Source organism: Mytilus trossulus, unplaced genomic scaffold, assembly GCF_036588685.1.
Source record: "Mytilus trossulus isolate FHL-02 unplaced genomic scaffold, PNRI_Mtr1.1.1.hap1 h1tg000210l__unscaffolded, whole genome shotgun sequence".
Classification (NCBI taxonomy): Eukaryota; Metazoa; Mollusca; class Bivalvia; order Mytilida; family Mytilidae; genus Mytilus; species Mytilus trossulus.
The window spans coordinates 3587901-3659989 of NW_026963310.1; the positions used below are offsets into that span (position 1 = coordinate 3587901).

Sequence of the window (72089 nt, forward strand, 5' to 3'; positions counted from 1 at the left end):
GAGTCGGCTTCATATCTTGACTTACATCTAGAAATTGACAATGAGGGTCGGTTGAAGACAAAAATTTACGACAAAAGAGATGCTTTCAGCTTTCCAATTGTGAACTTTCCATTTCTAAGTAGCAACATTTCAGCAGCACCTGCAGATAGGGTATATATCTCTAAATTGATACGATATTCCCGTGCTTGCATTTCCTATCATGATTTTCTTGATAGAGGGTTACTGCTCACAAGGAAGCTATTAAATCAGGAGTTCCAAATGGTGAAGTTGAAATCATCCCTTCGTAAATTTTACGGACGCCATCACAAATTGGTTGACCGTTATGGAATAACCGTTTCACAAATGATATCGGATATGTTCCTTACGTCGTAACTATAATCCCCTTCCCTTTCATGAATTTGACCTACCGAATTAGACTATTTACCGGATTTGTAATCACATAAGCAACACGACGGGTGCCGCATGTGGAGCAGGATCTGTTTACCCTTCCGGAGCACCTGAGATCACCCCTAGTTTATGATGGGGTTCGTGTTGTTTATTCTTTAGTTTTCTATATTGTGTCATGTGTTTTATTGTTTTTCTGTTTCATTTTAGCCATGGCGTTGTCAGTTTGTTTTAGATTTATGAGTTTGACTGTCCCTTTGGTATCTTTCGTCCCTCTTTTATTGCTGGTGGACGTTTCGTCCCCGAGGGTATCACCAGCCCAGTAATCAGCACTTCGGTGTTGGCATGAATATCAATTATATGGTCATTTTTATAAATTTTCTTTTTACAAAACTTTGAATTTTTCGAAAAAGTAAGGATTTTCTTACCCCAGGAGTAGATAACCTTAGCCGTATTTGGCACAACTTTTCGGAATTTTGGATCCTCAACGCTCTTCAACTTTGTATTTATTTGGCTTTTTAACTATTTTGATCTGAGCGTCACTGATGAGTTTTATGTAGACGAAACGCGCGTCTGGCGTATAAAATTATAATCCTGGTACTTTTGATAACTAATTATATCCAGGTAAATACTTAAAAACCTTATTATGTTCAAATTCGTAGCCTCAACCGAACATAAAACATTTATCAATATAATACAAAACTCTCACATGGGAGTAGCCACTTGCAAAAGTCAAGTGCATTTTATTCAGGTAATAAATACACGTAATTCATTTTATATCAATGAAAATTATGAAAATTGTCTGTCTCTAACTAGCACTGCAACATCAATATTTGCGACTTCTTGGACTATCAACCTGTAAATAAATAACTTTCATAATTATTTATTTGGAAAAAAGCATCTAGAGCACTTGACTGCAATGACTCGAATGACTTTAACTACTATCAAACCACCCGTGCATAAAAGTTTTCCCGCATACTTTATATATCCAATCAAACAGACCTTTCTATAAATAGCATAGACACATGTTCCTTACCAAACAAAACAAACTGTATCGATATATGTACAACTTTGATAAATATAATACATAATTTTCAGTCAATACGTTTGAGATAACTGTATTGTACTCTGTGCTCCGACGGCATAAAAGGAAGTTGTCGAAACTAATCATACAGAATTGATATCCCGATTCTAATGAAACCGACAGACATCAACGTAAAGCTATACCTTAAATCTTGCATAAGTCGTCTGTGCTTGCTTGTATATTTTAATAGCATCAACTGTGAAAATGAACAGTTTATATCATGTAGTTCTGTCAATACACTGTTTCGTTTGTCAAAATGACGTCACAGCTAGTTATCTAAAATGACGTCACAGCTAGTTATCGAAAATGACATCACAGCTAGTTATCTAAAATGACATCACAGCTAGTTATCTAAAATGACATCACAGCTAGTTATCTAAAATGACGTCACAGCTAGTTATCTAAAATGACGTCACAGCTAGTTATCGAAAATGACATCACAGCTAGTTATCTAAAATGACATCACAGCTAGTTATCTAAAATGACATCACAGCTAGTTATCTAAAATGACGTCACAGCTAGTTATCTAAAATGACATCACAGCTAGATATCTGAAATGACATCACAGCTAGTTATCTAAAATGACATCACAGCTAGTTATCTAAAATGACATCACAGCTAGTTATCTAAAATGACATCACAGCTAGTTATCCAAAATTACTGACATCACAGCTAGTCATCTAAAATGAACATGCTAACTGAACATCGTCTACAATATTTAAGACATAAGTGAAACTTTAACAAGAACAAATGTTGAACGAAACAAATATTCAATACTAAACAAATCATTTTATCAGCCCTCAACAGCTGAGATTGTGTTAAAAACTAAATGATTTTCTTCTAAACACTGAAGAAAAATCAATACAACGTCAAAATTGTAAGCTACATAAACATGCATGAGCACTTACATAGTAAAGAGCCTACTGAGAGCGCATAGAGCAACACAATACATATTCGTATATAAGTAAGGAGATGTGTTATGATTTTCAATGTAGCAACTATTTACTAGAATGGATTCGATTTTTGTCGACTTAATGTAAAGCATGTAAAGTCTTAACTTAAACAAAACATTAAATTGTAAAACTGTAATTTTACAAAAATGTGACTAGTAGCGTTGATTTTCTTTACTCGTGTCAACACATTTCGTAGTACATTACATTTGAATTGACTTTAATATAACATGTTTAAGAACTCATCTAGTATTACTAGTAAATGAAATAAAATAAAATCAGTTAGTATTAATGAAATATTTTCAAGAACAGGTTTTGACTACACTAAAGTGTTTTACAGGTTCAAGATCAATTACAAAATCTGAACTAGAAGGTGATTATTCACTTGGTGTAGTTGTCGGAGTAGGTGTATGCTGTATTATTGTGACAGTTATTTTAGTTTTACTGAGCCAGTATGCAATTTTGCATTGGAGAAAGTATAAAGGAGGTATGTTACATCCCTATCTAGTTAAGGATTATGTACCCTTCTTAACAAGCAAAATACAAATCATTGTTATTTCAATATTTCAATTCAAATATATACATATGATACACCAAAATGTTCCTCATAAAATGTTTTACTCATTTGCATGGGTAATTTCTTTAGTTTCATCACCAAATGATCACATTATCATAAAAAGTCACCAATTCTTGCAGAAAATCCACCATTGTCATTTCTTCACCAATTTATACAAAAAATTGTGAAAATCAAAGAATGAAACATAAACAATATCATGCTAGTGTTTATTTGTGATACATAAGTTTCATGAACTGACACATTCAAATCATATCAAGGGTCTCTTGAAAAAAAACTGGAGTACAAATTGTATTGGAACTACTTTTTTAATACTAAAGTATGGAGTATCATATTGATATGAATAAAAAGAAAATAATTTAAAATTCCTTAAACAAGTTTATTTATGTCTATTATACATATGTGTTATGTTAAATTGTTTTTGAAATATAGTTTTCCATAATTTGGGCTATTGAAATTACTGAAAACCACAAAACAAAATTTCAAATACAAAAAGGGAGATAATGCACCTTAATGATAAAACAAAGATTGATGGAATTCATATATAAAGTGTTGTGTGATAATTACAATCTTATATTTTTTATTGGCTAACTTGAATATTGTAAAATTGTTTAAAAATCCTTCCATTTAAACTTTTTTTTCTTTTAAATAAATAATTAAATCTACTGTTTCGTTTGTCAAAATGACATCACAGCTAGTTATCTAAAATGACGTCACAGCTAGTTATCTAAAATGACATCACAGCTAGTTATCTAAAATGACATCACTGCTAGTTATCTAAAATGACATCACAGCTAGTTATCTAAAATGACATCACAGCTAGTTATCTAAAATGACATCACAGCTAGTTATCTAAAATGACGTCACAGCTAGTTATCTAAAATGACATCACAGCTAGTTATCTAAAATGACATCACAGCTAGTTATCTAAAATGACGTAACAGCTAGTTATCTAAAATGACATCACAGCTAGTTATCTAAAATGACATCACAGCTAGTTATCTAAAATGACATCACAGCTAGTTATCTAAAATGACATCACAGCTAGTTATCCAAAATTACTGACATCACAGCTAGTTATCTAAAATGACATCACAGCTAGTTATCTAAAATGACATCACAGCTAGTTATCCAAAATTACTGACATCACAGCTAGTCATCTAAAATGAACATGTTAACTTAACATCGTCTACAGCACTTAAGGCATAAGTAAAACTTTAACAAGAACAAATGTTGAACGAGACAAATATTCAAGACTAAACAAATCATTTTATCAGCCCTCAACAGCTGAGATTGTGGAAAAAACTAAATGATTTTCTTCTAAACACTCAAGGGAAATCAAACAACGTCAAAATGGTAAGCTACATAAACATGCATGAACACTTACATAGTAAAGAGCCTACTTAGAGCGCATAGAGCAACATAATACATATTCGTATATAAGTAAGGAAATGTGTTATGATTTTCAATGTAGCAGTAAATCTTCTAGAATGGATTCGATTTTTGTCGACCTAATGTAAAGCATGTTAAGTCTTTACTTTAACAAAACATTGTATTGTAAAACTGTAATTTTACAAAAATGTGAATAGTAGCGTTGATTTGCTTTACTCGTGTCAACACATTTCGTAATATATTACATTTGAATTGACTTTAACATGTTTAAGAACTCATCTAGTATTACTAGCAAATGAAATAAAATAAAATCAGTTAGTATTAATGAAATATTTTCAAGAATAGGTTTTGACTACACTAAAGTGTTTTACAGGTTCAAGATCAATTACAAAATCTGAACTAGAAGGTGATTATTCACTTGGTGTAGTTGTCGGAGTAGGTGTAGGCTGTATCATTGTGACAATTATTTTAGTTTCACTGAGCCAGTATGCAATTTTGCATTGGAGAAAGTATAAAGGATGTATGTTACATCCCTATCTAGTTAACACTTGATATTTAAAAGCAATCAGTATATAAAGAAACGAAGATGAGATATAATTACAAATTAGACAACTTTCGACAAGATACCAAATAACTAAGAACCAACAACGTGTGATGCCTATACCACTAAATCAGCTATAGGTCCATTTACTGCCTTTAACAACACGTAAAGCCCATATCGCATAGTCAGCTATACAATGCTCCAAAATTACAAATATAAAACAATTGAAAAGAGAAAACTTATGGCACAAATAACCGAAAACAAATATGTAACACAGCAACAAACGACAACCACTTAATTACAGGCTCCTTATATTAGACAGACACATACATACATTCTGATGCGGGTTTGAACATGTAAACTAGATCCCGGCCCTACCCATAACCTGTGACAGTACAACATAAGAACGAACTCTTAACATCAGTTGAAAAGGGGTTAAACCATCTGATGAAAACAACAAGAAATACATAACAAGTGACTAGGTACAGCTCAACAACACTTTTTTGGACACTACGTATTCAGTTTACTTGATTACATATCTGACGTAATTAATAAAAGATAAATATTGTTCACACATTGTTGACAATATTATGGAATATTTACAACTGTATTACAAGTGATAGGCTAGTACTAGCAATACAACGATATTTATTTACATATTTGTTACCTGAACATCTTCTTTTTATCTAATTTGGATCCTTCTGAAACGAGCAATTAGTTTGGATGGCGCGTTGAGCGTAAAACGTTAAATTTCTTTTTAAGTCTTTTTACATTTCATCGTGTATGTTAGTAATTGAAAACATGTCTGTTTATATTTGACCATGTTGTACACTATTAGTATCACACTAAATGTTTACAGGTGACCCCGACCCAGTAATACGTAAGTGTACATATTAATCGTCATGTATTGTCTCACTTTAAATGTTTAAGAGCATGTTATGGGTATAGTGCATCATACGGTAAAAGTGCTGCTTATTGTTAAAGAATGGAACTTGATCTGTTCACTACAAAAGTCAAAAAGTCTGAAAAGACCAGTTTTTGTCTTGATTTGCATGAACTTTTACTTGACATTCTCCAAAAGTATGACTTGTGTCTTAATTTTTCTTGACAAATTCTCATTTATATCAAATTTGTATGAAATTTACTCGACATATTCTTGACATTCTGAATATGGTCTTAAAATTTCTTGACAAATTCTTGACATTTGAATACTGTCTTGAAATTTCTCGACATATTCTCGACATTCTTATTCTTTCTCAGTTTGGCTTGACATATTCTGAACATTTTGAATTGTGTCTTAAATTTACTTGACAGTTCAGAGTTTTACAAATCATGACCAATATTCATAATATAACTTTTATCTTTATTTCTTTTTACATAATATACTGTTATTTTTAAGCTACATTCCTTACAACAAATATGAAAGTTGGGCATGTAAAACAATTGAAAATTTTGGTATTTAAATAGTTTCACAAATGCAAATATGGCTACGAAATCTAATGTATAAAATAATTTAAATGAGGGTGTGTTGATATAAAACAATTTAAATGTGTTTTTTTGTAAAAAAAAACAAATTTTGAATCCTAAATATTCTTAATTATTAATTAAATTATTAAAACCAATCATATGGTAGACATATTTCACTCTACATTCATAATATCCAATGTTAATATGGTAAATAATTATTGTACAAAAATGTGGTTTAAATAAATAGCAAATTATGATGATATAAAATCATTCATTTAACAGAAGAAAAATTTGTGTAATGTCATCTGTTGGAATATATATTAAGTATTATACATGGACAGGATGTTCCCCATGAAATTAAGTTATAACACACCCCAGAATACACGCAACTGTCAAATAGAAATTACTGATTTACCTGTAATCAGCCATACAACTTATCAGTTGACCTGCCATAAACATTCCAAAGATTAAAAGAAAATTATTATCTACTCCAGGAATAATAATTAAAAAAAGTATTCATAATGGGTCCCATCAATGATTTCTAGAATGTAGGAAAAAAAGTCACGGAAAAAAAGTCATGGAAAAAAAGTCACAGGAAAAAAGGTCACAGGAAAAAAAGTCACAGGAAAAAAAGTCACAGGAAAAAAAGTCACAATAGATATTTTTTGTATGAAATAGTCATATGGTCTGCACATACATGTATTAATAGGAGAAACTTTCCAAATATATTTTTTTTTATGGAAATGGTCATATGGTCGCACATATATATGAATATATTGGAAACATTCCCAATAATTATTTTGTATGGAAATGGACATTTTTTAATTCATTTTATTACTAGCTTTTGACATTTAGATATAAATCGCAAAACATTCAAATTGAGTGTTGAATTTTATAATTTTTAATCAATAATTTCATTGGTCTCAAACAAACATACATAATATAGTTCTAAACACTTTTTTTTCAGAAAGGAGCCCGTTATCACAAACTTTTGTTGATAAAAAAAATATGAAACTCAACACCCAAATATAAAACAAAAATGTTTTGGGGTTGTTCTAAAAATATAGAGTTTGAATCAAGACGAGAAAAAATGCTTTGACCAACACGTAAGCCCCCCTCCTCTTTTTTAGCCACACAAACCCAAAAGATTTCATAAACTGTTCAGGCGAAATTTATACTGTTGAGATAGTGTCAAGACATATTTAATACTGTCAAGAATGTGTCAAGACATATTCAGACATGATTAAGAATGTCAAGAATATGTCAAGACAAATTCAGACATTATTAAGAATGTCAAGAATATGTCAAGACAGATCGAGACAAATCTAAGACAGTCAAGAATTGGTCGAGACTAATCCAGACTCTTATCAGATGATACAGGAAGTGTCGAGAAATTTTAAGACAATGTTAATACTGTCAAGACACTTGTCAAGAAAAATCAAGAACCTTTTTAGACCAACTAATACTATGTCAAGAATTTTCAAAAATTATGCAGACAAATTAAGAATGTCAAGTAAAAATTCATGCAAATTCAGACAAAAACTGGTCTTTTCAGACTTTTTGACTTTTGTAGTGGTTGTTATGATATTTTAACATTTTGGTCTTAGGTTGGGAGTTGTGTGACTATTGCAAACGAATGACATTTTTGTTACTATTTTGATTGGATCGCGACAGGTGAATAGTATTTTTAAACGAAAACTTATGTCTGGCGTGCCAGGTATTTTGTATTAGAGTTAACGTAATCTGAGTAAGTATTAAAGTACACTCGAGTGACAAAAAACCTTACTTAACAAGCTATGTTGTTTATAAATGTTTCTCGTTTCTCGTGTTTTATATAAAATATGTCGTTGGTTTCCCCGTTTGAATGATTTGACACAATTCCTTGTGTGGCCCTTTATAGCTTGCTGTTCGTACTTTGACTTATTATGGTTTACTTTTACAAATTGTCACTTGGATGGAGAGTTGTCTCATGGACACTCATATCACATCTTCTTACAACTATATACATGTACAACATTTTTTACTTATTTTCTTTTTAAATTTAGCGGGACTATTTCAGATTTATAACTGTTGCTTCTAAATGTATTTGATTGCATAACTATCACATGTAGTATGCATATTTTTATTCTTATACTTAAAACGGACCGTTCGTTATTTTGAATTGTAAAGCAAATTAAAAGAAAAGGAATCCGAGAATTTCAAGGAAAATAGTCCTTTCGTGTCTTTTTACATTAGGTAAATTGTTTTAGTATATTTGTATCTGTCCCTGTTCAGTATTTGTCAGGAAAGCTACATTGTTTATGAGCGTCTGCCTTATGACTATTTCTCAAAATACTATTGTAAAAGTCTGACAACAAATCTCTCTCTTAAATATATGCGGAGTGATATTATACACGCATACCTTATAGTGTGTTTTCGCCGACATTTTGAAACAAATATTTATAGACTTCCCCATAAAAGTTAAGAAACCGAAGTTAAAATATCACGATCGTTAATATTTTCATTCCTTACCTCAAACGAATATAAAGTATTTATAAAATAAAGACAAACACTTATTGCATAGAAATTGTTCATCAGTATGTGCAGTTTATATTGGTAATTCTATTGAATTAAAAATTTGACTCCCGATGTTATCATGATAACGACAACAACGTTGCGTAGTACACGACAGCCTACAAAATAAAAATTGAATATGAGAAATTATATTTATACAGATGTGTATATGTATAGGTCTTTATGTTCAACCAAACCATGTTCTAAATTGGAGGGTTGTCTTTACCTCAACTATACTGCTTAACTGAACGGTATACGAGCTTGAAATGACAATATATCTTTTTTTTAATATTCCTTGCTCTTAACAGGTCAATTATCATACTTAATATATTTTAGCAATGCGACACATATTGATAAATCCGAATATAATATACTTAAAACACAAACCTGTTTTTTTAATATAAACACCAACAGATGACCACTATGCTGACACACCCTTACGTGTGATTTTTTACATAATGGAAACACGTGTATGCTTAACCTCAATACATACATTTATGAATAGACCAAATCGTAGTTTAACAAACAAACTTACATGAACTTGATGAAGTCAAAGAAGATTGGTGTTATGAGTTTCGACATTAATGCAGTGACAATGGTCTCGTTAATATATTGTCAAACAATTTGGTAGTTACTTCCGGTAATCAGAGTTTATACGACAACATGTCCAAATTGACATACTCAGACATTTGGCAATTGGGAATGGGTTTAAATGACATTGGACGTCATTCAATAAGACATCCAATATTAAACATTTGTGCATCGATTTTTATATAAAAAAAGAAGAATACTTTAGCAAGAATAGTATGAACTTCAAACATAGAGAACCGAAACAAAATAACGATAAAAGAACACAGAATTGAAAGGATAACTGAGCTAGGTCTTAATTACTAATAGTTTAGTAAAGTAAACAGTATTTTCTCGATGTTTAAAAGTAAAAAGTATATTTAGCGAATACAAAATCGGGTGACAAACCAAAACCTAGGGAAAACATCATCTTGAAGATAATACAACAGAACAACAGAAATACTGAATTGCAACAAAAACATACACCTACATACAATGAATTAAACAGATTGATAGATATGTTATGGAAACTGCTATAATAACAAGCTATAGGGTATTGTTTTCAATCAGTGTCGGTGTGAAATGGCATAAGCAGGATATTACCAATAATCACTAGCTTTTCAACATCGATATTGTCACGTCTATCCCCGCTAGTGTTGAAATGTATTCAACTTATATCTCAAATGGCAAGGACTACCTCACTATGGTCAGTAGTATAGGCTGGCAATTCGTAAAGAAAAACACTGGCTGTCAACACACAATTTCAATATCTGAAAATGGTATTGTACATCAACAAACAAACAAACAAACAAACACACACACAATCAGTGAAATCCATGCCTATTCAAAAAATTATAAAAAAATACTTTCTATCAGAATTGAGACATTATAAAATCAACTTTATCATTTTATTCGTTACAATTGTCTAAGTGTATACCATAATATTTTGTTAGTTGATCAGCTATTCTTAAAACTGATTTGATTTTTATTCAGGGCTGAATCCTACGATGACTTAAGGATCAATCAATCAACTTCTGATTATTCTGTTCGTACTAATCACCACAATACGATCAATATAACCAACAGGGAAAGTAATGTGCCATTTGAAACGTACGACAACTTAGGACAAGATTTCTACGAGAATGCAATATGATATTTATGACTTTTGAATCGCAGTTAGTACTGTTGTCTTTATTGATATTTGTAAATAACGGATTGAATATAAATACATGTATGTAAAATAAAATCTCATCTGGACAATTTGAAATCTAGGTCTATGTATAAAATTGATTCAAACATACATTTGATTTTTAAACCCGGTATGCCAACATTGCCCATGTGAAATTATAAAATTGTTTTGTATAAACATTCAACGCATAATTTCTTCCTATTGACGTATACATTTTCTGACGTCAGACACGCAAAGCAATGCATGTTATTTGTTTGATAAATGCTTTTGTGTTTTTTTTTGTAAATTGTAACACGATGATGATTGACGTACACATATTTTGACTATCGTATGCCTAATGTCTGTTAATTTCACGCATCGTTGTAAATATAACAGAATTTGACGAGACTGTGGTGCACAGTAAAAGGTTTAGCGCTATAAAACCAGGTTCAACTTACCTTTTTTCTACAATTGAAAGTGCCTGTCAAAGTCAGGAATACGACAATTGTTGTTCATACGTTTTTGATGTGTTTTCTCATTAGATTATGCCATTAGGGACTTTTTTTTATTTTCCTCGGAGTTCAGTATTTTTGTGATTTTACTTTTTAAAATGTTTTAAAAAGTACCACCTAAAACCAATAGTGTAACATCAAAACACAGAAAGACACACTTTAATATACCGATTGAAATGGCTTAACTCAATCAACAGACATAAAAAGACACAAACAATTAAAATATTTAACGAATGCAATTGAATTTATGACACAATGTAAATACAAAATCAATAAAATAAGGGGTGAGATGTTGTATAATATCAGAAAGAAGAACACAACCTTGCAGAAAATGCCGCCAAATAAAACAATGTACACAGTTTAATGTAAATATTTTTGTCGTGAGCTTTTACATGTATTAAGAAATGGAATACATTAATATTTGTTAATAAAATGTATTGTCATACCTAACACTCATTTAAGCTGGTATATAATAAAAAAGACGAGATATACTATTAAATACGAAAACCATTATACAGTTTATCAACAGGTTACATAATCACGAAAGTACGATTTGAGTGTACTCGCAGTTATTTAAAGCTACTGAAGCCCCCCCCCCCCCCAAAAAAAAAAAAGAGTATCAAATACTAAAATGAATTAAAACGCATCCCAATGTGGAGTTAGATCTGTCTACCTTTTTGGAGCACCTGAGATCAATCCAAGTTTTTGGTAGATTGGGGTTGCTTAGTCTTTAGTTGTCTATGTTGTGTCTTCTGTACTATAATTTGTCTGTGTGTATTTTTGTTTTGCTATGTCGTTGTCAGATTCGTCCTTATTTGGTAAGATTACCTTTACTTATAAGTTTGTTCGAAGACTCAATGGGTTTAAACAATCACAATATTACCATTAAAATCATTATGTGAAAAACATTTTGTACAGATACATCCAAATTTATAAATCAAATCTTTGTATCTATATGGAAGAATTTAGTAGAAGTTTATATGGCATTTCCGCTTCAAACACTATTAACGTTTGCTTTTAGACTTTGACTACATCTGTACAAAATTGACAAAACATTTTTCACTTTTAATCAAAACAATTTACCTGACAATGTGATCTAAGACATTTACTGAAAGCGCGTTGAATGATGTAGGCCTAAATACTTTCTTTAAATGTTCTTAAACAAAAATGAAAACATAAGTAAAAGATGTTTTCAGGTAAATCAGACACATTATAAAAAAGATAGTACGTATATGCGTTAACGATCATGACAACAAAATATTATGGATTGAACTTTACAAAATTATCCGCATTCTTTGAACAGCCCTTTAGTTAGTTGATGTGTTGAATTCATATCCAAGGTCACACTTCGTATATTACAAATGTTTGTATTTTAACAAAACACACAAGTCAGAATAGTTGATTTTAACCTGGTCATTCAGTCACAGGACTTCAACTATTTCAACCCTTAATGGGTTCATTTAAAATACAAATTTCAGGAAGCAATGAACGTGGTTGTTAAATTTGAGATATGCTTCTTTCTGCTATTTTGTTAAATATTTTTGATTGTGGAACTGTGATGACTGATCTGCTCCTATTTTGACAATTTTACCTATTATGTCTTTTTTGTTCACGCATCGTTGTAAATATAATGAAATTTGATGCGACTGTCATACAAGTGAGAGGATTAGCACTATAAAACCAGGTTCAATCCACCATTTTCTACCTTTGAAAATGCCTGTACCAAGTCAGGACATTCGTTAGATGTGTTTGATCATTTGAATTTGCCATTTGTAAAGAGACTTTGAATTTTCCTCGGATTTCAGTTTTATTGTGATTTGAATTTTTAGTTGGGAATTTACAGTAATTGAATATCTATTAATACACATCTGATGGTACTTGGTATTTTCACTTAACACGACGGAAATGATCACTATCTCCCTTCATATACAATACAGTTCCTACAACAGTTAGTTGACAAGGAAGTAAATAATGAGATATATATACTATTACTATACAGGATTATATATAGACCCTGCGTATCTTGTTTAATGATAAATTGATGAATGATAAAGATTTTTTTTCACATTTAAACGTTACAAATGCTTCGTTTTTCTTGTTAAAAAGAAAACAACAAAAACTTATATTTATGTATTCTTTTAAACTTGTATCATGTTTTTGGCCAAAAACGACTGTACTTGAGTATTATATAGCAATTTTACCTGAACATATCGGGAAATAGGTATTTAGTCGGATCTTAACACATAATTGTGATTTGGTTAAAACCGGTTTTGTTATAAATATACGAAGAAATGTCGAAATGTTGAGGACTTAATTAAATCCGTATTTCTGTAGGAAAGTGCAATCATACGATTTTATTGCGTCTTACACTTTGAGAAGCGAATAATCTTTAACTACTTTATTCAAATATTGTGTAAAAACGTTAATTTTGAGCTTTGAAAGTCAAGTGGCTAATGCATTTTTCTGAGGAAGTTTTAAAAAATTGCAAAAAAATATTTTTACAGAGGGTTAGCTTTCACTAGTCTTCACTATCTATAGATTAACAACTTTTGGTTATATTTATAATTTAGAATCATCATTGAAGGTGGCGGACGATTGCGCAACTAAAATATTCTGTTGATGTGTCATTCGTATGCAAGAGTGACATTTCGTTGTATTATGTGTCAATTCGAAAAAGTTATGCGAGTATTCTCTCCCCTTAATAGGTTCATTATTTTATAATTAAGTTTACGTTTCTGATATAATTTTGAATAATTACAAAGTGTATCAATTCAATATATTTCAGTTGTTGTTATTGGTGTATCAAAAACATTGATGTACGAATATAATTTCATAAATTTGAAACGTTTAAAATGATTACATACCAATATAAAGAACCATTCATCATTTTTGAAAAAGACTATGAATGTAAATCGAATTAACTATCTTCTTTTGATGATAAAAAAGATTGGGAAATGAACCAGCGTTATCTAACGGTCACAGAGAGGGACCAGCAAGCAATTTTTAATTGTAGCTGAATCAACGTTAAAACTATTTTCCACTATAAACGAATGTTACTTTATACAATTATAAGGACTTAGTTAGCTAAATCTACAAATTTTATTAGATATTATGATTTTTTATTGCAATAGATTAATATGCTATATTATACCGTTTTGATATAAAAACGCCCCTTACAAAACACTTTAGCATAATATTAAAAAATAGAATAAATACTATTGTTTTATACATTATTAACTGTTTGTTTGTGTCTTCCATCTATAGATTTAATAAAACTAAAGTGAACCCGCTTAATCTACTGCGATGAACTTATTTATTCCCTACTTGACAACAATCGAACAGAGAATGATTTGGATACAGATTGTTTAAAATTTCATTCAAACACTCGAGTAGTTTCCACCATTACATTTCCTTTTCTAAATTGACACTTGAAAGATGTTGAAGTGCATATAAACAGTGTATACTTGGAATATGAACATTTATGACAATCTTATACATATTGTTCCTCACATTCAATACATATTAATTTGCATATTGGACAAGGAAGTGAACCATTAATGCTGTTTTATTAACGAAGGAGTAAGTAACTTTTGCCTTTATACTTAAACATGTATTACCATTAGTGATGATGAAAGGCTTAGTGTCACTAAATAATGTAAAAGTTTCAAAAAAAACTTACAATGTTTGTTAAGTAAATTTAAGAACATTTTGTAAAATGAATGTTTAAAATTAAAAATGTATTTGTTATGTGTTTTCCTTTGTTTTACCCACCATGGTTTTGTATTGTTTGTTGTTTGTATATATGTAAATAGTGTATTCCTCTTGTTACACGTATGTCTTGTGTCTAAATGATCAAATAAAAGTTAAATAGTCCAACATATTAACGTTACAAAAACACTTCGATATACTTAAGTGCAGTTACTTCTGATAATCAATAATCTGATGCGTAACATTATGTTATAAAGATTTACTTTTTGAAAACTCAGAACAAAATGAAACCTTCCGGTTAAAAAAAAATATAAAACTGAAAATACGTTTGTAAAGTGTTAAACATTAAAATGTTTTATTTTTATATAAAGGACAAATTCAAGAGTCTAGGAATGTGCGTGCCCTACAAAATATTTGAAAATTAACCCTGCATCTAGTTAGAGCTACCTTAAAACTATGTAATTTGTGACAGGTACTCTAGATATGTATGGTTAATAATGATTTTATGTAGGACACATATGTTACATGTATGTAACTGTTGATAAGCACATTTTCTTTAAAATGAAAACAAAATTAAATAAATAAAAACAAGCTATTCAAAGAACAAATCAAGTACTTTCATTCTTGTATGCTAATTCTAACATATATATAATACTGTGGAATATAGCAAAACTATTCACTGGTTTTAATAGTACACTGTTAACAGCAAATTGTGATTTGAAATGGAGATACATATAAACTTATTGATAGGTAGAAATTTGGTAGTCAGTAGTTAGTAAAAATTAGACTAAAAACACAGGATTAGCTTAGCTGTATTTGACACAATCTTTGGAAATTTTGGTTCCTAAATGCTTTTCTACTTTGTACTGGTTTGGCTCACATATAACTATTTTGATATGAGCGTCACTGATGAGTCTGGTGTAAACGAAACGCGCGTCTGGCGTACTAAATTATAATCCTGGTACTTTTGATAACTATTATGGAAACGATTACGAAAACATCCATAACGACTTTGGAAATTAACATGTAATAATGGTAACCTAAACTATGGTCGCGCTAATAAAATGTAATATACAATTGCACAGACGTAAGAAGGACATGGTGTGCCTCGGGAGAATGTGCATATCCTTCTCTGTGCATATAATTCATCAGCAATTAGCTCTAGATGTAAAGTGGAAAAGTATTTTCCTGATTTTTTTTAGTTTCGAGTTTTGTAAATGTTAATGATTTACATTCGACAAATTATACAAAAGTCAATGATTTAGACGACGTTATATGACGATATAGCTTACCACTTTTACCGGAAAATTACTTAATTGGTCGCCATTTGTTTTCGGAGAAATATATTTGTTAAATGACACTGTAAAAAATTGAATCATGAATTTTGAAGTAAAGTAGTTATTTGGTCCAGCTGACAAAGGTAAAAAAATAGCACTTCGAAAGCTGTCAAAAGATTTCAAGACCACCTTAACATACAATTGTTCTTTTTTTTTAGTAAGAGTCGATGATTTTGTAAATAATTTTGATATAATTTGTCCCAGAAGTAGAACACCACACTGTATAAATATTATTGCGAAAGTGCAGGCTGGATTTTTTTTTTTCATTTATTGTCTGAAAGAAAATCACTACCTAATTACTATGTACTCGAATCTTCAACTACATTTAATGTGAGTCAGTCAAAACGAGTACAAGTGAGAAACCTAATAAGATTGGTTTTTTTTAAGAAATAATTCTTTCATGCCATGCTCTTTGCTCATTTTAACATGGGTAGGCATTATATTTGTTTATATCTTAATACCGAGCGTTAGCGAGGTATTATATGTTTACAAATATAATGCCTACCCATGTTAAAATGAGCATAGAGCATGGTATGATAGAATTATTTCGATTCTAATAGGAATATTTGGAACTTTTGTACTTTGAAGCGGACCTCTAGTAGACGCTCGAAATGTCGCCATTTTGATTTGATGATCAAAAACGTTTTAAAAAAATCAACAGTTTGTCAATAAAAAAAGAACAGAAACATTTAAACTTATTTTAAGAATGTTTTTATTGAATTTCCTAGCGAACAACACCAACACAAATGTCCATTATGATCTCTGGTGTTGTTAAAAGTTCATCTGACGTTGCAATTTCAATTGTGACGTCAATCGCGTGCAGCCCATGTTCTATTCGAATTAGAACATGGCTTTGTACCCAAAGCTAAAGACGAACGTCATATTACAATGTTATTCAATTTTAATTGGATGTAATTCATCCTGACACATTTTTTTCTTTAAGTCATTCGTCTTTCATTTTACGCTAATAAACTAAGGAAACACTTTATAAAAATAAATAGATCACACTTATGCAGTAAAACAAACTAGTCATGATTCATTCTAGATACATTTGTATATCAGTATTCAATCAAATAATAGTTTGAAATAACGTTAAAAAATCGATACATTTATACAAAATTACCGAGATCTAAAAAGGAAACACGAGTGTTCTAGGAAATGAACTGGACTTTGCCTTCCTCTTCTGTGTATTAACCATGATTTATCTAGTTGATGTTGAACATCTACCCTCTGAAGTCGACTATTAATATTGACATGGATTTTTAATGATTTCATTGAGTAAGACATTTGAATTCTTCGGGAAATCTATCAAATGTTATTACTTATTTATTGTTTTGTGTTATACTTGTAAACGTTTGCACGACATGCTATTTAATCGTTTGATATATACCGAAGTGCTCTTCTTGTACTAATATTTATATTCATTTTGTATTTAACTATACGATATTCAAAAGGGAGTACTTCATTGTCCAACCACACATGCAGATTGTGTTTCTGTTGACATATATTAGAAAAAAGGGAATTTATAAATAGGCAACGGCGACCGTATTCAAGTTAGTAATATTTATGTATATAATTGACAATTTTGTTTAATCGGCATCATCGGCCTTTATTTGTTTATACGTTCAAATCTTATATCGTTTCAGTTTTAAATGTAATGATCTACTCAACGAACTTAAGTGATCTTTATTTGTTTGGCGTCTTTTCTTTCCTGTTTTGAATCCTTTGAGTTTAAGGGTGTGTTTCAATAGCTATATACCATACTTTTTAGTAAGTGGAACCACATCATTAATACAAAACCAGTTCAATAATGAATCTGGTCAGGACTACGGATAGCGCTTTCAGTTGGCTTTATTCAGTGAGTGATATATTAGTTATATATATGATTCTCCATAGTGCATGAGGCAGCAGGCAATTATCTTACATAAGATAACCTGTGTAACTGCTCATTTTGGTCACCATCAAAGATACGTCTGTAACTTGCTTCTGTTTGCAATTAAACATAATCAATACTTGAAACACAAAAAAAGAAATAACAGTATCACGCATTGACTAAAATTTCATTTAAAGATGAGTTTTCTAGGTAATAGATTTGTAATTAATTTGTGGCTGTAAAGGTATTTATTATTTTCGTGGGTTCAATGTTATGTATTGTGCAAAAGTTTAATCTTCTTGAGTTCTTACATTCGAGTGTTTTAGTTTTCTAATGAGTGATCAATTCCAAGTTAATAAAATATGATAAGAGTGTGCGGAAGTGTAGTATAGGGAGTAGAAAAATCATGACTGTAAAATCAAAATTAAAAGGACTATCAAAAGCGTGTGTTTTATCAAAAACCTCTAAAGATTGTTGAACGCTCAAACAATAATGAATATCATTATTTTCATTAGCTTTATCACAAAAGTTAAAACATATTTACCTACTACTAGTTATTTTAAATAACAATGTATGTAGTAAAAATATACTTAAGATGTTTAATTCAATGAATTAATTATAAACACAATTAAACAATATCTTGTGACTGACTTTATCACAAGTTGACGGATATCTTCGAATATGGTTTTCATTTCCAGGAAATACTACTCTTTTTACAAATATAAGTTAACTTAAAAACCTTTAAGTCAACTAAAGAATGGCTCTTAGACCATGAATGAAAATAGTCTTAATTATTGGCTTATATTACTCAATTATAAATATGATAACATACCATTGTTTAACTAGAACAGCAATAAAAATATACTTCTAGATATGATACTGACTTTATTTTTTGTTCCCGCAGGACAATGGTTTTATATATTGAACAGGTCTTTTTGAGCCTCGTTTTAGCTGCAGAACTTATTCAAGCACCGAGTACTGGTAATTTTTATAATTTTTGTTTTACATTATTTATAACTACATTTACATGTCTAACTGCAATAGTGTTGTTTTGATTTTTTTGCGACTGATTGTTAATTATACAGTGCTTATTCCAAGCCTATCGCATTTCTAACTTCAAACTTTTGTATCAAGTGAATGGTATTTACACTGCATTTGTTGAGTTAGAAAGAAACACCAAAAGCCACCATATAATGTTGTTATTGTGATGATCGGGAAAAATTTGCAACTATCTGGTCATCATTATGAATTGGCTGATAAATGTTGTTTAACAGATTTACATTGAGTTGTACGTTATTAGTTTCAAATAACTTGCAGTCATATATTGATACATAAAACATTGCATAGTACTATACATATTTTGTAATAAGCGTTATATGATATATCAGTGACAAAGTTCTTACGTACATCGAAAAAGATGTATTCATTGTTTTTTTTCACTATTGATTCTTTCTTTTTTCAGGTGATGTAAGGCTGACAAACTCCAAAAGGCTTGAAATTTACTACTATGGTGAATGGGGCACAGTTTGTGATGATGAATTTGATAACAACGACGCTAAAGTAGTCTGTAGACAGCTTGGTTACAGGTTTACATACATAACTATAGACAATTTTCTTATTATTTACAAAAGCATCTCAGCGTCTATTCTTATATTCAATAAATCCCAGTAATTACTGATACTGATATATTCCACTGTTGATAGCAACATACATGTACTATTTTTAAAGGTTTTAAAATGATCTTTATATAATACATTGCATTATTGAGAGTACAAATAGATATGATCTTTCAAAGCACTTACGTTTGTTGCCGGTTTTTGCTTTTTTACAAAGATAATATAAAGAGCCCCAAAATTACTAGGGTAAAACCATTCAAACGGGAAAACCAACGGTCTAATCTATATAAAAAAAAACGAGAAACACGTATAAATTACATAAACAAACGATAACTACTATACATCAGATTCCTGACTTATGATAGTTTCAAACATGTGCAGCGGGATTAAACGTGTTAATGTTATCAAACCTTCTCTCTTTTTTTGAAACAATAGCATAACATCACAAAAAACGTAAATTAACACACTATGAACGAAAGAATTTGAGGTATGGCTGTATATAGAAATAATTATAATTAAAATTAGGAACCAAGAAAGGTTTCTTTCATAAGTAATGATTGCATTTTAACTCCTTCTTGTAAATGTTCAAGAGCATTAGTATATTGATTCTCTCTCTACGTTATTTTGTTTATCCCTTATACATATACAAAAACTGTTCTTAAAATATAAACACTGATTTTGGTAAAATATTGGATCTTCTTTCCTTAATTGTCGTTTAATATGAATGAAATATCTTCCTTATAAGAGATGTCTTTGGAAAACTTATCCTTCGAATAAGCACAGATGATCGGGAAGAGTAATGAAATCTTGTTTTACATGCAGCAGTCGTAGTATGACCGATATAAATTCCAAATTTAGTTTTAATCCTTATATATGTTTTAAATTAATTAATTAATTAAATAAATAAATTAATAAATTAATTTGTATGATATTTTCAATCAAGGTGTTCATTTTCCTTTATTATTGTTATGAATCGTAATCAAATGATCAAACGATCGATTTATAATTATCAAAGGCGTGTATGGGTCATAAACATGTTGAAATGAATAATCTTGTTCTTCATTATAAAATAAAAAATAAACAAGTCCACAACCAAATCATTACTTTTTTTGATTTTATGAGAATAATGAAAAATATGAAAGCAATTCTTTGTCGCATATCAACACCAAATATCTGAATTTCATCGATGAAAACTTTTTTCTCATGAGAATTAAAAAGCCTTAAATTTTAGATTTAGAAAAATTCAAATGGGTACAATCCGTTCTCAAGATGTACAACATAAATGTAAACTTTTTTAGTTCATATGTTCATAGTGTTGGCGTAAGTAACCGTAAATATGTAGGCAATACTACATGGTAGTCATTCCATGTCTGGAATTGGACAAGAATTGTAATGTTTTCGTTTCACACTTAAATTCTTTTATACAGTAATATAATAAAACAAAAATGTGTCATCAGTACACGAATGCCCACTCACACTATCATTTTCTATGTTACGTGAACCGTTTAATTGTGGTGAAAACTCCAACTTGGCATTAAAATTAGGAAGATCATATTATAGGGAACATGTGTACTAAGTTTGAAGTCGATTGGGACAGACGAACGGACGAACGAACGAAAGGACGGACGAACGAACGGACACACAGACCAGAAAACAATATGCCCCTCTACTATCGTAGGTGGGGCATAAAACAACGACAAATTTACTCCACGAATATAAGTGTTTTCACAGTACAACAACGCAGTAACTGTAAGCGTTCAAAACAATCATCTGCAACAAACTCTTTTTTCACAAATGGTCAGATGTAGCATGGTATTCTATGATGGACCAGGGGTTGGATAGTCATAGTGATATGTATCGCCTTTTTTGTTCTTGTTTGATATTAATAAAAATACGTATACTTTTTACAAGCAATGGTGTTTCATTGGGAAATGCAGTAGACGATGGCACGGGAACCATTATGCTTGACGACATAAAATGCACAGGAAGTGAAAGTAAATTGACATATTGTTCAAGTAAAAGCTGGAAGGATAATGATTGTACTCACAGTGAAGATGTAGGAGTTCTTTGCAATAATCTTAGTCCAGGTAATAAATCACAAAGTTTATCAAGGCTTCGCCGTAATTTAAACAGTTTTGAACTGATTGCCTAATGTGAGCGTCATTTAGTAATTTAAAAAAAAAAATAACACATAAATTATGTAAAAATTCTACATGCCAGTTGATTTGATAATGTGATGATTCTACGAGTAATGGAAGTTGATCAAATCTATAAATAAAATAAAAAACCAGAATCAGTACCCAGACATTAAGTTAAAAAGTGATTGACTAGTAGATAAATTTATTTCCTGTAAAATAGATAGCTTGAACTTCTTTTAATAACATGCATCCCCCGTTATGCGCAACGAAACTAATTGTCAAAATTGGAAATAAATCTAAAATTACGGATAAAACGTAGTACTTTTTACTGTAAAACGTATTGTATTATTGAACCGATTTTTTTTCCTTTAACACAACATCATATTAGGCACTCTACACTTACATATTAAGCACTCTACTCTTACATATTTAGCACTCTGCACTTAAATATTAAGCACTCTACACTTACATATTTAGCACACTTACATATCTAGCACTCTACACTTACATATTTAGCACTCTACACTTACATATTTAGCTGACATTTACAGCATTCTTTAAGCAAGTTTTTATTGATACAATTTATTTGTGCAATTCAATAATGTATTTGTGTATTTTTAAGTGAATGGTGGTTGGTCATCATGGGCACAATGGACGACATGTACCAGCAACTGTGGTGTTGGGCTTCAGACAAGGACGCGTCAATGCAGCAATCCTTCAACTCAATATGGAGGGGTATACTGTAATGGACTTTCATCTCAAACAAGAAAATGCAATACACATTCTTGTCCAGGTAAATACACATGAACTCGTACCGTAAATTATATTTCATCATGCAGTAGTTATAGACACGTGTTGGGGTTTCTTAAAACGAGGTTCGTTGTGTTTGCTAAGTGTGTGGTTGAGAGTCTATACTGTTGATCGAAACACAATACGACTGTTCGAGAACAAATATTTGTCATACTGGAGTATTATAAAGAAAATTGAGAGAAAAAAATATGACACCTATCAACCGGCAAATTATGATACACACTGAAAGCTAACAAAGGATAAACACGAGTTTCTGAAGACTCTTACAGGATCAATACGCACTAATTTTAATAAATAGATTAATAATCATGGTAGTGTTAGCAATATCAATAAATCTATTTATGATATGCGATGAATTACCCTTTTTGCGAATAAATAACACTTTAAGCCTCTCCATAAGCATGCACGTTATGTTCCATCAAAGTGTGCCCAACTATGTGTGTGAACATGAACAAAATGTAAGCAGATATACTATACGTTCACTGACCGGATTTATGAAGAAAACACTACTGCTCGTGTCGTAGATTTCAGGAACAGTACTTTTAAGGGCCACATACTATCTAATGAAAGTGTATTCATTTGTTGCACAAGCGTAATAAATCTTAAACGTATATCTCTAACGTAAGTGTCTTGACAATTAGTTTCTACAATAAGACGTATGCAAGAGCTTTACAACATGCATTTTCAAAATTTAAAATGCTCTTACTACTCAATTTTTTGTTTATTCCTGTTCATGCGGGAAAACCGTACACTTTTCTCTCACTTCAGACTGCACTCTCAGAAGCAAAATCTTTATTGGTTGACAAGTCCGGATATTCATTTTGACTAATGGCATGCTTGTGTTTACGAAAACATATACTATAATAATAAAACATTTCAACAAATCTAACTGAAACTTGTTTAAATATAATCATGATAATGTTTCACGTAATGAAAACATTCATTTTCTAAACCTTTTTTATCAGAATTCTCATTAACTGGACAGTGTATAATGCATTTTTTTTATATTGATTAATGATATTTGAACATAACATTGTGAAACGTTATTGCACAGAAAAGTTTTTTAACTTTTAGTAAAATTGCTTTGATGATATATCTTGATTAGTTTACTTATCGTGATCCAATAAGAATTCAGCACACAATCCATAAAGAACAAATATTGTTGTTATTTATTATTTATTCAAATCAGTAAATGGTGGCTGGACCACATGGTCACTATGGCATTCATGCAATGTTTCGTGTGGTGAAGGAATGCAGTTTAGATTCCGCAGCTGTAATAATCCTACTCCAGCATTTGGTGGCTTAACATGCAGTTCAAAAGACTCTGAAACAAAACAGTGCTTTAATGAGAAATGTCCAAAGGGTAAACCACTTTATGACTGAAAATTAAATGTAGTATAGGGCACACAAATCTGGTTAGGATACATCAATAAGTATATTTTAAGCTGCAACACTTTTGTTATTTTTTTTCTCTCGTTCTTTGCTATTTGAAATTGAGAAAGCTACGATGAAAAAAGGCTTACACATATTATTAAATGATGGCTAGATTATCGTTTGTAGTGTTTTTCGCATTTGAATTTATTATATTTGGTAAGAGACTTTTCCTTTCATAATTTTCATTGGATTTCGTTATACATGTTATTTAACTTTTTACAATGATGTTTTTTATAAGTTGAAAACTAATAAAAAATGTATCTCAATATTTTTGAGGAAATAAAATTTATCAAAATTGATATCAAATACTAATGTCCACAAAGAACGGAACCATGACCGATTTAAATAACTTTTTTTGATTTTATAACATTGATTGCAATATCTAGGAACACAAATCGCCAAGGGATTTTTCATATACGTGGAAGATAATTACATTTTGGTCGCTTTCAATCGCAAATTCAAATGCTTTAAATGTAAGACAAATACAATCAAAACCAAGGAGTGATCAAAGACTCACAAAACCAAAGAATATTTACATTAACAGTTATAAATAAAAATTAACAAACATCACGAACTCCACTAAAAACTGGGAGTGAAATCAGTTACTGCGGAAGGGTAAGCTTTTCCTGCACCGTAAAATTGAGATAATGTCAATATATGAATACAGTTGAACTAATGTCAAACGTTTGAAAGTTCATACTTAACTCGTAACGGTTTAAATTTAGAACTGCTCACAACTAATTCAATTGTTTTACAGATAATGCGTATTCATGTAATAAATATGTGAATTTTATTTGCAGTAATTGATGGCGGTTGGTCGGAATGGGCAAAGTGGACTGATTGCACAAAACTTTGTAACGGTGGTCTCATGCAGAGAGCACGTACTTGTGACAGTCCTCCTCCAATAAATGGTGGATTGTATTGCAATGGTACCTCAATTGAAGCAAATCTTTGCAACACAGACTCTTGTTCAGGTGAATTTAATGGAAGCACATTTAAATTATGTCAAAAAGAAATATGGTATTATTACGTACTATATCTGATTTGCCATTCATCAGTTCATTTGATATATTGATTCTACTCTCTGTTTCATCATACTCATTATGACTTTTGACTGAGACTGACGACATTTTAAATACACGTCACTGCATAATTTCAGGTAAACGTCACTACAAACATGCATGATTTAGAAGGATTAACATATGATTGCAGAAATTGTACGCCTTATAAATATATAGTTATATATGTTTGTATTTTATAAATCAAACAACCACATTCCTTATTGGTTGTTTAATGCTTACATAATCTTAACAGATTTGGCAATTTATGTATTTGAAAAGGCTATATCACAGTTTATTTTATAGAAGGTCATTCAGTAAAAGTTACATGGAAAATTGTGATATTTTTTTATCGACAAATTCTATAATGATATTCGGTAAGGGTTTTCCCACTTTTTTCATAGTTTTCAAAAATAGTTCAAAATTAAATTACAATTATACAGTGAACTTTCTTATTTTCATTTTAAGTTCACGGCGTGTTTTGGAGTGCTTTGTTACACTTATTAGTCCGTCAGTTCTTTGTCTCTATTTCGTTTGATGTTCCATTTTAAGTTTTTAAATGAATGTTTCCGAATTCGTTGAAAAATTTGTAGATGTCGAAATAAATACATATTTACAGATAATAAAATTGGTATCAGAAAGTAAACTCACAAAAAGTAAATGAAATTCATACCAAAAGAATTTAGTCTATCAGCAAAATATAAAGCTCAAACACTAATTCACTGTCTAATATTTGCCATAAACTTAAATTTGGGTGTATGTCCAATTCAGTGTGACATTAATTGGAATATGTATAAATTATTTGCCTTCGAAAAACAGTATTTTTCAAAAGAGGGCAATATGAACATAAGAGTGGTGCGAAGTAAATTTTTTCCCTTTCGATATTTTGACAGGAATGTTTGATTCAAAAGTGCTAAAAACTTAAGGAAAGTGGTAACACAAGTTTCATAATATGTTTTCATTATTTAGCTATCAAATGGTGAAATGAACACAATTTTTTTTTTATATCTTGGCACATTTTGTAACAGATAACAGTATTTAACGATAACTATTTCAATGCATATTTATTCTAATGTATGTTATTCTTATGGGCTTATGTGAATGTATGTTAGTTATTTACCGTTTGTGTTAAATGAAGCCTTATATTTTTATAGAGTCGAAACGTAAATTTGTATTCGTGATATGTGGTATTATAACAACTTTTCCGTTTTTGTGAGTTGTAATATATAATAACTTGATTACTAAACATCAGTTCGGACAATTATTTTTTCGTTATAAAAACCTGTTTGTATGTTTAAATGAAATATGGGAAGTTGTTAAAAATCTCCTTTTTTACAAATCAAAAGCTCTAAATATAACCCTTGTAAATATTTTTTGCATAAGGTATAGAGACCAAAACGGTGTTAGCTTTACTAGTTGGAGGAGTATCTGTGGGTTGCATTCTGATAACAATTGCCCTGGTTTTGCTTAGTATACATGTGGCTGGATGCACGAGAAAACAGAAGACAGGTACTTATGTATTAATATATCGTTTTATTAAACTAATTTTACATTTAATAAGTTTCTCTTGTTACCTTGGTATTGTCATACTAACTTAATAAGGAAAAGTGTAATGAATAAAAGAAGGTGTTTAACGAAGAATCTTATTAATTTAGTGTAATATTTACGAATTGTATTATGCATTTTGTAGAAGTGGTAGCAACACGATTAACAGAAGAAACGTAAGTTAGATTAATCTTACAAATTATAATTGGCTTAATTTTTTCCTAACCATTTCTTTAAAATTTTCAAGCGAAATTTTGACGTGGTCACTACAAATGATTAACACTAGACTGTTATATGGTCTTTTATGTAGCCTTTTTTGGTGTAAAGTTATGATCGGCAAATGTCATAATGAATAGTTTTCCAATATTCAACACGTAAATAATAATCTGAATGGAACTTTAAAGTATAGAAGTATTCTAAACTTCCCATAAGACAATATAAAACATTTTATGATCCACATGATTGAATGAATTATCTATCTTGATTAAATTCAGTTGTCACTGATTTTAATTCGTTCTTTGATACATATGTGAATATTAAAATTCTAATTCACTCTTTGAATCTATCATTACATTTTTTATCAAAGGGAAGAGTTGTACATATATCAAGCATCAGAACAACCAGCACAAGTAAAAACGACCTTTAAAGAAGACCCGTAAGTTGAATTTACCTCACATATATTTTGGATTCCCTCCTCAACATAGATCTTAAACCTATAAAGTTAACAAGCTCAATCACGCTCTTGGTTAAATAAAAAAAGTAATGTCAGTAAGATATTTAGTAATGTTATAGGTACATAATATTCCTTCACACATTATTTTTAAAATAGTTAACATTTCATCAAGGTTCATAGTATGTGCATTATTGCCCTTTCTGGCATTGTGTATTAAGTTAATCCTTATAATTTTTTTTATTGTAGGCTAACTAAATGTAAACTTATCTTAGAGAAAAATTGCGAATAACACGCTTTAATAACAATGTAATGGTATGCCCTATTTCCTCCGTGTTGTCATATTTTTGTATATTCATAGATTGTTTAAAAGCTATATTTTATCCATACTCGATATTATCTATTATTCATAAATTTATCTGTACACACGTTTTATTTCGATACTAAATTTCAATGTATTGAATTTTTGTTATTAAAGGGAAGAGTTGTACATATATCAAGAATCAGACCAGCCAATAAAAGCAAATACCGGCTTTAAAGAAGACACGTAAGAATCATTTTGTATTTATTATACTGTTCTAACGGTTATATGCAATGTGGTTTTTGTAAATTAAGTAGTGTCATCAAGTTGAGCTGTACAATTATAGATATAGTACTATCCTAAAGGGGCACTAGCTGTAAAATTCATGGTCACCGATTTGACTCAAATTCTCATATTTGATTTATAACAATGTAAAACATTTAGCCAAACTATCAAAAGTCTAAAATAAACAGTATACAAAGCATGGTGTAGATAATATGTAGGTTCGTTTCGTGTGTATGTTAGTCCTGACGCCATATAATTAACTATTGGTTTAACCCCGGATGACCATATAAGCGATGTAAACATAAATAACGATATGAATAGATTAAACCAACACGTGCAATTGTATTTTTATAGGTCGATTTATTTTAATATATAGATTAAAAATTTATGTTTAGCATTGTTTCTAACCGTATAGGAATGATTTTACATAGATCGAATCAGTTATTAAATGATTTACCGTAGTTTCACTTTCATTGTTGACATTCCTTTTCATTAAATAAACTGTACACGTATCATGCATGCGTTGTCAATCTCTAGCTAGGGGTTTAATTGAAGTTCTCATGAATACGAATTTAATGAGGTCGACAAATTCACTTGCAAGTGAATCAGTAATTATCAATGCTTCTTTGCTGTATTTGACAAAATTGACTTACTAGATTTTATGAAAAATGTTTTTTGTATAATTAACAAAATTATAATAGTTGTAAGTGCCATTCAATAGAGGTCATGTGTGGGCGGGCAAACTCCCCACTATCCCCTTTAGAACTATTTTAAAGGGTGAAAAACAATTGTTTCAGCGTATACAACTGAATTGATAATCTCGAATAATTTTCATGTTTTGTTTCATTTTAGTTTTATTATCATTCGCATAATTCTTCTGTAACATCTGAAGATATCAAAATGTATGGCACATTCTTTAAATCTTGTATTGTGTGTTCTTAAATAGGGAAGAGTTGTACATATACCAAGAATCAGACGACCAGCCCACACAGTCATTCAACAATTCTGCCTACATTCAGGACTACAATTCCAAGGAAGTTGATAAAGCCAAAGAAGATGCTGATCCATGTGATATTTATGAAAATTATGAAGAAAACTGTTATGAAAACTATTAAAACTAAATCAAATTCAGCTTAACACAATTGTGTTTAATAACGAATACATGGATTTTTAGGAGTGAGTAGGTTGGAGGTCAGTTTTCGTGTATCTATATTTTTATACATTTTTAGTTTCATAAAAATTATGTGTTCGTCTTTCAATCACTTAAGGACCAACTGAAGCCAATATCCGGCTGCGTTATTTTCCAAGTCATTGAGGAGTCTTCATTCACGCCGAGAAAGCGTCTAGCGTTACAAATCATAGGCCTGTTATTTTCAAATGATTTTTTTTTTCTAAATAAAATGATCTTAATGATGTGTTGCAAGTAAGAAAAGTCATGTCAGAAATGTCATTAAAGAAAATATACTTAAATAACATTTTTTTTTTTCTCATTAATGGTGATATATGCTTTGTCTGTATTCCCTTTTGTGTTTCTTTTTTACTTATGAAGTGGCTTTGTACTCAAACATCCCCTCATTGTGTCATTGTTCTATGATAATTTGTGAACTCATGTCATTCATGTTTGCTAATATACTTTGTCTATAATGCACTTTTTGTGTTAACATTTTAACATGACATGGCTCTGTACTTATATTCCCCGTTATTGTGTTTTTGAGTCATTGTAAATGTTTGTTTATATATTTATTTGTTTTTTATAGGGTATCAGATAATGACATAATGTAGACTGCTGGTTTTTTTTACATGATGTTTACCTATTTCTTATTATGTCTGTTTGTTTTGTGTACATATCGTTGTTAATACAGTAGATTTTTTACGACTGTCACACAAAAGAGAGTTTTGGCTTGCTACCAAACAAAGTTTATTTCACCACTTTCTACTCGAGTTTGCTTGACTCAGCATTTAAAAATTCATTACTGACAAACGTCTTAGGTTTTTTCTCTCCGTATCCTGTGTTTTTATAAGTTTTAATGTGGCTTGCATCTATATTGTGGGCTAGGTCCTTTTTAATTTATATTTATAGTGTGTCCTTATGTGGTACTTTTAAACATTCATCCTATGTAAGGGAAAGACTAGATGTCAGAAAACATGTTTAAGCCCTTCGCAGTAGTATGTCCATGTTACAAGCTAGCTATAGGAACCTTTAAGTCAGTGGTTGCATCGAAATGAGGTATATTTTGTTTGTTCTGATATTGATGACTGCTGTAACCATATACTGACTATTTTACATAAAAAATATTTAGACTGTTTTGATCACCCATTATTGTATGCGGCTGTCATACACGTGAGAGGTTTAACGCTATGAAACCTGATTTAATCCACAATTTTCTACTTTTGAAAATGCCTGTACAGAGTAAGGAATAAGACAGTTGTTGTCCTTTCGTTTGATGTGTTTTATCAATTGATTTTGCCATTTGAATAAGGACTTTTCGTTTTGAGTTCAGTATTTTAATGATTTATTGTTATATCATATTGTTTTCGTTTATCGTTCTGTACATATAACAGGTCATACATATGTTCTTGTGTGATTTTTTCTACACCATTTAATTATTATATTTTTTATTTTTTTATTTTAACTCACCGTTAATGATAGAACTGCGACCTATGATGTGAAATTTTGTGTTTTAATCTCAAGCAGAAAATTTTTAATTTGTTTTCATACAACATTGTGTAATTATTATACATTCTCAACATCCTATGGTTAATAAAAACTTTGATATAAAATCAAGGTTCAAACTTTATCAATCAAATCTGATTTTACTGTGCTTATCCAGTGACCTTTGGGGTATCACAATAGCAATGACTAAAACAGTTTACCAAATTGCAGTTATATCAGTTCATTTCCTCCTTTATGGAGGACCACAATGAAGATATCAAACCAAGAGTTTCTGTAAATGCATTTGGCAACTGTCTGCATGTTTCAGCCAAAATAGTGGACCATAGTTAGTAGATTTTTTCTATTTCAGGACGGATTTAAAAAAAAAAAAAACTTGTTTTTCTTAACAACCTAAACGACTGTATACTAAAATTCAATTCAGTGGCACTCAGTAGATGTAGTATCAAAACTCTACGTGTCATGTTTACGTGAAATTAAATCAATATAAATATGTGTATTGTTTATATGTTGTTGTTAATAATTACTGTAAATTCAAACTTCATGTTTGATGCTTTGAAATAAAACAATCTGAAAGGTTTTTAATCTTTAGATATGTGGTGTTATTATTAGCAAATTTAGTAGATTTATTTGATGAATGGTGACCAATTTAATCGAGATGAAGAATACTTAAAACAATACAAAACATTAGCTAGAAAATGCGAATCTTAACTTAAGGCCTGTTCAAAAACTCAAATAAAAAAATAAAAAAGTGAATTCAACTTGTTTATTTAATATTAACATGATCCCGTGCAATTGCAAGAAATACACTTATAGTCTTAGAGTGGCGACATATACCAGACAGACATTCGAAATCATAGATCGAAAACAATCTGATAACAACATGGATAATAAAAAAACTCAAACAAACGGACTTATAATACTACACAAGACACAACACAGAAATTTAAAGATTAACTAACACGAACTCCACAAGAAATGGGGGTAATCTCAGGTAAGCAGATCTTGATCGAGATATGGCATTCGTCTGTATTACTTATGTTATTACAAACTCGGTAAAAAGTCTAGTTTGGTCGGTCATATTCGTGAATAAAAGGAACGGGATTGTAGTTACGACATAAGGAAGATATCCAATACCATCTGTGAAACGGATATTCTGGAACATTCAAACAACTCGCTTAAGGGTCCGTAAAATTAACGAAGAAATGATTTTAACTTCACCATTGGAAACTCTTGGTTTGATATCTTCATTGTGGTCCTCCATAAATGAGGAAATGAACACGTTTAAAATTAACTTGGGTTGTAAACAAACTATTGACTTTCCTTTCATTAATACTCATCCGTTTCTGGAAATTCATTTAATCTAACCATATAATATGTTATGCTCTTTGAAAACAATCCCAGAAACGCTGACTTTCAGATTGTTTAGCTTTAGTGTCATTCTGGGAAACGATTGCTTTCCAATTTTTCGGAAAAAACGGTAAATGAACACAAAACTATCATATGTTATTTTTTAGTTTGTATCAAAATGATATATCAACTTTATAAAGATAAAACTGCCCCAAGATAGTTAAATTAATGTGGATAATAATTTGAAATTAGATATGTTTGACCGTAGAGTCCATTTAACAAGAAAACGCAGTTCTTCTGTAAGCGAAATCTTTACGTCAGAGGCGCATTTCGTCTAAAAAAGAAAAGCCTTAGTTTCAAAAAATTCTAAGTTTTGTTAACAGTTAATTCATAATTATAAACATATAAATGATAAGAGAGAATAGATCATGAAACCGGTATATTTGTTTTGTTCCGTCATGGTTTTATTAAAGAAATTTATATTTCTTTGTTTTTTTAATAATTGTACGAACTTACCTGTCTACCCTCTTTTTAGTTTTTTTGTACAAAATCGGAAAGTTTAGCAGTTCCGGAATCGGAACCGTTACTTTCGATAAATTCGGAAGCAAGCTTTCTGAATATACACCGTGTTTGTTGTCGTAAAGTTTTGTTTTGAACTGACCCTCGATTTTAAGTTCCAGATGTGAGTCAAGTTAAGATGCAACAGTATCTATACTTGTTGTATCCTTTATCTCTAGCTCAATGGGATATAAGTTTTGGAATTCTGAGATATCAAGCCACAACAAAAGCGTTCTAGGCTTGACATATGGAAAAACAATCATCTTAGTAGTAGTGGTATTAACTCCTTAAAGACAAATGTGGAGGGATAATCTTCTACGTAACCTATTTTTACTGAGTTCAACAAAATTGTACGTTTTATGAAAAACTTATATAAATTACAAAATCAACCATATATCAAATGTAGTAAAAGAGGAACAAAAGATACCAAAGAGACAGCCAAACTCATAAATCGAAAATAAACTGACAACACCTTGGTACAAAATGGTTCTCAAAATAATTAGCCAGATATCATTGATAAGTTCATATACAAAAAGAAGATGTGGTATGTTTCCAAATGAGACAACTATCCACAGAAGACCAAAAAGACACAAACATTAACAACTATAGGTCACCGTACGACCTTCAACAATGAGCAAAGTACAGACCGCATAGTCAGCTATACAAGGCCCCGATAAGACAATGTAAAACAATTCAAACGCGAAAAGCATAGATTCAAGAGAAACACATTTTAAAGAAGTAATTTTAAGGACAAATCGATAAATTGTGAAACTCCCACTGTTGACATTATGTTTCTTGTGTAAGTTTTGAAAAAAAAACATAAAACATTGAAACTTTCCCAAAGTGTGCATTTCAAGTTTGTTTATCAGTCTTCCTAACTTAACAAAGTGTTCCTGCAACACATTCAAGGACTGCATTGTATGTTCATGAAACCAGATTATAGAAAAGTATTCGGTTTGTTCTATATGAATGACGAAAAGACAGCTACCAACATACATTTTTAAACCAATCCTGTTACATGTTTACGTGAACTTTGACCTTGACATCCTCAATCGAACTAAACTCATGTTGATGGTCTGTTCAGATCCTACGTAAATTTATATGTAACGTCAGCTACTTTATATTGTTTGGCAGAATATTTTTTTAAATGTCTGTCTTTGTTGATAAAAATGATACAGTTGCCGATGGTCATTGTTCGTGTTCTAATAATACAATATATGTGTCCTTCGTGAATGCCAGTATCAATCGAATATATCTGAATACCAAATGTTTAATTTTACAATTGTACATAAACTACTACATAGTAAAAATTACAATGATTGCTGGGTGTCCTTTGTTTTTACAAAATAAGCAATTATCACCTCATTGTTTAATTTGTATAGTTAATTTCAAGAAACACAGAGATTTTGAAATAGTTTTCTAATTAATATTACAAGTTAACTTAGTATTGATCACACAAGCAAAACATAATTATTTGGATATTTGTATATATTTGTTATATTCTATTCATTCATGTCCTAGTATTGATACAGAGTAAATATTTATGTAAGGCTGCTAATCAGTCTAGAAAAAATCGTTTTTCATTTCATTTCATAATTGGTAATTGCCGATTAGACAAAGCATGGACAAACAATTAAAAAACTAGTAGGATAATTATACTATGCAACACGAACTAACTAAGCTGAGGCTAAATTGAAGCATATAATTCATTGCGCGTTCTTATAAATTATACATAAGTTCAACTTGGAAAAGTTCAAATATCAGCTTTATCGCTTAATATAATTGTCGACCCTACCCCCTGTTACAACTTCCGTTTATTTATTTTAATATGCTCAAGATGCGTAAGATATCAAAGTTACATTGTTATGACATTTTAGAGCTTGCATTTCCTACAATGATTTTATTTAAATATGATTACTGTATACACTACACTATTAAACCTATGTTTTCAATTGATGAAATCGTAGTCATATGAAGGCAAACACGTTTAGGCAGACTGTTATGTTGTACATGTTAACAGACGACGAATGATATGTTCCAAATTGACCACAATGAGTCGTCTTTTTTCTAGAATGTGACAGCAGCATACTTGGATCGATTCCTGAATGTGCACTTTCATAAGCAACACCCTGCTGCGAATTAACTTGTTAATCTTTGGACGTTTTTTGGTTAAGGTGTGGTGTTGTTAGTTTAATTTCTAATTACTTGAGAGTTTAAAATTGCCTTATCACAAACCACAAACTTAAGAATAAAACTAACCAAGTCAAAACTAGAATTATGGTAGGTGCTCCGTAAGGTCAAGCACAAATTCATAATATGATGAAAACTTAATTCTATTCGTCGTGTCATTCATGCCTTGAGATACATCTTATCAATACAAATCTTACCTTAGCATCTAGCCACATTTTTCGTTTGCCCCCTAGTGTAAACAAATAACAACTTACCTTAGCATCCAGCTACATTTTTCTTGTTCCCCCTAGTGTAGATTTTTTATCCTCAATACATGAAAGACAGCTTGAAGAGAGATAACTCTTATATGAAATGTTTATCTAATAACAGTGGTAATAAAAAAGAGAACGATAGTTCTGAAGCTTGTAAAAACGATCTTTGTAAATTAGTATATGACGGTAAATATGATGTTTTGAAAACTGACAAGCTTTTACATGATCACGATTTAGTTTTTAAATCGTCAAAATTGAATTTTGAAGACTGTAAAATAAAAACACTTTCAAAAATAAATGTGGATTATTTTATATTGATGCTTAGTGATTATTCGGCAGAGAAATTTGTAAATTGTTAGAATTTGGATTTCCAATTGGATTTCACCGAAAAAAGGAATCTATGAGTTTATTACGAGATTTTAAGGTTCAAAAAGAGGTGTTACAAGTTAAAAATCATCGTGGGGCAGTAGAGTTTCCCAATGATATGGAGAAATATTTGGTAAAAGAGCTTACTAAGGGGGCAATTGTTGGCCCTTTTCATGTGAATCCATGTGAATCCATTTGATCATGGTATTAGTTTATCTCCATTGAATACGGTTCCTAAAAAGGATTCAACGGAAAGAAGGATCATTCTAGACTTAAGTTCGGCTGGTGGAACTGGTGTAAATGAATTTATAGATAAAGATAATTATTTAGGTGAACCAGTTTCTTTAACATACCCAAGAGTAGATGATTTAGTTTTGTTAATAAAGAAAAAGGGAAGTGGATCTCATCTTTTCAAACGGGATCTTGCCCGGGCTTACAGACAAATTCCAATTGATATTGGAGATACCTTTTTAGTATGATTTGCTTGGAATGGACATATATTTTTTTATATTGTGCTGTCTATGGGCTTAAGATCAGCTGCACAAATATGTTAAAGATTGACAAACGCTATTGTATGGAACGCCGTAACTGCCTTATGGTACTTCATTCTTTATCAAGATGAGGTATCTCTTTATTATGATGAGCTTTTTCTCTATTATGATGAGCTTTTTCTTTATTATGATGAGCTTTTTCTTTATTATGATGAGCTTTTTCTCTATTATGATGAGCTTTTTCTTTATTATGATGAGCTTTTTCTTTATTATGATGAGCTTTTTCTTTATTATGATGAGCTTTTTCTCTATTATGATAAGCTTTTTCTTTATTATGATAAGCTTTTTCTTTATTATGATGAGCTTTTTCTTTATTATGATGAGCTTTTTCTTTATCATGATGAGCTTTTTCTCTATTATGATGAGGTTTTTCTTCATGATAGTTTTTCTCTATTATGATGAATCGTTATAAGGGAATCATGGGAAATTTAGAGATTTAAGATCAAACTCAAAGAAAAATGACAGAATCAGAAACGTTGAAAGTTCTTCGGAATATTGCCTTGCTCTGTGTGCGGGAAATGTTTGATAAAGAAAAAATAACACTATAAATATTGTCAGCACGCTTTCAAACATGAACTGGAATGTCTATGACTTACCATTCCAGCGCATATGATTACACAGCTTCTCACTTTTGCCACCAGCTATGCTTCTTACGACTATGCATAAGTTAGGAATTTCGTTACCACAAATACTTAAAACCTTTACTTAATTCTTCCATATATAGATATAAAGATTAGGTTGTACCTTAAAACTTATTTCAAATGGGATACATGTAGCACATAATTTTTTTTTACAGAAATGTTGTTTATCGCACGGAAATTGTCAAACGATCCTGGTAAACTTATTAATCATTTAGATAAACTCATTCTAAAAGGTTACCAATTCAGCACTGTAATGAGATCTTTGAATATTGTTTTATTGATATTGATATTGATTTTGTTATCAGTCAAATTTAAAGCAAACTAAATACTAGTTTTATGAGGGTGGTAAAAGGTTATTTTCTTTTATATACATATATACACATTCATCGATCTGCAATATGTCGAGTCCTGTATCTTAGCAAAGCACAAGGTCAGGTTTTTCTCCGACTTTTTATTGACGTCTTTGCACTAAATCAATTCGATGTTTGAAATGTACTGATTGATAATTTACTCCTAAATGCATGACTTTATTTATTCGTTTTTTTGTCTTTTTGTTGTTAGGATGTACAAGTGTCCGATCATGTCCGCTTGTATATTTGTACTATTTGTATTTTTATCCATCTGATGAGTTCAGCCTTTTCAACTTCTTATTTTATAGTTCGTTCTTATGTTGTACCCGTGAGTGTTAGGGGAGGGTTGGGATCCCGCTAACATGCTTAACAGCGCCACATTCTGTATAAATGTGACCAGGCTGAAGTACGTCCATTATTCATAGTTCATTATTCATTATTCAATAATGAATAATGAAATAGTTCATTATTCACTATTCAATATTAAAAAATGAATAATGAATAATGAAATGGTTTATGTTTCATTATTCAAATTGAAGCGGTGAATAGTGAAAAAAAAAATGAAAAAAAATGACATTGACACTATAGCTATATTTTGATTCGCAATGACCATAAGAGGGTTTACGGACGACCTAAACGCCACAATATGCATAAAAAATGAGGAAATATAAAAAAAAGAAGATGTGGTATCATTGCCAGTGAAACAAACATCCACAAAAGACCAAAATGACACAGACATCAACAACTATAGCTCAACGTACAGTCTACAACAACGAGCAAAGCCCATACCGCATAGTCAGCTATAAAAGGCCCCAATAAGGCAATGTAAAACAATTCAAACAAGACAACTAAAAGCCTTATTTATTTCAAAAAATGAACGAAAAAAAAATATGTAACACATAAACAAACGACAACCACTAAATTACAGACTCCTGACTCGGGACAGACATACATAAATAATGTAAATGGGTTAAACATGTTAGCCAATTTAGAATAAGGAAATGGATATTTTGAATTATGGAATAAACTGCTGCGGCCCTTTAGCCCCTAATTATAGATAAACCTTATACCTCATTCGAAAGCTATAACGGGAGGAACAAGATGTATATAGTCAACATGTTCTGCAACGCATAGTAGAGGACTGAAATGTCGAAATTCGCGTGAAAAGTCAGAAATAGCCAATTTTGAATAATGGAATGGACTGCTGCGACCCTTTAGCCCCTAATTATAGATAAACTCATTCGGGAGCTTATAACGAGAGGAACAAAATGTATATAGTCAACATGCTCCGCAATGCATATTAGACCTCTTAAATATCGAAATACGCGTGAAAATTAGGAAATAGCCATATAATGCAATGGATATTTTGAATATTGGAATGGACTGCTGCCACCATTTTGTCCCTAATTATAGATAAACTTTATACCTAATTCGAAAGCTTGTAACGAGAGGAACAAAATGTATATTAGAGGACTTAAATGTCGAAATACGCGTGAAAGTTAAGAAATAGCTAATATGCGTTGCGGAACATGTTGACTATATACATTTTGTTCCTCTCGTAATAAGCTTTCGAATGAGGTATAAGGTTTATCTATAATTAGGGGCTAAAGGGTCGCAGCAGTTTATTCCATAATTCAAAATATCCATTTCCTTATTCTATAGTGTCACGGTCAATTTTTTTTTAAATGTTTTTCACTATTCACTGCTTCTATTTGAATAATGAAACATAAACTATTTCATTCTTCATTATTCATTTTTTAATATTGAATAATGAATAGTGAACTATTTCATTATTCATTATTGAATAATGAATAATGAACTATGAATAATAGACGTACTTCAGCGCGGTATAAATGTGTCTCTCCAGTCATGCTTCAGTTATTCCCTATATGATCAACTAAATTTTTTTCACGAAATGGGGGAGGGGGGTTCGTTGGATCCGCCTATAACAAAAATTTCTTTTCTGTAGTTCAAAATGAGCCATCCGAAGAAAATTGTAAGAGATTTCTAATGTCCGATATCTTCAGGTAACAATCCAACAACGATTCTAGCACATTTTTGTCGACATGGTATTTTAATGGTCATCCAAACTATCAGTTTTCACAGGTTGTATGTTTACATACTTGATGCATTCCTTCGCAGTGTAATCATATGCGCTAGAATGGTAACTTCTATATATTCCAGTTCATGGTTTGAAAGCATGCTGACAAAATTTGGTGTTATTTTTTCTTTATCAAACATTTCCCGCACACAGAGCAAGCCAACATTCCGAAAAACTTTCAACATTTTTTATTCTGCCATTTTTCTTTGAGTTTGATCTTAAATCTCTAAATTTCACATGATTCCCGTATAACAGCTCATCATAATAGAGAAAAACTATCATAAAGAAAAAGCTCATCATAATAAAGAAAAAGCTCATCATAATAAAGAAAAAGCTCATCATAATAGAGAAAAAGCTCATCATAATAAAGAAAAAGCTCGTCATAATAGAGAAAAAGCTCATCATAATAGAGAAAAAGCTCATCATAATAGAGAAAAACCTCATCATGATAAAGAATGAAGTACCATAAGGCAGTTACGGCGTTCCATACTATTGCTTATATTTATAGATCTTTAGGGTTTGATATCATAAACTATTTAGATGACTTTGCTGGGGTATATCATTATTAGATATATTTCCGATTAGTTACCCTCCCACCCATCCCTAATGTTTAATTATTGTACTTGTGAGTTTAATATTGACAGATTTGTAGTTGATACTTTCAACTGACTTCTAAAATAAACCTGTAGTGGTTTCATATATAAATTTGTAGTTTTAATCATAATTATCTTTGGCTCAGAATATAAAACAAGATAAATAAAACTTTTATTTTGGCCGAAAATTATTGTACAAGTTCATTTAACAAATAATTTATACACATACATGACATAGAGTATACACAACTGCGGGCCCTACAAAAATAAACCGCGCAATTAAATCTGTCAATATTAAACTCACAAGTACAATAATTAAACATTAGGGATGGGTGGGAGGGTAACTAGTCGGAAATATATCTAATAATGATTACAAAGTTACTAAGAAGTACTCACTGAACATATACTATAGATAGTAGAGAATTACGAAATGTCGAAGAAAACGAACTTCGCATTTAATTATGCGTTTTTAGAATTAAAAACTATAACATTGATGATAACGTGTGCGCCAGTTGTTCTATTATTCTTTGTGTATAAATATTATAATAACAATAGTTGTGATTTATTTAATTATTTTTCATGCCTTCATGCTTATTAGGAAAACACAAATTTATGTAATGTGCTATATAAATATAATGTATATTCATGTATATTATGGAGAAGACGGAACTAAGTTGGAAAACTTGTGTCTAATCCATTTGTTTAGAACAATAAAATATGTTTAAACTAATGAACTTGTACAATAATTTTCGGCCAAAATAAAAGTTTTATTTATCTTGTTTTATATTCTGAGCCAAAGATAATTATGATTAAAACATATATGAAACCACTGCAGGTTTATTTGAGAAGTCAGTTGAAAGTATCAATATTGAAAACAAAATACATCAAACATTGATGATAACGTGGGGGCCAGTTGTGATGTCATGGCTTACTCGTCAATCGTAAAATAAGTTTGTCACATTGTTAACGAAGACATCGTTTGAATTGTTTAACATGATGGTGGATTTTTTTCTTTTTGTAAACTGTGGGGTATTTATTCATGTTGTCAACTAAATGTCATTATCAGAACACACTTATTTTACAGCAAGTGACACACTAATTATTCTTTACACTCAAATAAAAAAGACTTTTAGAAGAAAAAAATACAAGTTGTAAAATTCGCTCTTCGACACATAATACAAGGTGTTTTAATAGCTGGCACAGGGTGTAGAATCGTGAATTATAACACCGTTTATCGGACAATGTCCATCGCTGTTGACAAAAAACAAAACACAGTTGTCATTTAGAGCACAAAATTAAGCACATTGTAGTGTAGATGTTAGGTTATAGACAATGAGGAGTCCGTCGTCACATAGTGTGTTAATGATACCACTGTTAACGGTGTGTGTGAAACTAAGTGGTTGCTTCACAAGTATATCGCTGTTCACATTAAGAAACCCCAAAAGTAATAAATAAAAGTTCCACATTTTTATAACCAATTTGAGTATAATTACTTCATAGTAGAACGTGCACAATGCATAAGCAGATTTTTACTTACTATAGTATACCATCATATTAAATGCCAAACGATTCGGAATAGGATCTTAATTTTGGATGTAATCCTAATTTAGTTATATAATCAATAGAGCTGACCTTGACCTGTTTAAAAAAAGATCTGAACTGTGTCAATACAGTATCGAAATTAAACTTAAATGTATTGAGGATAATTAGCTTATTCGTCGGAGTTATTCAAGAAATGGATTTTGAATTTCTTTAGATCAAATTTGTAAATTAAAAGGTTATTCAAGCGTCGTGTAATAAGTATTGTTTAGTAAGTTCATAAGTTGTGCATCAATTAAACATAGCACATTCTCAAATAGGATGCCTACGGTTTCTTATACATATTATATTTATGTAACACGTGTAACGCATTCGGTGTTTATCATGTTTATTAGTTATTGAGTGGTTTGTGTTTTTTTAGCGTAAGGTAACAAATATTTCTTTTATATTTTAAGACGAGAACAAATTAACAATAAATACAGTTTGCATGTGCCGTAAAAGTTGACATCCGGTATGAAGGTGGGTAATATTGAATGTCATAGTAAAATGTGTAACTATTGAACACAAACAGACATGTGTTTACTTTGCCACTTGTCACCTCACAGAGTTTGTACAATACATTTTTACGTGCAGATAGAGATAGTATATATCTGCACAAGGCATCTGGTTCGACGCCACGTAGTTATCAGCAATACTCAGGTATTTGTCCAATAAACTGAAATTAGTTTTTTTTCATAAAGAGAAGAATACAAAATCAGACATCCGTTAACAACAGAAGTAACTGACTTCGTACAGGCAAATTGACATGCATATTATCTTTTCTTTCCAGCAAATACAAACCATGCATAAGTAACATTAATCAGGAAAGAAAAAAAAAACTCAGGTTTGCACGTTTCGGAACACGTTTTTACGTATCAATGATGTATTCAACATGCGTTAGCCATTTTGAATCAAATCTACAATGTGGTAAACACATGCATCTTAACTGGTAAGATGACAGACTGGTCTTCTGGTAAACACATGCATCTTAACTGGTAAGATGACAGACTGGTCTTCTGGTAAACACATGCATCTTAATTGGTAAGATGACAGACTGGTCTTCTGATGAGAAAATAACAATATCAAATCTACATACACTAACGAAGAGTGAACACAAGTACATATTCGTCATACTCAACAACAAAAATACAGAACTTAGAGGAAAATCAATTCGGAAAGTCCATAATCACATGGCAAAATCAAATAACAAAACGCATCAAAAACGAATGGACAAGAACTATCATATTCCTGACTTGGCACAGGCATTTTCAAATGTAGAAAATGGTGGATTAAACCTGGTTCTATAGAGCTAACCCTATCACTTTAATGACAGTCTCATCAAAATCCGTTATATTTACATTGATGCGTTAAATAAACAGACACAATAGATAAAATAGTCAAAATATGGGTACATCAGTCATCATCGTATAACAATTTTAAAAGAAACAATTTAACAGAACACAAAAACACATACTATCTACGAACACATTGATTGATTTGAGTTTCTGACGTCAGAGGTTTTCTAAACGTCACATAAATTTGTCGTTCAATGTGCATACAAACAATTTTAAAATTTACATAGGCAATGTAAGCATACAGGGTTAAAAAATCAAAATTATGTAAGAATAAATTACAGAAATAGACTGAGATTTAAACTAGTCCAAAAGTTATAGATAGAATTTATGAGAATTCAAAAAAAGTTAATTCCACTACGCGATTGAATGATTTTGACGTTTGTTGTTTAAAGCATATAGTAATTCATAATAGAAATATATTATAATGACATATAATAGACCAACATCATACTGACGGGATCTTTAAAGTACAAATTTACGTTATACGAACAATAATCATGCATCATTATTTGATTGTTATTTTTTTTGTAAGTCTTATTGTTTTTGTGAGTTGAATTAACAATTAAAAAAAACAATAGTGTGTAAATGTATATGATTAAAAGCATAATCAAGTTGTTGTAATATATGAAATCATGTGAAATACTAATAATGATGCATGCGTTGTGTATTAAAGCACTTTAACGCGTACAGTACGTCAATATCGGAATTATTGTATTTTTAGTATTAAATATCAGCTGATCATCTATAATGACGGACATTTTATTAAACAAAATTGGAATATTAAAATTGTAATTATGATTATGAAAGAATCTAAATAATTGTATGATAGAGGTGCATTGTTCATGTAACTGGTTTGATGAACTGGATTATCAGCCTATTATCTCTAATGATTATTCGTTTGTTATGAAACCAACCAGAAATATTAATATCGTAATTGTGGTATTTAAGTTTCTAAAACAATTATATGATAGAATTGCATTGCTCTTTAACTGTGATTTTGCTTACTAACAGACTTTAAAATAACTCATACACGTTAATCAAAAGATAGAGTTATTCAATAACGATGAGAATAATTACTGGCATTATGCTCAATATTCATCAATCAAATCTGGTCATAACCTTTAAAGAAGCATGAGATTAAATGTAATGCGGGGTTCACACATTGCCGATTATTGCTCCCGTTTGAGATCAGACAGCGATACGACACGAAAAGTGTAAAAGTCGGATTACTATCCTCAGTAATCTGGAATGTCCTATCATTGTCTGAACGCAGTCGTTTAAGTTCGTAACAGATTCCTACGGGTCGGGAAAAGTCCGAATAGTTCGGCCAAGCACCCCGACAGTTAAGTGCGTCCCATAACATTCGGGGAAACTCAGCCGATTTTGTCTAGTCGGATTACAATCGTGCCTGCGTCGTGCAAATTCTGATGTATCGGATCAAAATCCTAACAATGGTATGTGTATTCTGGACGGAGTCCTGTTGAACGGGAATGATCTGGAGAAATTAATCATTGCTGTTTTTCTGCTGATTGAGTCCAGATTGTATCCAGATCTTGTCAATTGCGAACCGTTTTTTGCCGAAACCGTTCCGGAACAGGCCCGTTATTAATACGAAATTCGTCAATGATACCAACGTCAGAGTCCCGACAATGACAGAATACAATACGACTGAGACCAGACAAAGACGTTTGTAATGCAATAGAGCGGGCCGTGTTAGAATTACGTTCCGACAATACCTGATCATCTCGAGTAATCCGACAGTTTTCGATCGGATAACTTCCGTCAGCGTCGGTTCACCGTCTGGTCACAGTCTGATCTCTGTCGGATAACATTCGGAAGAATCTGGACGCAGTCGTGACAGACTCGGTCGAATTTTACCTGGCGAAAGATACAAAATGAAATAGAAGCGGATTGAAAACGCGAATATCGGGATAAATTCGCTTTGAAACGGTTGAATATCGACGCTTCCTGAAGACTTTCTGATTGTTGTAGACTAGTGATTATTTTATTTGTTTTACAAATTTTAATTAAAGTTTGAATTTCCATTCACGATTAACAGGATCTTGATCAGACTTTTGACAAATTTTACTCGGAAATGGTCCCGTCAAGGACGGCAGTAAAAATCGTGAATGTGTGACCCCAGCTTAAATGAGGGGCAATATATACCAGAGGCATATGCAAACGTATTGATCAAAAATAAATGGGCAACGACATGGCTAAAAAAAAACACACACAAAAGTACACAAGACACAACACTTAAGTGCATACGATACAGTAGAGAGCCCTCGTTGATTTTTTCTTAAAATTTTGATAGAAGGTCAATTTCAATATGTACTTTTCAAATATGCAAAGAAAAAAGTACCTTCATGACTTACTTTTTGAGATAATTTGGTTTGAAATTTGCATATTTGGAAGAAAATCCCTGAAATTTCATAAATTATGACTTTTAAAGAAAGTTACGATACTTTTGAACGACAAGTCATAACTTCACCGGGTTTAGTGTTAAATATATTCCCTTGATCCATGGCATCAACATGCTGAAATAAGTTTAAGGTTAAATCAAATCATCATTTTCCGGATTTAGAGTGCTATATCCGAAATAAAGAAATTGACAATATTTTTGCGTCTTTTCGGAAGTGCAGAAAAAACTTGATCGTTGTTTTTTTCCTGAAATTTTGGCGGAGTATTCTTGAAAAAGTACTTGATTGATTGCAAAAGAAAAAAAAATGGGGTCCATGTGCTTGTTTTTTCAATAAAAGTCATAAACCTTTTTTTTTTACGACGTCTGTCAATATGGCGCTTAATTACGTTAAATTCAGTTTTAATCGCAACAACGTCGTGCAATCATTCCCGCCGTACACGAGTTCGCTGTCAAGTATATGCTGGTGTTTTTCAAAGTGTGGATACTTATCATTAAAATTTATAAGATGGTTAATCATAAAATTGAAAAACATTTGTGCTAAATATTTACGAAACGAAATTTGGACAGGATACTTTTCATAATAAGAAAAAAGACTTGAAAAAAGGATTCTAGCAGATTGCTTTGTTAGATGTACGGCAAAAAAGAAAATCAGATAGAAGTATAAAGGTGCATCTCCGTCCAACATTAGTTCTAAATTACTTCATGTACTGTAAGAGGATAGACAACATTATTGACATGACAACATGTGAACCAACTATAAATTAAGAGAGGTGATACTATAAATTGACAACAGTATTACCTTCAACAATGACAAAACCGATACCGTATAGTCAACAGGACTTTAAAAGGTCCCGACGTATTTTGATAACCTGCATGTCATGATTTATCATCTAAAACTAAAACAGTTAACAATCTATAAAGCCAGTAGAATGAATGTAAGATACATTAATTTTGCCGTACAAATTTCACATAAGAAAATACCTGTACCAAGTCAGAAAAATCGCAGTTGTTATCCATTTGGTTGAACTTTGGATTTTTCCATTTGATAAAGATCTTTCCTTTTTGAATTTTCTTCAGAGTTCAGTATTTTTGTCATTTTACTTTTTAATGTCTGTACCAATGGAGGAATATGACCGTTGTTTTCCATTTGTTTGGTGTGTTAAATTGTGCTTTTGGCTCTACCATTCCATTAAGAACTTCCCGTTTGAATATTCCGAAGAGTTCGGTATTTTTGTTATTTATCATTTCTTTTTTGAAATAAATACATCCATGCATAAAGATTCGTTGAAAGTTACTGACATCATGCTGAAATCACGGACTTCTCTATTGGTGTAAGGAAAAAAGTTTCGGACAAGTTGTTTTGAAGTTACGGACATCGTCAGTGTTTTGGCAAATCAGGCTGCAATCGTTTTATATTTCAGAGTTTCCCTAAAAGATTTATTTAACTTTTTAATTACTGAACGTTTCTTTTGTATTCATGGTATTGCAATTATATATGAGCAAACTTCCTAACCGAAGCCAGGCGGCTCCATCTAAGTTACCCACGACCGTTTAAGCACAGTGATACTTGTTTGTCTAGAAGAAGAGCTATATTGAATGTGGGACACATTGGGATCGAAGCTTGACGCGGGATTGCCGATTTTTTGTAAGCGTAACACGTGAAAGTCAAATTATTATGTCGTGAAAACGGGAAATGAGGTCTAGCAGGACCAGGGAAATCACAAAACAATGAGAATTTCTTACGTACATAGTGTAAGCGGGATACGGGAATCTGACAAAACAATAAGAGGGATCCGGGATCGGAACCCCCCAATGAAACCCCCTTGAAAACACTTTGTTCGTCTCTCCGATCGTCTAACTATACGACGAATTTTAACGTGTTTACACTTTCTGATCTGTCTGTCTGTAATTAGTGTACATTTGTCGATGCTTCTATTTTTATCTCTCAATACATTGAAGTACAATAGGGACATGCAAATAGGAAGACATGGTATGATTACCTATGAGGTAAATCTTAACCAGAGATCAAATGGCTAAACAACTATAGGACATCGGACGGCCTTCAACAATGACCGCATAGTAAGCTACGAAAGGGTCCCTTCATGACAAATGCAAAACAACTCAAACGGGAAACTTACGGTCTGATTTAAGTACAAAACGATGAACAAAATACAAATATGATGAACAATACCAAACGACACCATTTTATTACAAGCCCTTTTATCAGCATGTGAACGGGTGTTTTCGTCTTTGGTCTTTTACATCCAGTTTCATATACAAAAAAAAGAATAACTGACGTGTGACAATTCTGTATCTATTGGGTTATATTTTTCTAAATTTCAAACCAAAAACGACACCAATATATTTTTTGGAAATCTTTTTAACGGACTTTCATTTACAGTTTTTCTAAATACACATACAATATTATATGTTTTTAAAATATCAATTAAAATATTTTTATGTGCTAATTTCAAGTCAAGAAAAGGATGAGACACTAGTACTCTCTTTATTTCCAATTTTATTTACGAACATGTGTGTTATACGAACTTGTCCACCAATGAGGGTCTCGCACATGCAGTCGGTTTTGTTATATCATTGATAGTCTGTTTACTTTGGCCTTACAATGAAAATTCTCCGTAAAATTTGGAGGCTGCCAAATGCAAAACAAAAAAAGAAAGAAAAAGACACAAACTTTATTATTTTGATTCCGATGTTTTTCAATTCAAGGTATTATTATCTACTTCGACTTTATAATCAATAAATGAAAATAACAGTTCTCGTCATGAAAAATATTGCACAGCTGTACAACACGCCGTAGAAATGACTTTTGTGTATGGATTTCAACACCAGACCCGATTCGGCCACCCTACGGGCCATATATTTTGTTAATTTTTTCTCATTAATCACGGGTTCATACGTTTTCTCATTTCTTTAAGTTTCGTTAAAATAACATTTGGATGTCATAAATGTGCAATTAAATATTTGCCACTGGACGTTAAGCAGGTACCAATACTCATAATTAGCTATTGCAGGTAGTTTTGTTCCGAATTGTGGTTTTGGTAAAATGTTTTTCAGCATTTTACAGTTTAAGCAACGTAAGATAGACCCCAATTCCTTGCAATTTTTCTTTCTCTATATTGAGCAGATTCCGCTGGGCCGTGCAGTTTTCGCAGTTATTCAGTACTAGACTAAAAAGCTCCACAATTCGTCTTCCGTCTTTCCATGGTTAACTGTCAGTTCTGTCTTCTGTGTCTATTAACATTTCTTCAATTTCGTCATGCAAAATTGTATTTGATTTATTTTTGTACATCTCAAGTATTTCCTTTAATCTCACTGCTTTTCGGCGGGTTTCTCCGTCCTTTAGAAACGGCATGGCCACTTTTTTAGCAGGTACTTTTTTGAAATTCGCACAATCGGAATTAATGACGTCAGTGAATATTCCGCGAAATATGACCTTTTTAAAGCGACGTCGCGAAATGTCAACGTTTTTATTAGAAACATCGCGAAATTACAACGTTCTGCTTACCAACGTCGCGAAAACAACACGAACAGTTTTGAAAACGTTATTATCTGCCCCTGCTACTGTATCGTATTCCCTTAAAACTAAAGACAAAACAACACGACCACCTCCAAAACCAGGGAGTGATCTCAGGTGCTCCCGAAGGGTGAGCAGATACTGATCTTCATGTGTAAAGTACACATATCCATGAGTATCTCGTGTATTCTCGACTACGCTGTCATAATGCCCTTTATTTCAGAGGAGTTCTTTTTCCTTAGCACCAGACCACATAAATCAAATTATGTTGTAAGTAACTCGATCATATTAATCGTCTTGAAAGAAAGGCTAAATTTTCCCTTGAATGATGGGGTAATCTTTTTATCACAATGAAAGATTTTCGAAATAAATAATTGATGCATAAGACACGTGAAATAAGTTGTTATTTCCTGCATTGAACTAACACATATCGTAATTCCCAAATGACCTTTATTAGGCTTATGATGATTAAAACGTGTTACGTATCTCCTGGCTATTTGTGATATTCATTCTTTAATGAAAATATTCTTTTTTGTCGAATTTAATTTAGTTTGATATGGTTTTGTCTTTTTTTTTTAAATTTTACTCATGGCGCTGTCATTTTATTTTCAACTAATGAGTTTAAATGCCCCTTTTCTTTCGCCTCTCTTTTTCAGAAAAAAGTTAAAAATCAAATTAATATTTTGTAAAATGTCAACGATAGTTATGATACAATGGATTTAATGAGAAGGTTTAATTCAACACATGTTAGTAAGAACCGTAAACTCCCAACATAACAAATGGAACCTTTATAAATAGTAGAGCGTCTTTGTAAAACGACAATATTTCAAAATCTGTTTAACCCTTGATCGATACGAATTAGACAAGTGTATTTGATAAAACAAAACTTACCTGAAACAAAAGACAAGAACAAACAAGACAAGACATGACATGACAAACCAAAAAACGTACAACACAACAAAAATTTAAAACCCTCACTGTTAATTAACTTATATTCGTGACCGATTTATTTTTCGTTAGTACAAAAAACAATGCTACTAAAAATCGTCGCGAATATGATATACTAAATCCTTCCTTTTCAAACTACTTCAAGTAAATTTGAAAATCAAGGATTTAATTCGCTGCTAATAAGGAATAAATATTCTGACATCGGACTCGGACTTCTTTTGAATGAAGTTTTACTATGCTTAATGTTGTCTTTTTGATTTGTTTAGTTTTTTTTCTACATTGGCTAGGGGTTTAGGGGAAACGCGTTGAGAAAAAAAACCAGCCGCGCTTTGCGCTTGTCCCAAGTCAGGAGCCTCTGTCCTCTTTTAGGATTTTTAAATTTAGTTTCTTGTGTATATTTTGGAGAACTAGTTTACATTTTTGTTTAGCTGCAAGCTGAAGAATGCCTCTAGTTGTTGGAGATCATAACTGCATTGAGGACCCGTTGGTGGGCTGTTTTTTGTTCTTTGGTAAGGTTGTTGTCACATTGTCTTTTACACATTCCCCCATGTCCATTCTCAATTTAATAGAAATGACTAAACGCGAACAAAATGAACTGCGAAATAAGTTGGATTAGAGTATATTGATCAACAGCAATAGTAGTACAATGATATTTACTATAATTTCCTCAAAAGAATAAAATGAAATATAATATTTTAAGTATAGTTAGTGGAAAGATATTGCATCGCCGTCGTCGGTTAATTAATCACGATCAACTTACATCAAAGTATAATATAACCATTCAAAAAGGTGTTAATAATCATACTTTTCGGTACCAGGGAGCCAATAGGAATACATCAATGAAAGGTATAAAACAAATGTACGCTGTGTGCGGGCAGTTTTTTTTTTTTAATATGTAGAACTTGGATTCATTGTCATCGTGTATCTTTGCTTATAAGATATAGGCATGTATTTGTCACGTATTCTATTTATAATAGTTTCGTCTTTCGCTCTGCTTTTAAATTTCATTTCCCTTATGGTGTTAAACAAATCGTCGAAGTTACGCAAGTCGAGATTCGAAAAATTAGTTATATATTTGAGCATAAGTGACATCATTTTTCTTATTGAAGCTAACATTTACGTTCTATTGACAGAATTTGATACCGGACTTAATAAACCATACAAGTATACTTGTCTTAGTGTTATAAACCTAACAGCTGGCACATATATATTTGCACTATTCCAAGGTTTTTTAATTTGTTTGGAACGTCTCAATGCAACATTTGCTGTAGAAGTAACAGCCATTAGAGGAATAACATCAAACAAAGGAGTTGTTATTGGATGCATTGTTTGTCATCTAAGCTCAGTTCTTCAAACGGTAATTGAAATATTTCTGTTTCGAACCAATTTATCAGCATGTGATACCAGTACGTCAGATATCAAGACAACTTTATTTATGCGTGCTATTCCAATTGCATTTCTTTGTATTTGTACCGTCGTTATTTATGTAACGATCGTTGTTAGAATATACATGAGACAATATAATCACCCTTCTAAAACTATGATGGAACAGTTGATGATAAAGGCTCTTAAAACACTAAGTATAGTGATATCCGTCACTCTTATTGCTAACGCACCCGGTTTTATTATGGAATTTTATGCGGAATTCCATGAACGTTCGGAACACATAATTAACTGGATTTTTTACTGTAAGACTTTGACAATGATTCATCCTCTTATAGATCCGATAATTTATGTTTTTCGTCTGCAGGATTTTCGTGAACAGATTGCAAAGTATCTTTGTAGAAAACAGGATTTGCAAAATGAATCGAGAAGAGGCAACACGAATGTCACTTTTGATTTCAGCATGTGAATAAAGATAAAAATTAAACACTCTGAAAGTATGACAAATGGGTTAGAGTTATATCTCCTGTTACACAAAGACAGTTAATTCACATTATAATTACTATCATCTGACTCCTTCTAGAAAACGTCAGGAAAGCAGCACAGTACTATTGAAAACATAAACCAGCCTAGTTATAACTATACAGACGTTGTACAGGAACATTTGATTGGTTTCTTCTCAATCTGAATTTAGTATAATGTACAAAAAGTATGATAGTGATTAGCTTAAGAACCACAGTATTTTCCACGGATTCCCTCTTTGCACTTTGATTTGAGCTTTTCAAATTTCATCTAAAGTCAATAATTGTGTCTATTTCACTATACAAATGATCTATAAATCTTTGTTTTAAATGTTTTAAAATATATGTATATATCTGTACCAGTTACTTTTCAGTTCATTTTCCCTTTATTTTTTTTCACATTTCTGCTTGTTATATAATGTCTACTCTTTCTAGTATGCATTAGTTCTGTTATTTACTGTTTATTAGTGTGTTTGGACCACTTTTTTATATGGTCACCCATCATACTGTGAATTTTAATCCATTTAAACAATTTTAGAATTATAAGGTTATAAGTCAGTTATCAAGTTGCTATTGTTTATTGATGTTTATCTGAGATTATCTTTGAGTTTGATTTTTAATCTGTATATATTAACATTTAAAACTTATGATAGAAGTTTTAAAATAACGTTTTATATGGAATACCTTTAAAATGGATTATATTGTGCCGTGTAACATACGCCTCACATTCTATATTGATATTTGTGCCCGTGTAAATAAGCCAAATAATTCTTATAATCCGTTTGGATGTGCTCCTCATTAGCAGGAGGAAGATACAGAAAAGAAGAAGAAGAAGTTTGATGTTTACATTTGATTGACATTTTGTTACCCAATAACTTTTTATGTATATGTTTGCCTCATTGTTGTTGACCGTACAATGACCAGTTTAGTTCTTGACCCTTTGTCATTTCTCATTTGTATCCAAACCCCATCTTCTTATCTTCAATAGAGTCCAACAATTTTAAGAAGAATCTACCAACTGTTTTAAGGTATTCCTGATTCGGAAAGACAATAAGATGATTACCAATCTCGTCTTTAGATTTTACTTCTTTGTTAAAAGCTACGGCGCGGTTAAAACAATCATTGTCAATCTCGTCTTTAGATTTTACTTCTTTGTTAAAAGCTACGACGCGGTTAAAACAATCATTCGGTATACATAACGGTCGTTTTGGTTATTCATGAAGTATTCAAAATGAGTGTAGCATGGTGTAGTTTTTAAATCTTTTTTAATGTTTCAGATAATACACTTGTATTAAAATAGTTAGAATTAGGGCCCGCATTCATTTTAAACTGACAGCTTCGGCAAACTCGAAAACGACAATTTTGCGCGATGACTTCCACCGTTTCCAATCGCTTTTGTTATAACTATAAAGTTACGTGCTCGTGAACAACGTCAATTATTTTTGTTAGTCAGTCATGTTTATATCGCAAAAGATGAAACCGGTTGGAGAAAACATTTAATTATTTGATATATGGTGAAAATATTTTTTTGTGATGCATCGATTTATATAAAAACAATTTAACAGTATTTTTTTCCTTAACCTTTATCCACTGTTTTCTAAATAAGGAAATGCAAGTACCAAGTGAGGAATATGACAATTGATTTCAATTCGTTTGATGTGTTTTAGCTTTCATACGAGACATTTCATTTTGGAATTTTCCTTGGAGATTGATACTTTTGTTAGTTATCGTTTTACATACTTCTTACTGTACATGTTATGCAATAAATGATAACGGGCAAAAATCAACCCAAGATGTATAAATACATACGATAACAAATATAATTGTAATATTGTAATATAAATGAATGAAACTGTTGTAGGTCTTTGTTGTATATGGCACACTTGAAATATGTACTGGTACCTTGGATGTTAAACGTATATTAATTTACAGAGTACATGAGGTCTGGATAGGTGGTCATTCAATTATGACCCTTTCAAAATTTTACCCATTATTCTCTTTTCTTTATTTTAGCACCACATTATTCCATTTTATTTTTTGTTTCATTTTCCCCTTAAAGTGATTTATATATTTTGATTCATTTTTCTCTAATAATTATTTTTATTTTTTGTGCCATATTTGTACCAATATTTTTTTTATTTTTTTTTTGGCCCATTTGTCTATGATCGCTAAACCTCCCTCCAGACACTCATTCATTCACAGAACATTGAAACAAAAATAATCTTCCTTAAAAGAAGTAGTTCTAATAATGAATGTTAGGTTCTGTCTTATAACTGTTTTTCACTCAGTACCAACATCGACACATACATTTCAGTTCTTCTCTTAAAGGTCTCACTGTTGAAAAAACAAACAATGCATCCATGATATAAAAAACAAGCGAGAAAAGTCTGAATAATCCAGAATACGAATGGTCGAAATAACTAATTGTTCCCAAGAATGATACCAATATGATAAACTGTGGAGTGAAAGTTAAACAATGCATAACAACTAGTCCAATCAGAATATTGAGTGCATTTAATTTCTTTCTTGCTGTTTTTTTAACTGTCGGAGTTTGGAAATCTTGTACTTGTATTTCAGCGTTAATTGGCTGCACCATTCTAATTCCAATCGTCCTGATAGTCTTCCGTATATTTAAACATGTAAGAATACACATTGGTATTTCGACAATGTAAATAGACAATGTGTAAATGACACCAACGGCTATTCGTATTTCAGCTGTAAGAACAGCACTTGATATGCTCACCTCATCGGTGATGAAAAATGCTGTACGGAAAACAGTCATGTACATAAACACGACAGTGAGTACAAAAATAGCGACGGAGACAATACCTAGTTTTTGTCTTCTTTTTAGTATTACAGACTTGATGTGAGGGAAAGAAGCCTGATATCTATCAATAGCGATAATGGCCGTCTGCGTTACGGAGGACTGCATACAAATCATATTATGCACTATACATACAACATGAACATAAGGATAATAATACGAATATATACCTTGAAGTATAAAAAACTGATATGTTAATAAAAACAAATGCACCGATACAATGAAGCAACAAAATAGGAAAAATTACATCGCAAATTCTTTGTTTTCATGAAAAATATGAAAGCAGTGGCATTCAAAATGACTGCCGCCAATCCAAGTCCAATGTTTACACTACTAAGAACAAATGTTGTATGTTTGATATCATTATCATATGAATTATTAGACACATTCATTTTAGTTCTTCAACGTCGAGGTTAATACAATTGAATGTTCCATAGACCTGTTAAACCATGCGTTGCTTCTTGACTAAGTGACTGAATACCACAAATCAGTAAGTCACGTTATCAATATCTCCTATATATATGTATATATAAATATATATATAACTCGTCTAAACATCAACCCAACAATGTTAGATCTGTAAATTTGCTTTCGCAAATTTTTGGTTCTTCCTCTGCCGGGATTCGAACCCATGCTACTGTGATATCGTGACACCAAATCGCCTGCACTGCAGTCGTCCCGCTAGACCACACGACCAACTGGGCTCTCAAAAAAAGAGCCTCCGGTGGGCATGTGTTACCTTTCCACGTCAGTTTTAATCTAGCGGCGTACTACAGTACATGATATATAAGGCATAAAGATGTTATTGTTACAGATCAGCTAAATTATCTATAGTAAAGGATCCTACAAATTAATGTAAGATACAGTCACAGAAAATAATTATATTCATAAGTACGTCTGAGTCAGTGACAACCCTACAACAGATGTATCCATCGGATCGCCATCAATGATGGTGATACATGGCTGTGTACATAATGTATATACAACTCGTCTAAACATCAACCCAACAATGTTAGATCTGTAAATTTGCTTTCGCAAATTTTTGGTTCTTACCTCGCCGGGATTCGAACCCATGCTACTGTGATATCGTGACACCAAATCGCTTGCACTGCAGTCGTCCCGTTAGACCACACGACCAACTGGGCTCTCAAAAAAAAGAGCTTTCGGTGGGCATGTGTTACCTTTCCACGTCAGTTTTAATCTAGCGGCGTACTACAGTACATGATATATAGGGCATAAAGATGTTATTGTTACAGATCAGCTAAATTATCTATAGTAAAGGATCCTACAAATTAATGTAAGATACAGTCACAGAAAATAATTATATTCATAAGTACGTCTGAGAATTGAAATAAAGCATCCTGCTAATGTCAGTTTCCGTGATTTTTTTGTTTAAATCAGAGTGATACTTTACAAAGTAGTATTTATTCCTTCCTAAGACAAGATACTTGTATCTACGTTGGCCATTCCTTTTTATGAAGCAAAGCAATACCAACTCTTTCAATTTGTCTTATAGTTTGGAATGTGGAATACTTGTGTAAAGAGTAGAAAAGTCAAATGTTTTAATACTGTTATAAGATGAAGGAGATTTAAATTGTATGTACTCTAAAAGATCTTTGGAATTTTTAATTATCCACATCTGATTCACGCCACCTCTAGAATAGGCAGTTTCACAATATCTTAGAAAAATTCATAAAACGAAAATTCTATCCACCGTTAAAAAACCATGTTGTATTGGTTACATTAGTGGATTCAAAGAGGGGACATAGAGGACATTTCAAACCAGATGCTCCGCAGGGCGCAGCTTTATACGACCACAGAGGTTGAACCCTAAACGGTTGGGGCAAGTATGGACACTACATTCAAGCTTGATTCAGCTCTAAATTTGGATTGTGATAAAATAATTGACACAGCATAGGTTTCTGACATTCTGTGGTCTAATGAACTTTAAAAAAATGTTGCCCATGACCAATTCACTATGCCGTTGAAAATTATTATTGTCAAAAAACTGTTTGAAGAAATTTTCTTTTTATTTATGAAATCCGAAATGAGAAAAAATTAACAACCCCCCCCCCCCCCCCCCCCCCCCCTTCAATTTATTTTCACATCTCTTATTCCAAAACTGATCTCAATTCAATTTCTAATTGAGTTAATAACTACTCATTTAAATACATCATAACAAATTAAGATGTAAAAAACCTGTTTATTATAAATAAATGGTGAAGATTGTTTTAATCAATCAGTTGGTAGAAAAAGTGAATATACATGATTGTATATTGTATAAAACAATGATTTAAGTTGCTGTAACTACTATTCTGGAATAAAGAAAGATAACTCAAATTAAAAAAAATTCTTGCTATTGCTCAATATTATGCAATTAGATATGTCTTACTATTGCCCAATACTGTTCAATTGAAAATACTTGTATTGCACAATACTTTGCAATTGAAGATTTCTTGCTATTGCACAATACTGTGCAATTAAAATTTTCTTTCTATTGCACAATACTGTGCAAGTGAAGAATTTTTGCTATTGCTGAATACAGTGCAATTGAAAATTTCTTGCTATTGAACAATACTTAATATAATAGTTTTGGATCCTGATTTGGACCAACTTGAAAACATGGCCCATAATCAAAAATCTAAGTACATGTTTAGATTCTGCATATCAAAGAAGCCCAAGAAATCAGTTTTTGTTAAAATCAAACTTAGTTTAATTTTGGACCCTACGGACTTTCATTTGAAAACGGGATAAAAATTAAGAATCTACATAACACAGTTATATTTGGCATATCAAAGAACCCCATTTTTTATTTTTTATCAAATCAAACAAAGTTTAATTTTGGACACCGATTTGAACCAACTTGAAAACTGGGCCCATAATCAAAAATCTAAGTACATGTTTAAATTCAGCATATCAAAGAAGCCCAAGAAATCAGTTTTTGTTCAAAATCAAAAAAAGTTTAATTTTGGACCCTTTGGACCTTAATGTATACCAATTTGAAAACGGGACCAAAAATTAAGAATCTACATACACAGTTATATTTGGCATATCAAAGAACCCCGATTATTTAATTTTGTTGAAATCAAACAAAGTTTAATTCAGACCCTTTGGGCCCCTTATTTCTAAACTGTTAGGACTAAAACTCCTAAAATCGACCCAAACCTTCATTGTATGGTCATTAACCTTGTGTTTTAATTTCATAGATTTCCATTTACTGATACTAAAGTTATGGTGCGAAAACCAAATGCCTTCGGATGACAACTACGGCGCCAATGTGATACCAATATACGACCAAAACATTTTCAATTTTTGCGGTCGTATAAAAATGTTTTTGTTTGACATTATATACTAGTTACGCAACCTTTTCTCGAACCCTGGATCAAATATTTTATTGTGGATCATAACTCTTACTCCTGACATTGGAAAGTCAAACACAGAACGGTGTAGACATATATTAAGCCTGAATGTTCTAACAAAAAGTATTACAGAAATAGGAACTATTATTTTATCTATTAAGTAATGTACTTTTAAACCCCGAGGTGAACAATACAAATAACAGTGCAAACGACCATACAATCATTCAAAAATCATAATCGTATACTGTTATAATACTCAATGAGGTGTCGACACAATCTTCCTAAGAGCAAACGACTTTTAAATAAATGGAACAGCAAGCTGCATAATCTTAAAACAAAAGATCAAAGTAAAAGGAATCTACTATGTGAATCGCATCTATCCCATCGAATTGGAGATAAAGGATACTACAGATACAGTCAGCTTCATATCTTGAATTAAATCTAGAAATTGACAATGATGATCGGTTGAGGACAAAACTTTACGACAAAGGAGATGATTTCAGCTTTCCAATTGTGAACTTTCCATTTCTAAGTAGCAACATTCCAGCAGCACCTGCATACGGGGTATATATCTCCCAATTGATACGATATTCCCGTGCTTGCATTTCCTATCATAATTTTCTTGATAGAGGGTTACTGCTCACAAGGAAGCTATTAAACCAAGAGTTCCGAATGGTGAAGTTGAAATCATCCCTTCGTACATTTTACGAACGCCATCACGAGTTGGTTGACCGTTATGGAATAACCGTTTCACAAATGATATCGGGTATGTTCCTTACGTCGTAACTACAATCCCCTTCCCTTTCATGAATTTGACCTACCGAATTAGACTGTTTACCGGATTTGTAATCACATAAGCAACACGACGGGTGCCGCATGTGGAGCAGGATCTGCTTACCCTTCCGGAGCACCTGAGATCACCACTAGTTTTTGGTGGGGTTCGTGTTGTTTATTCTTTAGTCTTGTTTTTCTGTTTGTCTTTTTCATTCTTAGCCATGGCGTTGTCAGTTTGTATAAGATTTATGAGTTCGACTGTCCCTTTGGTATCTTTCGTCTCTCCTTTATAACCACTGGGTCGATGTCTCTGCTGGTGGACAGTTTGTCCCCGAGGACATCATCCGCCCAGTAGCAAACCTACAATTGCATGAACTCACGAAGAACTAACAGGAAACTGGCTCGGACGTCGCCCGTGCAGTATTAAAAGGTCCGAAACAGACGTCACCATGGACACGGTGTCGTATGATACGGCAGTAGTCCCCTCATCACCAGACATGACAAATATCACAAACACGACTCATTCAGATCATCGTCCTAGTGACAACAGCAGTATTACACATATACAGCCTTGTTCAGTTCTCCTTAAACACATTTTGGTTTTTGATGACACAGTACTACACTGTCGCATTTCAAAATGTGAGACCAAAGGCTGCAAAACTTGTGCTATTTTAATTACAGATGCTGAATTCACTAGCAATTTGACCAAGAAGTCATATTTTACCAGAAGTTACGATGATCTGAATTGTAAATCGATAAATGTCGTCTACGGATTAGAGTGCAACCTTTGCGGATTGGTATACGTCGGTGAAACGAACGGAAGGCTAAACAAACGTATGTGCGATCATAGATTAGACATTAACCTCAATGCTAACGACATTCTATACCAGAATTTCAATCAGCTAGATCATTCCATCGTTTCTATGAAAAAAAAAGTAAAATCACAAAAATACTGAACTCAGAGGAAAATCAATTTGGAAAGTCCATAATCACAGTTCGAATTATCGAAAAGATATACCATAGCTCTAACAATCCTAATCTTTGAACGACTCTCCGTAGACAAAAAGAAGACTACTGGATTAGACAATTGGAACTGCAACACCGTATGGCTGCAATGACAAAAGTGATGGTATAGGTATTCTATCTAGTCCTTCGTGTAACTCGGTGAATGTGATGAATATTTTCAACTCGACTCCTCGACGTAGACGTAGTCATGGTCATCGTCATTATACATCACCTCTCTGCATGATGTCTCTATTTATGACTTGCTGCCATGCATACAAAAACCGTTAGGTATTCATCACATTCGCACGAAACTTTATTCATTACCCCTTTCAAAACTTCATTCTCTGTTCAATTTATGTTTGGAATCCACTGTTACAAACCCTCATTCAAACCAATACAAACTACAAGCTTTAATTTCGGATATTGCAAGTCACAGACTTTTCAAGCCAGTTCGAATTGGAAAAGATGAAAATAAGAAAAGATCTTTTCTAAATCTTCCCTTTGCCAACAAAGGTCTCGATGGCGTCAACATATAGGCAATATCCTTCATCATAAATTAGTTGAATCGAAAATACCTCCTTATTTCGAACACCAGTCTGTACCAATAATTTCTTATACCTATACCAAACCTATTGCAAAAAAATATTTCAGTTACAAACGCGTTTTGCGGGATCTCGATATTGACGACTTCAAGTCAAAACCTCCTGATTGCACATGTGCTAGTTCCCAATTCACATATAATCCTGATAGCCACGTTATTACCGGTGACCTTAACATTGTTTATAACACTTCTCTACGAAACGTGTTATCGAAAGGTCCGAAATATCGTGAGCCTAAATCCATCAATTGGAAATACAACTTTAAAATTTTGATGGATTTAGTCGAGGATTATGCCAGGCAATGGGCTAAGCGCGAGAAGGAAGACGTAGACCCTCTATCCGAATAGATTAAGACAGTGAGGTCGTTAATACAAATCAGAATTAATAAACTGAATGGGTCCATCAATGCCCATGCTACGTCAATCTTCAAAGACCCAAATGTTGCTAAAAACCTATCCGACCTCCATGATAAATATGTTGTTGTCCCCGCAGACAAAGCCCCAAATAACATCGCTTTTGTCTGTAAAAATTCCAAAGATCTTTTAGAGTACATACAATCTAACTCTCTTTCATCTTGTAACAGTATTAAAACATTTGACTTTTCTACTCTTTACACAAGTATTCCACATTCCAAACTATAAGACAAATTGAAAGAGTTGGTATTGCTTTGCTTCATAAAAAGGAATGGCCAACGTATATACAAGTATCTTGTTTTAGGAAGGAATAAATACTACTTTGTAAAGTATCACTCTGATTTAAACAAAAAATCACTGAAACTGACATTAGCAGTATGCTTCATTTCTATTGACAGAATATTTGTTATGTTATCAAGATACTTGATTTTTTGGTTGACAACATATTTGTTACGTTCGGAGGACGTGTTTTTCAACATTCTGTCGGCATTCCAATGGGAACAAACTGGGCCCCTCTACTTGCCGACTTATTCTTTATTATTATTAGTCTGACTTCATGCAGGAACTTCTTAGGAAGAAAGATAAGAAATTAGCAATATCCTTTAACTCTACTTTCCGCTATATAGGTGATGTTCTTTCACTAAATAATTCAAAATTTGGTGACTATGTGGAACGCATCTATCCCATTGAACTAGAGATAAATGATACTACAGATAAAGGTAAGTCGGCTTCATTTCTTGACTTACATCTAGAAATTGACAATGAGGGTCGGTTGAAAACAAAACTCTACGACAAAAGAGATGATTTTAGCTTTCAAATTGTGAACGAATGATATCGAATATGTTCCCTACGTCGTTACTTCAATCCCCTTCCCTTTCATGAATGTGTCCTACCGAATAAGACTATTTACCGGATTTGATATCACATAAGCAACACGACGGGTGCCACATGTGGAGCAAGATCTGCTTACCCTATCGGAGCACCTGAGATCACCCCTAGTTTTTGGTGGGGTTCGTGTTGTCTATTCTTTGGTTTTCTATGTTGTGTCATGTGTACTATTGTTTGTCTGTTTATCTTTTTCATTTTTAAACCATGGCGTTGTCAGTTTGTTTTAGATTTATGTGTTTGACTGTCCCTTTGGCATCTTCCGTCCCTCTTTAAACCGCATGATAACTGTAATTGACTGATTTTTTTTGATTTTTCATCAGAACAAAGATATTAGCTATATAAGTTCTGAAACTTGATCTACGTAAAATTTGGGTTTATACTGCTCTCGTTCTATTTGAGCAGTCAAAATGCGTTGACTATATTTCTATGTCGTATACAGTCGCTGACCCGAAATCACCTATCCTCATGAATATTTAAATAGAAGTTGCCGAAACTATATTTAATTTTTCATAAGACCTCTTCAACGTGTTCTTTTTTTCAATGTAAACCCGAAAATGGTGTGGGGTACGATTCAAACTTGTCTCTTTTACATTTTTTGAAAACACATATTTCACTTGGTTATATTTTTTGTTTTCAACCTATAAATCATTATGTTTTATGCTTATTGTTGATATTAAAGTCCATTCTCAAACAAATTCGTTCACTACATCGATAGCGGATTTCTAGAGATAATGTACATTTCATTGTGATGTATATTTCTCCTTCAACCATGAGCTAGGCCTTTTTTAAAGGGAGCGTTTCTAATATCTTAATCAAATAAAGAACATTAAAAACACATTAAACAATAATTGAAAATGATTTATTTTTCTAGATTGCAGTATAAAGACAATAATAGTGCATTGACCTGACATAACAACGATGAGGGGATTCGGCCCGCAGTTCCGCGTTTCTAATGCTCATCCTGATATAGTTGTTATGGCAGGTCATGGAGCTATTATTGTCTATTTAACTCTCGAAAATTAATTGATCTGCGAATATAAACGAGATGGGCGTAACATTGAACAGCCAATATTATGAAGTTATACGTTTGCACTCACAATATAATAACTGTGATTATTCTGGTTTATGATATATAGGTAATTATAAAAGAGCACTTCTCTCATTTATCGCTGAATACAGGAGACATCGATCCAATCAAAAAAATTCTCTCATTTATCGCTGAATACTGGAGACATCGATCCAATCAAATGAATTCTCTCATTTATCGCTGAATACTGGAGACAGAATCAAGCACATATGATTATCAAAGCATTTAAATTTCTTTCAGTGTATAACAACGAAAAGAATCGTGGACATTATTATACCATAGTTTATGTGAGTGAAAATTAATTTAAAAGTTCATTACTAAATAAATATGTGTCTATATCACTGGATCATACGAGCCTTGTAAAACAGCTGAATGAATTAAGGGAAAACAACATATAACATTTGTGAGTCAATAAAAGCAGTAGCGACTTTTCTTTACATATATTTTATCTATGTAACATATGCAATTGATTATGTGACTTGCCGTTTTGATATATTCAGACATGCAGTTAACATTCAACTTATGGTTCAGCAAATCTATGGAACAGCACAAACCAAGTCTAAACTGATAAGACGTTACTTTTGTAAGGATTACGTCCCTTTATTGTATTGCTACAAACTTATTACCGTGACGTTACGTTACCGTTAGTTACATTCATCCATGTTTATCACAAAGATGTGACTCCGGTTGGAGAAAATGTAGAGAATTATAGACTTAAAGAGTATTTTTAAATTTAATTTCATTTATATAAATTATATAATATATATATATATTTATATATACATATATATAGGAGATATTGATAACGTGACTTACCAATTTATGGTATTCAGTCATTAAGTCAAGATACAACGCATTGTTTAACAGGTCTATGGAACAGTCAATTCTACTAACCTCGACGTTGAAGAACTAAAATGAATGTGTCTAATAATTCATATGATAATGATACCAAACATACAACATTTGTTCTTAATAGTGTGAACATTGGACTTGGATTGGTGGCAGTCATTTTGAATGCCACTGCTTTCATATTTTTCATGAAAACAAAGAATTTGCGATGTAATTTGTTTTATAGACTTCTTTTTCCTATTTTGTTGCTTCATTGTATCGGTGCAATTTTTTTATTAACAGATCAGTTTTTTATACTTCAAAGTATATATTCGTATTATTATCCTTATGTTCATGTTGTATGTATAGTGCATAATATGATTTGTATGCAGTCCTCCGTAACGCAGACGGCTATTATCGCTATTGATAGATATCAGGCTTCTTTCCCTCATATCAAGTCTGTAATACTAAAAAGAAGACAAAAACTAGGTATTGTCTCCGTCGCTATTTTTGTACTCACTGTCGTGTTTATGTACATGACTGTTTTCCGTACAGCATTTCTCATCACCGATGAGGTGAGCATATCAAATGCTGTTGTTACATCTGAAATACGAATAGCCGTTGGTGTCATTTACACATTGTCTATTTACATTGTCGAAATACCAATGTGTATTCTTACATGTTTAAATATACGGAAGACTATCAGGACAATTGGAATTATAATGGTGCAGCCAATTAACGCTGAAATACAAGTACAAGATTTCCAAACTCCGACAGTTCAAAAAACAGCAAGAAAGAAATTAAATGCACTCAATATTCTGATTGGACTAGTTTTTATGCATTGTTTAACTTTCACTTCACAACTTATCATTTTGGTATCATTCTTGGGAACAATTAGTTATTTCGACCATTCGTATTCTGGAATATTCAGACTTTTCTCGCTTGTTCTTTATATCATGGATGCATTGTTTGTTTTTTCAACAGTAAGACATTTAAGAGAAGAACTGAAATGTATGTGTCGATGTTGGTACTGAGTGAAAAACAATTATAAGTCTGAACCTAACATTCAATTATTAGAACTACTTCTTTTAAGGAAGATTATTTTTGTTTCAATGTTCTGTGTATGAATGAGTATCTGGAGGGAGGTTTAGCGATGATAGACAAATGGGCCAAAAAAAAAAAAAAACTATTGGTACAAATATGGAACAAACAATAAAAATAATTATTAGAGAAAAATGAATCAAAATATATAAATCACTTGAAGAGGAAAATGAAACAAAAAATAAAATGGAATAATGTGGTGCTAATATACAGAAAAGAGAATAATGGGTAAAACTTTGAAAAGGTCATAATTGAATGACCACCTATCCAGACCTCATGTACTCTGTAAATTAATGTACGTTTAACATCCAAGGTACCAGTACATATTTCAAGTGTGTGTTATATAACAAAGACCTACAAAAGTCTCATTCAGTTATATTACAATATTACAATTATATTTGTTATCGTATGTATTTATACACCTTGTGTTGATTTTTGCCCGTTATCCTTTATTGCATAACATGTACAGTAAGAAGTATGTAAAACGATAACTAACAAAAGTACTAATTTCCAAGGAAAATTCCAAAACGAAATGTCTCGTATGAAAGCTAAAACACATCAAACGAATTGAAATCAATTGTCATTTTCCTCACTTGGTACTTGCATTTCCTTATTTAGAAAACAGTTGATTAAGGTTAAGAAAAAAATACTGTTAAATTGTTTTTATATAAATCGATGCATCACAAAAAAATATTTTCACCATATATCAAATAATAAAATGTTTTCTCCAACCGGTTTCATCTTTTGTGATATAAATATGACTGCCTAGCAAAAATAATTGACGATGTTCACGAGCACGTTACTTTATAGTTATAACAAAAGTGATTAGAAACGGTGGAAGTCATCGCGCAAAATTGCGTAAAATGGGAGACAATTCTCATGTGACATGATTGCAAGTGATGTAGTTTGGTACACGTGACACGATTTTTGCCCTTCACTCCATTGTATCAAAAAGTTTACGTAAAGGTAAACGTCTCTATTGTTGTTTTATTGATTTTGTCAAAGCTTTCGAAAGAATGTCACATTATGTTTTATGGCAAAAGATGTTAAAATGCGATATAAGTGGAAATTAACTGAATCTTATCAAATCAATGTGTTCTAATTTAAAAAATTGTCTTAAATTAGATGGTGAATTTTCCGATTTCATTCTTTGTAATGTTGGCCTAATGCAAGGCGAATCATTATCACCATTTTTATATGCAATTTATGTAAATGACATAGAAATTGAGTTAATTAAACGAGGAATAGAACCATATGAAGTAAAATTGTTGAATCTTTATTTTTCTGTGTGCAGATGATACAGTTCTCCTCAGCGAAAGTATTCATGAATTACAAAAAATGATAGTCACTGTATATGATAGTTCATACAAGAATGGTCTTGACATTAATTTAAGAAAAAACTGATAGAAAAATAAAGCATCGTTATATGTTGGAGAAGAAAATATCAATTATAAATAAATGTTTTGAAAAGTTTAATCAAGCTTGTGCATTTAACAAAAAACTTTACAGGATAATTTGATGAATAGCAACTATACAAAATTAGCAGACATGAAAATTAATTGTTGTAGTTTTTTGTTGTTTTTTTTTTGTTTTATTTATCTTTGTTTTTTTTTTTCTTTTTCTTAATCATCTTTTCTTTTATATATTTTTTTTTCTTTTTCTTATTCATCTTTTCTGGGTTTTTTTCTTTTTTCTTATTAATAATTTTCTATACTTTTTTTGTATCCTTTTTAATGAGATATCATCATGATCATTATAAAATGCCTACAAAATGTTATTTGTGAGACAAAATTAACTTTTGTGAGACAAAATTAACTTTTGTGAGACAAAATTGACTTTTGTGAGACAAAATTGACTTTTGTGAGACAAAATTCAATTTTGTGAGACAAAATTCAATTTTGTCATTTTTGTTGAGACAAAATTCAATTTTGTTGGGACAAAAATCAATTTTGTTGAGACAAAATTCAATTTTGTCTATTTTGTTGACACAAAATTCAATTTTGTCAATTTTGTTGAGACAAAATTCAATATTGTCAATTTTGTTGAGACAAAATTCAATTTTGTCAATTTTGTTGAGACAAAAGTCAATTTTGTCAATTTTGTTGATCCTATTGGTCAATTTTGTCTCACAAAAGTCAATTTTGTCAATTTTGTCTCACAAAAGTCAATTTTGTCAATTTTGTCAATTTTGTTGATTTATTGGTCAATTTTGTTTCACAAAAGTCAATTTTGTCAATTTTGTCTCACAAAAGTCAATTTTGTCAATTTTCTCACAAAAGTCAATTTTGTCTCACAAAAGTCAATTTTGTCTCACAAAAGTCAATTTTGTCTCACAAAAGTCAATTTTGTCTCACAAAAGTCAATTTTGTGTAACAAAAGTCAATTTTGTGTAACAAAAGTCAATTTTGTGTAACAAAAGTCAATTTTGTGTAACAAAACTCGATTTTGTATGCAAATTAGTTCACGGAAACCAAACTAAACTAATTTGAATACAAAATTGACTTTTGTCGCTCAATTTTCAAATTAGGTAACAAAATTCAAGTCTGTGTAACAAAAATGAATTTTGTCATGACAAAAGTGACTTTTGTCCGCTGATAGATAATTTTGTATGACAAAATTTTAAATTTGTAGTATGATACAAATTTTGTTAAACTGAAATCATTTTTGTTGAACAAAAGTCACTTTTGTCCGTACAAAATTGAATTTTGAGTACAAAACCACAAGAGTCCCATTTGGCGCCCCGTAATTATAGCCGTTAACAAAACTGAAAATGTCTTTGTCAAAAAACAAAGCTGAGGAACATTAAAAGTGATTGCGATCTCTTTTCTTGACTTTTCATTTCTTGTAAACGTAGACAGTTTGATTAAAAAGATTTCTTTGTCCACGAAAGACAAATTACTCCTCTGTCTTAGTCTGGAGATGTCACTTTGTCAACAGTATTTTTAAATTGCAGCAAATGGGTATATTAGAAACAGTGTGCGATTTGCCATCAACTGATCCCAATTCTGACGCATATATCGTTTTATGGTAGTTTAAGGCCCCTACGTGCAAAAAATAATTGATAATAATTCAAATATTGTCATGCAGAGAAGACATTGCATTTGATGTCTAAACGAATACTTTAAAGGCTGGACCGAGAAAAAGGCAAAGTGCTGGTACTAGACGGAAAATTGTTAGTTCTGGTATAACGCCAAGGGTTTAGAGTAATTTGATGACAACAAAACGGAATAGTTCAAGTTTCTTGCCGACAGAATTACATCTTTAGAGAAGAAGAAAAATCCTTATGTTACTCTACATGCTCAAAGTGAAATATTCTTTCAATATGAATACTTCCCAAATATTCTGTTATAACCATGAACAAACAGATACACGCATGTTTGTCCGTGGTAGGTTTGCTTGTGAAAATTATGAATAAAAGTAATTTTAACTAGTACTGACACAGATGTAGTAGTATTAGGGATTGCAGATCCCTTTGTATTAGGTGTGGACAAATTATGGATCGGTTTTTGGAGAAATAAAGACTTTCAATGGCTTCATGTATCAGCTGACTTTTTTCAAGTATCGTTTAGTCAACCTTCATACCAAGTTTCATGCTTGTATCTCTATTTGCACAATTATCTCCATAATATCTCCCACTAGTGGAAGATATTAGCAAGCAAAATCGAGGGGATTGTGCACATGATGATACAAGCATCAAAATTACCACAAAGCATCATTAGTATACACTGTTTAAGAAATAACTGCTGGCCATTCAAAAAAATATTTTTAAGATGGCCACGGCCATTTCCTAAAATGTTCTTCAGTATGAAATTACTCAATTTTCTGATTAAACTTTTCTTTGAACTTCTTTTAGTAAAAATCAATGGCATAATCATGGTTTAGTCCCAGGTGGGACTAAACCATAATTATATATAGGATTCATTCTTTAAAAACTGTTGATATATAATCATGGTTTAATCCCAACCATACGGAAAAATCAATTCATTTAACATAGAAGGTGGGACTAAACCATGATTATATATAAGATTCATTATTTAAAAACCAATTATCAGGTTTGGCGGCTACCTTTCTTACATCATATATTTATTAAAAACGAATATTTGATATATCCAGTATTTGCGCATGCGCGAACATGTTACAAAATTCTTTTAAAAACATTTGAACTATTTACTATATATAGTGTTTTTGGATTTCTAATGTTATTATGAAATGGTTTAATAACATTTTTCAAGGTTATGATACACATGTGTTTAACACTTTTACGTATGTGCAAACTATTTATAGACATCAAGAGCGATTTGTATGCACTACCAGGCAATCCTCAGGTATTCGATGGTTAAGGCGAAAATGTGGAGAATCCCGGAGAAACATCAATTGTAACTGCAAATCAGTCACTTTGGGAAATGTCTATGAAAATTCATTAAGAATGGCCTAATTTTATGGAAAGGATAAGTTTATCGTCATGTTAGGTGGATTGCATATTGAAATGACTTGTCATTCAACTATTAGTGATATATTGCGTGATAGGGGATAGACATGTTGTCTTACTTGAACCATTGTTGCAACACCAAGAACGGCATATTATTTTCATGTATGTTCAAATGTACCTAGGACTAGACAGGCGTATCAGACAACTGCAGTTATTTTGCTTGAGCTGTTAATTTCGGATTATGAAAGCTAAACTCAGAACATATAATTATGTCATGACTCTGTGACGTTCAATGATTAAAAGACTGGTGGAGTCATCCCAACCACAGTTTCATTCCTGGCGTTCAATTATAAATTAAGAATTTCTTCCGATTTTGGTATTATGCTCATTTCATTAGTGAGATTTCATACTTCACAAACAGTTCATATAAAGCATGATAGCGTATTGTTGTAGGTGTTGCTCCTACGTGCTTATCTCAGGATGTTTCTTCAAATAATGGTATTAAATCGCCTCAAATGGGTTTACTTAAAACATTCTGCAATTTGCTGATCCAAAAAACGCAGTTATCGTTGGTGGGGCAGCAATGGTTAATTCCTGGTAACAAAGTTGGGCAACAATATTTGATGATTATGCAAATGATGTCACACGGCCTTACATAAAATCTTGCATAAAAAAGTTTTCAAGAGTAGACATTGTATTTGATGTTAAAATGAATAATTTAAAGGCTGTGACAATACAAAGGCAAGTTTTTGTGCCAGATGGAAAGGTTTTGGTTCTGGTAAAACACCAAGGGTTTTGAGTAGTTTTCTCTGTGAAGATGACAACGAAGCGAAATTGTTTAAGTTTCTCGCTGACACAATTGCCTCCTAAGATAGTAATAAAAATGTGTACGTTACTCAAGGTGAAAATATTCTTCGCAATTTCAATAAGGATACTTCCTACCTACCTATTGTAATCATGAAGCAGCACATACAAAAATGTTTGTCCATGTTCGGCATGATTATGGAAAGTGTTGTAAAATGTAATTTTAAGTAGTACTGACACATATTTAAAAGTATCAAGAATTGCAGTAATCGCAAAACTAGGTAGAACACATTGTAGATAGGTTATGGAAGGAATACAGACTTTTGTTGGCTTCCTGTACGTTACATATCAAATTCGTTTGATCCTTGTGTAGCTGCTCTTTCTTTCGACCATGCATTCAGTGGATGTGACACTTTGTCGAATTGTGATGGGAAAGGGAAGAGGTCATCTTGTCTAAGAATGAACGGTTTTTCAGATATAAAGGACGTTTTATTTTTTGTTAAGTATGAAGCGAGGCACGATGTGAATTGTTTTCCAGGATGCAGCGGCATTGTGATGCAATTCCGCCTACAAGAGTTTCTTTTCCAGAGCGCATCAAACGAAAATTAAAACAAGAAGGAGTTGTTTGGGCTCAGCCTGATTCATGTATTCGACATGTACATGTACCAAGCCATGAACACTTCGAATGGAGTATACAAATAATCAATGACAGTTGGGAACCGAAATGGACTTCTGTGACTGCCGTTGCATCCTCGTGTCAGGAAATTTTGAAATGAAGAGGCAAAAATCCAGATGTGCTGGTACCTGTAAATGCTACCGTTCTGGCTTTCCTTGTACGGGTTGTTGTAAAGGCAACTGTCAGATAGCTATAAAGCAAAGAGTGTTAAAGTGATGAACGAGTTTCTTATACCAGGCATAGATTACCGTAACCGTATTTGGCACAATTTTTTGAAATTTTGGATCTTCAATGCTCTTCAACTTTGTACCTGTTGTGCTTATAAATATTTTGATATGAGCGTCACTGATGAGTCTTATGCACACGAAAAGCATGTCTGGCGTACTAAATTATAATCCTGGTACTTTGATAACTATTTACACAACTGGGTTGATGCCATTGCTGGTGGACGTTTCGTCACCAAGGGTATCACCAGCCCAGTAGTCAATACTTCGGTGTTTACATGAATATTTTTTTTTAACACTGTAATTGATTCTTTATTGCACATATTGCTGTTTAACAATTAAACTTGGTGTACAGCATTTCATCAAGTTTCCCTGTTAGATTACAACTGTTTACAAGAATATCAATAAATTAAATGTGGTCAATTTCATAAATTTCCTGTTTACAAAGCTTTGAATTTTCCAAAATACTAAGGATTTTCTAATACCAGACATAGATCATTTTAGCCGTAATTGGAATTTTGAATCTCCAATGCTCTTCAACTTTGTACTTGTTTGGGCTTAGATATGAGCGTCACTGATGAGTCTCATGCAGACGAAACGCGTGTCTGGCGTACTAAATTGCAATCATGGTACCTAATAACTATTATCACTTGTTAAGATAATGGAAATTATAAAAAATATTTTCACGTATTGGCCTCAATTTTGGAACCAAAAATCACTATTTTTCTTCATTTATGTGTTGTTTTGTCGTGCTTAGGAACTTTTTTTAACGTTTTATCATAACTTACATTGCATTATACCTATAACACATCTTTCAAGGATTTACATCCCTTGTGAAGTTATTTGAAAATATAAACAAAAATTGGCCTTTACCGGCATTTTGAAACTGGAAGTTAAATTTCATTAATGTATTGTCTAGTCGTAATTTAGGAACGGTCATTTACTTTTTATCAAAAATAACATTGAATTTTACATATAACACACCTTTCAAAGAATTAACGAATTAATGCCAATTTGTAATGCCGACTTTTCCGAAACGTGTGGTGGCCATCTTGAAAAAAAAAAATTTTTTGTTCTGGCCTGCAGTGGATTTTATCAATGTATCATTTAGTCAACCTTTATACCAAATTTCATGCTTGTATCACGATTTTCACAATTATGTTCATAATATCTCCCACTATCTGCACTTATGTAAGGAATAAAATGAATTAAAACTTCAAATGTAGCTGCATTTGCACCTTTCCGTTTACTTCTTACGAAGGACTTGTAAACAACATATGATCAAGTGATAGAAAAAAACAATTGGATGATGCCGACGAATTAGGGTTTAATTTTCTAGACTAAATTAAACAATGGGTTTCAATATACCAGGAAGATGAACCTCGTTCTTAATGTTCTGTGTTCATGGTGGTATAATATCACGTATCAGGTAAAGTATTGTGTTATTTTTGTTTCTTGTGGATAGTTGTCTAATTGCCAATCCTATCATATCTCCTTTATATAATATACATATATATATATATATATATATACCCCCAATTGGGACATTAGCTGTACGGTGGTACAAACCTAGATTAAGTGGACTTTTTGAAAACTAAATTTTTTGGGTGTGTGGACCAGATAGGCAATCCATATTAAGTATTTTTCGGTAAATTCATTGTAAGAATCGAATGTTAGAAAAATTTTTCTAAATAATTTTTTTTTGGGAGAGATAGGTTTCTGAATCCTTATTTGGTATTATCAAAAA

The 72089-nt window shown here is 31.7% G+C and overlaps 1 protein-coding gene across 3 annotated transcripts; it reads left to right on the forward strand.

The window, feature by feature from the left end:
* Positions 1-14635: 14635 nt before the first annotated feature.
* LOC134700965 (scavenger receptor cysteine-rich type 1 protein M130-like) lies at positions 14636-29192 on the forward strand. 3 transcript variants are annotated; one of them, XM_063562108.1, is made up of 12 exons: positions 14636-14771; positions 19015-19091; positions 19573-19696; positions 21638-21813; positions 22487-22657; positions 23864-24037; positions 24909-25082; positions 26550-26675; positions 26857-26887; positions 27298-27366; positions 27860-27928; positions 28914-29192. In XM_063562108.1, exons 2-12 carry the CDS (start codon positions 19019-19021, stop codon positions 29080-29082), a joined length of 1356 nt encoding a protein of 451 aa, XP_063418178.1. In that variant the 5' UTR covers positions 14636-14771; positions 19015-19018; the 3' UTR covers positions 29083-29192. The 3 variants fall into 3 exon arrangements, with proteins under 3 accessions (XP_063418178.1, XP_063418180.1, XP_063418179.1); XM_063562109.1 differs by lacking the exon at positions 14636-14771 and adding an exon at positions 17433-17515; XM_063562110.1 differs by lacking the exon at positions 27860-27928.
* The last annotated feature ends 42897 nt before the right edge of the window (positions 29193-72089 follow it).

Coding starts and splice junctions, on each gene's coding strand:
- LOC134700965 (XM_063562108.1), top strand. CDS start 19,019: ATGGTTTTATATATTGAACAGGTCTTTTTGAGCCTCGTTTTAGCTGCA. Junction 24,038..24,908: donor TAATGAGAAATGTCCAAAGG/GTAAACCACTTT, acceptor TTTTATTTGCAG/TAATTGATGGCGGTTGGTCG. Junction 25,083..26,549: donor CAACACAGACTCTTGTTCAG/GTGAATTTAATG, acceptor TTTTTGCATAAG/GTATAGAGACCAAAACGGTG.